Here is a 72,089-nt window from a genome sequence, read left to right as displayed (position 1 = left end):
TTTAAATTCCTACTGTTAACGCGTCTTATCGCCTGTTTTTGGATCACATCGCAGATTTGGCAGGTCGTTAAAATTATGGGGAAGTGGTATTTTTGTGTTTTTTGCACGGGAACACCTACTATGCATATCATTAGCATTAGTTGTCCCTCTCATCCGTGGCGATGTTTTTTGTGGAAGCTTTCGCTGGAAAAATGGTGATATCAGCAGTTTACACCAGGTTGAGAATGGAATGATAATTCTTTCGCCACTTTTGCTGCGCTAAACTCGTCGATAAGTCCTTCAGAATACGCACCATCATTTTTTTAAATTCTTAGCCTGTTTTCGCGTACCCAGCCACTTAAAAAAAACAATAAATGATTTTATTGGCCCTGGGGGTCCTTGTGGGATCCCTGAACAGGCCTAGGGGGTCAGGGTGTTTGTACCCTGCCCACTCTTCTTGTTTTTTTACCTTTTTAAAAAATCTTTTCTTGTGATTCGCATGTAGCTTTAACAAACTCCCAATAAACACAAGGACTCATTTTAGATCCACCCTATAACCAAACAAGGGGGACTTATCGCCGATTTATTGGCACTTTAGCGCAGCAGAAGTGGCGAAAGAATTATCGCCCCATTCTCAAGTTGGTGCACACTACCACATTGCCCACAGGCTGACGGTACCAACACAGCAGACAACCATCATCCCTCCGTAGACAAAGCAGCTGGCTGTGCTGCACCTGTTGACCCCTGGTGCCTTTGAACCAACAACTGTCAGAGTCAGAGAAGTCTCACAGCAGCCCTATTAAACTTCCTCATACATGTTTTGGATACATGTCCACAAAAGGAATGGAGGGCCCCAGTATCCGCACCACACGCTCGTCCCAATTCGTAGTCTTTCTGCACAATCAACCACACACCAGCCGTTGCCTTGTGCCTCTGTTCCCCAGATCCAAGAATGTGGTTACTAAAAATGGGTGTGCGCCAGGTCATGAAGTCCAGTAGTCAACATTAGTGGAAAAACAGTACTTTATTACAAAAAAATAAATTAACAACACGAAAACATCACACTACAAGTGACATTCCCAACGGGGAACATCAGCAGGGCAACTTGTGGATCCAAATAACTGCAGATCAACCTGGAATCCCAATACAATTCAATATTCCGAAAGTCAGGATTCAGAAACCTGTTGGATAAATGGTGATAATGGTCAAGTGTTAGTATGGTCACAAATGTAATTTGGTACAATGTATTGCACTTGGACAAACCGGAATGCTTACAGGTATAATCAATCCTTTGATCATAGCCTTCGTAGGAAAGAAAAGGAAGGTTATGGCCTCAAGAACTTCTGTTACAGTCTCATTATGCAGGATTTATCATACCTGTAAGCATCACGGTTCGTTGCAGCTTGATTCACCTGCAGCTTCACTTCCACCACACTGCACAGGGACAGCAAGACCAAGCAAGGTAACCACACCATAGCATGCTTCCCGCACGTGTTGGAGCAATTGATTGTACACATGTACTACTTGTGCCCCCTACCGACACTGCACACAATCACCACAACAGAAACCACATGCATTCTAACAATGTGAAGGCAAAACTGGACCACTGGGACCTGTACACTAATGTTGTCGCAAACTTCACAGGCAGTGTGCATGATTCCAACATCTTCCACAAGCACCCCAGCCCTAGTCCCCAGACCGGTCCGCCGCCCAGTGATGACTGCCTGACCCTGCGCACCCAGACCTCAATGCTCACCTATCGCCACCGGCATGTCTCCAAGAGGGCCCACCACGTGCCGGAGCAACTTCCTCAGCCGTCGCTGAATTTTGATGCATAGGCCCCCAGAGCATCCTGCTGGACCGCGCCGAGGACTCTTGTTTTGTACAGCCTGCTGGCTTTGGTGTACACGTGGTCCACTCCAGCTGAGCTCACATTTCAAATCAGGTCTTGATTGCCAAGATGGCGTATCGAGGCCTAAGGAATATCGCAGGCTGCACACCCCCTCAGCTCTGGTGGCACTAACTCAGTCTAGCTCAAGTCATTGCCACGCGGTGGGTGGTTTGTGTCAGCCAAAATGCCTCGGCTGCCACTAACTCTGTGCATCTCAAGTCATCGTCACGTGGCGGGAGGCCCTTGTCGGCCAAAGTGCCTTGGTTGCCACCAACTCTGTGTACCTCAAGTCATCACCACGTGGCGGAATGCCCGTGTCAGCCAAAATGCCTTGGCTTTCACCAACTCTGTGTACCTGAAGTCATCGCAATGTTGGGGGAGGCCTGTGTCAGCCAAAGTGGCTCAGCTGCCACCAACTCTGTACACCTCAAGTCATGGGCCTTTTATGATTGAATATCGTAGTGCGGACTCCATCATGTCACCTCCAGAAGTGGGGAATGTGATGTGGTAGGTCCCTAGGCCCTCATGCATCAATAATAACCACACCGACACACCCAGATAGAGAGTGGAAATGGCGTTGAGCACGTGCGCCGGCCCTTTTTATTGACAGGGTCACATGTCCTGTGATGCCTGTGCTGGATGGGTGTGGTGTGGGTGTAAACCAGCCCAGCCCCAGGAACAGTGTTCCAGAGCTCTGGGTGTTGTTCCATCCTGGGCTGGACAAGGAAGTAACTAATGGGTGTGTCTCTGTTGTAGTGTCAGTGCCACCCGGAGCACAATCTATAATGTTGCACCCTGTGACTCAAATCCCACAACATGAGCAACATGGACGTAAGAGGGAATCACTGACCCTATATTCATCCATACTTCTACACTTGAATGATCATAGACATCTGTGTGAATTTGAATGCTTAATGCACATTCAGTGGAGTGTTGTCTTAAGGTATTTTCTTCTCTTGTTTTTGGTATAGCCAGTCCTATATACTCATCCAATCACTCTGGCAATTCCCAAGCACTTATAAATTCACCATGCCCTCTCCTTGTGGTACTCTAATCATTCAGTCAGAACCCATGTACTCATGCAATGACCCAGGCACTAACTCATGCACTGCTACAATCCCCTGTGCACTACCCTTGCAGTCCTCTAACCACCTACACACTACTCATTCGCTCCTGAAATTACTCAGGTAGTACCCATTCACTCCAGCAATCACACTGTCACTACCCATGTACTACTCCAATCACCCCGGCAGTACCATGTACTTAGAAACAGAGAGAATCACCACAGCAGATCAGACGGTAAGCACCTCAAATTTCTAAAGTCCCATAAAGTGTCCAATCTTATTGTGCTGTCCAACCTCCAAGACATGCTGTGGTTCGGTCCCACTGGAATCCCAGATAGAAAATTTAAAGAAGCGTGGAAGCAGCACCAATCGCAAAGTAAATCTCAAAAAGCCAGAGTTGTGCAAAAATAGATTTTCTCTTTATTTCCGTTTTTTCAAAGTGCACAGGACAGCCAACACGTTTCGCTCCCCAACCATGGGAGCTTCGTCAGGGCTGAAAACAGCGTGAAATATACATATATATTAATAACACATACTAACATATATAAAAAGTACATTAAAAAACATACATAGTTAAAAACAAGTTGAGCGGATTCTAAGAACACAAAAGATGGCACTTCAGATAGTAAAATCACATGTACATATATACTAACATAAAGAATACATGCAACCTTAAGTGAGGAAAACCTATAACTCCAAAATAGCAGATAAGTTACAACTTGATTGGTTATAGATCTAAGATTGTTCACCTCACAGGTCAAAGACATTGGGTGCATGAAGGAAACAAAACAATAAAATAATTTAGAAGGGAAGGGTGAGATAATAAAAGAAATTATTCAAGAAAGAAAGAAAAGAGAAAGGGAGACAACCAATCTCATAAACAATCAGGGAACCAAACCATAGTAGGTAGTTATAGTTAGGATTGATTTCCATAGGGAAATCGTAACATTCTATTGGGAATAACTTTGGCGCCGGTGGAGGAATCTGCCTGAAATTTTCCTCAACTTTGCCTCGCGGCGCTCCACTCCTTCCCTGAAAGTTTGGGGGGCATTTGTCAAGCCGAGATAAAAGGGGGGTCCCAAAACGTGTTTTCCCCATGTTAATTTCCATAGGGCGGTCAAACTCACTTTCAGCTTGAATGGCTGAATGGATTTTCACAAAACTTGGCAAAATTGTACGGACTGGTAGCCCGATGTGCCTTTGCTATGTCTCAAGATATGTGCTCCAGAGGATTTTGAGTAATTTAGGTTAAAAAAAATATATATATCTATAGCCGCGCCCCGGTACGCGCAACGGGGAGCGCCCCGGGCGCGCTACGCGACTTCCGCACGGAAAGCTGATTGGCTCTCGGGTGTCTGTAAACATTCGAAACAGTCCGCAGTGGCCGCCATCTTGTGTCTCGGTAGGATTGAGACACAAGAGGTGGCAAAAACAAAGGGGGAAATGACCATAAGGGGGCAGGGTAGACCCCCCTGACCCCGTAGGTTTGATGTCAGGCCATAAAAGGGTCCCACGGGACAAAAAACTATTTTTTTTTTCGATTTTCGCGGGGGGAGCGCCCGGTATGCGCACCGGGGAGCGTACTTTGGTGAAAAATAGTGAAAATAATAGTGTAAAATAATCATTTTGAGTGATTACAGGTAGGGTAGCTCTGAAAAGAGCTTTTGTGTTCTGTGGCTGTTTTAGGTACCTACAAGTACGTCCCACACACACCCACACGCACACAACCCCACACCCCCACACCCACACACTCCCCACACACACCTCACTCACGCACACCTCCACCCACACCCAAACACCCCACACCCCCACACCGACACCTTACACATCCACACCCACACCCGCATCCCACACACCCACACTCACACACACACCTCACCCCCCTAACACACACACACACACGCACACACAGATACCTCACAGACACACCCCACACATCCCACACACACACCTCCCCCCCCACACACACACACCTCACAGACACATCCACACATCCCACACATACACACACATCCTACACACATACCCCCCACACCCACACACACCCCACACACACCTCACACATCCACACCCCCACCTACACCCAAACACCCCACACACCCACACGCACATACACACCTTACACACCCACATCCCCACCCACACCCACATACCCCACACACCTTCACACACCTATACACCTCATCCCCCCAGACACACACACACACACATACACACCTCACAGACACACCCCACACGTCCCCCACACCCCCCCCCCCATACATGGGGAAAACTCAGTGAAACCCTAAAATAATAATTTAAAGTGCTTAGAGGTAGGGTAGCTCTGAATAGAGTTGTTGTGTTGTGTGGGTGGTTTAAGTACCAACATGTAGGTACCATTGCTGAGTCTTAAATTTAATGTACACTGTTTCCTCTGTAGATATCTTGCATGTTGTTACAGAAGGTATTTTGGTATATGGAATCCATATCATAGTCTGTCAGGAAAGCAGAAAGAACATGGAGGCAGGAGATGAAAAAGAGATGTCAAATACTCATTGGAGATAATATAGTGGGAGAAAGGAAGTAACTATGAGCAAAATTACTATGTAACATAAAAAAGTTGCACAGTATACTATAAGTCTGAATTTACATTATGATCAATTTGGCACTAGTTTATGAATTACATATAAAAATGAATAATGTCTCGAACAATTTTTGATTATTAAATATAAATTTATTTTTCTGATTCTTTTTCCAAATTTAACAGAACTTCTAACAACACATTGTCGGAAATGTCCTCATTTTCAATCAGCGAATCTACTGCTTCTACACATTGAACTAATTCATAGTCCCGTGATTCATCCATGAAATCTAAGTCATCATTGTCTTCAATAAATTTTTCAGCGTTGTTCTCCAGAACAATTTTGAAGGAAATATTCTGCTCTCCTTCCATTTTCTTGCTATAATTTGCATACAAAATAAATATATCAGTAGAGATAGGGCACTGTTGGGTTTAAGTTCAGACAGGTAGTTTTGATTTTTTAACAGTAAAGTTATCTTTGGGCAGTGTATGGTATCAGGCTGGTAGTAGAAATATAAAAAAGTGTATATCATAAAGCCTAAGTAAATTGATAATTATACAAGACAAGCCTAACTCCATCCATAACTATAACAGAGAAGCCTATCTCAATCTATAACTATTACAGAGGGACGGTATATAACTATCAGAAAATGTTTTCCAAATTAACTTAAAGTGCACAACATACTTCAGTTTTTAAAATAACATCTTACCTTTGAAAAAGAAGTTTAAGTTCTCAGTGAAAATCCTTTTGAAATGTACTTCAGGAAGTAGTAGTCAAAATGGCTGTGTTTCCCTCTCTTTCTTTATATATACTCGTGTACATAACCAATCAAATGTCATGAAATAATAGTAGAAAATGAAAGTAACATTTTAATTGGTTGTAAATTCTAACACTTCAGATGTGTTTTTGTCAAGTAATTCACCTCAGGATATTTAAAGAGGGCTACAGGCCAAATGGCTCAATGGAATTCCACCAAATTTGGGAAAATGGTAGGGACTGGTATGTAGTATGGCCTATTCTATATTTGGTGAAAGTGTCTCCAGTGGTTTTTATGTAAATTAACTTTTAAAATTTTTGGGAGCGCTTCCCGGTGCGCGCCCCGGTACGCGTACTGGCAGCGCTACGAGAGTCCTCCATTTTGTGTTTTGGTAGATTTAAGACAGACAATGGAGGACAAACAACGTTGGGAATGGGTATAAGGGGGCATGGTAGGCACTCCCTGACCCTCTAGGTTTTCTGAGGGGGTCTTAGGAGGCCCATATAGGCAAAAAAAAAAATTAATTTATCGCGGGGGAGCGCCCGGTACGCGCACCGGGAAGCGTACAGGGGAGCGTACTTTGGTGAAAATTAGTGAAAAAAGTTAGAGTAAAATAATCATTGTGAGTGATCAGATGTAAGGTAGCCCTGAAAAGAGCTTTTGGGTTCTGGGGCTGAATTAGGTACCTACAAGTAGGTTCCAATGCACAATCTTAAATTCAGGAGAAATATTCTATTCCCCTCATCTGAGAAGTGCACACCATCTCCTCTGTAGATATCTTGCATGTTGTAACGCAAGTTGTTGTTGTATATTGAACCCATTCCATAGTCTCTCATGTAAGCAGAAACAGATTTATTCACATGTTTCCTTGCTTTCTCAATCTGTGGACAAAATTGGTTGAACCACTTCCATTTCTGCCTTTGGCATATATTGGAATATACCAAGGCAGTTTGTGGAAAAAGTGTCATCAATTGCCCAAAGGTGTCCTTTAAAACCATTTCCAGACCTACCCCAGTCAAAGTGCCTAGGTCATTTCCACCACAGTGCAAAATTATAAGGTCAGGGTGTGGCAGATGGTGAAAGGTTTTCACCAATGGTATCAATTGATGACATCTCAATCCTCTTTGGCCAATACATTTTATGTGCACATTTGGTAAATCAAGGTTGTGAAAATTTCTGGTAGCTGCATACCTTTGAGCCCAGTGAATGTAGCTATGTCCAATAATCCAGACAGAGTACATGGTGAGAGGAGGTTCTGGTGCAGTCAGATGAAGTGTAGGAATGAAATGGCAGTTGGAACAGTAGGAGTTTGTAAAAACAAAACTGTGGAGTTTCAGTGCTCTTGAATCACAAGCAATAATTGGTGGATTCAGATAGTTGAAAAATGAAAGTTAGGGTGCATGGTTCTGTTATGTGAAAGAAGTAATTTGAATGGTTAAGAAAAAGTCATTTAAAGAAAAATTGCAGTGGATAAGCTGGTGTATTGAGAGGTCAAACATGCTTGCTGATTTGATTTGCAGCATTGTAGAATAAACTTTTAACCCTGGGAGCTCAGTGAGGAGGGAGTTGCTATGGTAACAGGTAGAAAGGGCTGAGGGGGGGAAGGGTGTTGATTTGAAAATAGAGAGGGAAGAGTTTTGATTGGTTACCATGAGGAATATGTGTGTATATTTGGAGGTTTTCTGTGCCATTAATGGTTGCAGTGCCTGGAGAACATACCTTTTGATCTGCTAAAGAAATATTGGTGTGTGTATCTGACACTGTTCTGAATCTCCTAAAGCATTTGTAAAGGTGAGTTATGATTCATTTAATATAGATAGAGACTTGTATACTTTATGGAGAAGATTTGGAAGCAAAATGTGTTTTTTTAATGTGACTTTCTTCATGTTTTTTAAACATGCTTGATGAAAAGTTGTTGCTGGAAGGAGGAATTGTAGTTAGGATTGAGTTCCATAGGGAAATCGTAACATTCTATTGGGAATAACTTTGGCGACGGTGGAGGAATCTGCCAGAAATTTTCCGCAACTTGCCTCGCGGCGCCCCGCTCCTTCCCTGAAAGTTTGGGGGGCATTTGTCAAGCGGGGGCCGAGATAAAAGGGGGGGTCCCAAAACGTGTTTTCTCCATGTTAATTTCCATAGGGCGGTCGAACTCACTTTCAGCTCGAACGGCTGAATGGACTTTCACAAAACTTGGCAAAATTGTAGGGACTGGTAGCCCGATGTGCCTTTGCTATGTCTCAAGATATGTGCTCCAGAGGATTTTGAGTAATTTAGGTTAAAAAAATATATATATATCTATAGCCGCGCCCCGTTACGCGCACCGGGGAGCGCACCGGGCGCGCTACGCGACTTGCGCACGGAAAGCTGATTGGCTCTCGGGTGTCTGTAAACATTCGAAACAGTCCGCAGTGGCCGCTATCTTGTGTCTCGGTAGGATTGAGACACAAGAGGTGGCAAAAACAAAGGGGGAAATGACCATAAGGGGGCAGGGTGGACCCCCCCTGACCCCGTAAGTTTGATGTGGGGGCCATAAAAGGGTCCCGCGGGACAAAAAACATTTTTTTTCCGATTTTCGCTGGGGAGTGCCCGGTACGCGCACCGGGGAGCGTACTTTGGTGAAAAATAGTGAAAATAATAGTGTAAAATAATCATTTTGAGTGATTACAGGTAGGGTAGCTCTGAAAAGAGCTTTTGGGTTCTGTGGCTGTTTTAGGTACCTACAAGTACGTCCCACACACACCCACATGCACAGAACCCCACACCCCCACACCCACACACTCCCCACACACACCTCACACACGCACACCTCCACCCACACCCAAAAACCCCACACCCCCACACCAACACCTTACACATCAACACCCACACCCACATCCCACACACCCACACTCACACACACACCCCACCCCCCAACACACACACACGCACACACAGATACCTCACAGACACACCCCACACATCCCACACACACACCTCCCCCCCACACACACACACACATACACTCCTCACAGACACATCCACACATCCCACACATACACACACATCCTACACACATACCCCCCACACCCACACACACCCCACACACACCTCACACACCCACACCCCCACCTACACCCAAACACCCCACACACCCACACGCACATACACACCTTACACACCCACATCCCCACCCACACCCTCATACCCCACATACCTTAACACACCTATATACCTCACCCCCCCAGACATACACACACACACACACACATACACACCTCACAGACACACCCCACACATCCCCCACACACACACCTCCCCCCCACACATGGGGAAAACTCAGTGAAACCCTAAAATAATAATTTAAAGTGCTTAGAGGTAGGGTAGCTCTGAATAGAGTTGTTGTGTTGTGTGGGTGATTTAAGTACCAACATGTAGGTACCAATGCTGAGTCTTAAATTTAATGTACACCGTTTCCTCTGTAAATATCTTGCATGTTGTTACAGAAGTTATTTTGGTACATGGAATCCATATCATAGTCTGTCAGGAAAGCAGAAAGAACATGGAGGCAGGAGATGAAAAAGAGATGTCAAATACTCATTGGAGATAATATAGTGTGAGAAAGGAAGTAACTATGAGCAAAATTACTATGTAACATAAAAAAGTTGCACAGTATACTATAAGTCTGAATTTACATTATAATCAATTTGGTACTAGTTTATGAATTACATATAAAAATGAATAATGTCTCGAACAATTTTTGATTATTAAATATAAATTTATTTTTCTGATTCTTTTTCCAAATTTAACAGAACTTCTAACAACACATTGTCGGAAATGTCCTCATTTTCGATCAGCGAATCTACTGCTTCTACACATTGAACTAATTCATAGTCCTGTGATTCATCCATGAAATCTAAGTCATCATTGTCTTCAATAAATTTTTCAGCGTTGTTCTCCAGAACAGTTTTGAAGGAAATATTCTGCTCTCCTTCCATTTTTTTGCTGTAATTTGCATAAAAAATAAATATATCAGTAGAGATAGGGCACTGTTGGGTTTAAGTTCAGACAGGTAGTTTTGATTTTTTAACAGTGAAGTTATCTTTGGGCAGTGTATGGTATCAGGCTGCAAGTAGTAATATAAAAAAGTGTATATCATAAAGCCTAAGTAAATTGATAATTATACAAGACAAGCCTAACTCCATCCATAACTATAACAGAGAAGCCTTTCTCAATCTATAACTATTACCGGGGGGTAGTATATAACTATAAGAAAATGTTTTCCAAATTAACTTAAAGTGCACAACATACTTCAGTTTTCAAAATAACATCTTACCTTTGAAAAAGAAGTTTAAGTTCTCAGTGAAAATCCTTTTGAAATGTACTTCAGGAAGTAGTAGTCAAAATGGCTGTGTTTCCCTCTCTTTCTTTCTTTAGTTTGTAAAAATGTGAAGTTTCAGTAGTGACCTGGAATGCTTGTACATATGACCTGCGCTTTGTTTCTAAAATGTTATTCAAAAAAACGATTTTGGGGAAATCAATGGCTTTCAGTAGTGAACATGAATGCTTGTACATAGGACCTATGTTCTGTTCCTAAAATGGTAATTGAAAAACGATTTTAGTGAAAATCCATGGCTTTAACATTTTTAATAAGGATTAAATAGTGTGTGCATAATTATATAAAAATATTTGATTGTTTTACAAACATGTTACCTGTTTTACCTCAGATTGGGAAGCAGAGTGAGTTTCTTTGCTGTTGGTTTGTTCCATTTTTTGGGTAATGCTTGGTAGGAATGTTTGCAAGAGATGGGAAATGTATTTTGTAAAATAGTGACTTTTCAGTACTGAAATGGAATGATTGTACATAGGACCTGCACTGTGTTTCTAAAATGTTATTGAAAAATCGATTTTGGGGCAAATTAATAGCTTTTACATTTTTGAGAAAGAATAAAAAGTGTGTGCATGATTAAATAAAATAATTTGAAGCTTTCACAATCATGTCACCTGTGTTACCTCAGATTAGGAAGCACACTGAGAGCGTTATTTATGAAAACAACGATGCGTCACTTTTAACTGTGCACTCCTTGTGACACCAATGATGCATTATATTTAATGTATGATGCATCATGTTTCTAGGACTTACAGATAAGTCAGTATTTCTGATGTATCTGTAAGCGCAAAAGTGGCTTTCAGTAGTGAAAATGAATGCTTTTACATAGGACCTGTGTTCTGTTCCTAAAATGGTAATTGAAAAACGGTTTTAGTGCAAATCCATGGCTTTAACATTTTTAAGAAGGAATAAATAGTGTGTGCATAATTATATAAAAATATTTGATTCTTTTACACACATGTTACCTGTTTTACCTCAGATTGGGAAGCAGACTGAGTTTCTTTGCTGTTGGTTTGTTTAATTTTTTGGGTAATGCTTGGTAGGAATGTTTGCAAGAGATAGGAAATGTATTTTGTAAAATAGTGACTTTTCAGTACTGAAATGGAATGAGTGTACATAGGACCTGCACTGTTTCTAAAATGTTATTGAAAAATCGATTTTGGGGCAAATTAATAGCTTTTACATATTTGAGAAACAATAAAAAGTGTGTGCATGATTAAATAAAATAATTTGAAGTTTTCACAATCATGTTATCTGTGTTACCTCAGATTAGGAAGCACACTGAGAGCGTTATTTATTAAAACAGCGATGCGTCACTTTTAACTGTGCACTCCTTGTGACACCAATGATGCATTATATTTAATGTATGATGCATCATGTTTCTAGGACTTATAGATAAGTCAGTATTTCTGATGTATCTGTAAGCGCAAAAGCGATAAATTGCTGGAGTGTGTCACAAAAATGACGCAACTCCAGCAATGCATCCTTTCACATGGGGAAATCCCCATGTGAAAGCGTTTGCCTCAGTCTTACGCCTGCTGTGAGGCAGGTGCAAGATTTTGACGTAACAGTGTCCTAAAATTGACGCCGTGAAATCTCATAGATTTCACTGCGTCACTATTACGAGGCTTTTTGCGGGGGAATGCCCCCTCTGTGTACATTACACCTGACAGAGGTATAATGTGGTGCAGAAGTTTAAAAAGTGACGCATCTACCTACATGCGTCACTTTTTAAATATGGCGCAAAAAGGCACATGTTTTATGCCGCCGATGCGTCAAAAAAAGTGACGCATCAGCAGTGCAAAACTGACGCAGGGCCTCATAAATGAGGTTCATCTTTTTTGCACACTACTCCAGTTTAGTCCTGTCCACTGCACTCTTGGACAAAAGCCTCGCCTTTTGTGCTCCCCTGGACAGGCTTCATCACATCTGCACTCTTGCTTAGGCCTCATAATCTTTTTTTTTAATAAAATTTGAAAAACAGAGAAAAGGTCATATGTATAAGCTTTTCATTGCACTACTGAAACATTTTTGGGGCAAATTAATGTCTTTTACATTTTTGAGAAAGAATAAATAGTGTGTGCATGATTACATAAAAAAATGGAACTTTTCACAATCATGTCACCTGTGTTACTTCAGATTAGGAAGAACACTGAGCTTCTTTGCTGTTGGTTTGTGTCATTTGTTTGGTAATGCTTGGTAGGATTGTTTGCAAGAGAGAGGAAATGTATTTTGTAAAATAGTGAGTTTTCAGTACTGAAATGGAATGCTTGTACTCCAGCAATGCATCCTTTCACATGGGGAAAGCTCCATGTGAAAGCGTTTGCCTCAGTCTTATGTCTGTTGTGAGGCAGGCGCAAGATTTTGATGTAACAGTGTCTTAAAAGTGACGCAGTGAAATCTGATAGATTTCACTGCGTCACTATTACGAGGCTTTTTGCAGGGGAATGCCCCCTCTGTGTACATTACACCTGACAGAGGTATAATGTGGTGCAGAGGTTTAAAAAGTGAAGCATCTACCTACATGCGTCACTTTTTAAATATGGCGCAAAAAGGCACATGTTTTATGCCGCCGATGCGTCAAAAAAAGTGACGCATCAGCAGTGCAAAACTGACGCAGGGCCTCATAAATGAGGTTCATCTTTTTTTGCACACTACTGCAGTTTAGTCCTGTCCACTGCACTCTTGGACACAAGCCTCACCTTTTGTGCTCCCCTGGACAGGCTTCATCACATCTGCACTCTTGCTTAGGCCTCATAATCTTTTTTTAGAATAAAATTTGAAAAACAGAGAAAAGGTCATATGCATAAGCTTTTCATTGCACTACTGAAACATTTTTGGGGCAAATTAATGTCTTTTACATTTTTGAGAAAGAATAAATAGTGTGCGCATGATTACATAAAAAAATTTGACCTTTTCACAATCATGTTACCTGTGTTACCTCACATTAGGAAGTAGATTGTGCAGATGAAGTGAGGCATGTCCAGAGGGACAGAGGAGGTGAGGCCTGTGTTCAAGACTGTAGTGGGAGAGAGGCTTTTCTTGGAGAGCGTAGGTGGTGAGACCTGTGTCTAAGAGTGCAGTGGACTAGGCTTCATGAAGCCTATCTCCCACTGCACTCTTAGACACAGGTCTCAAGTTCTTTGCACCCATGGACAGACCTCTCTTCTACTACACTCTTCAATAGAGGCCATACCTCTTGTGCACCCCTAGACAATCCTTACCTCATCTGCAACCCTGAATAGACTTCAACTAATTGGCATGCTTAGACAGGCTTCAGCTTATTTACACCCTTGGACATGCGTCACCTCATCTGCACCTACTTACTATCAATTATACTCAATACATTGAGGCCTGTTCAGAGGACAGAGATGAGGTAAGGCTTGTCCAAGGGTAAGAGGAGGTTAGTCCTCTCCATCGTAGTCATGGGCACTGAATGCTTGTACATAGGACCTGCACTGTGTGTCTAAAATGTTATTTAAAACGCGATTTTGGTGAAAAGAAATTACTTTTAGTTTTTTGAGAAGGAATAAATAGTGTCTGCATGATTAAATACATATATTTCATCTTTTCACAATACTGTCACCTGTGTTACCTTAGATTAGGAAGTAGATTGTGTAGATGAGATGAGGCATGTCCAGAGGGACAGACGAGGTGAGGCCTGAGTTCAAGACTGTAGTGGGAGAGAGGCCTTTCCTGGAGAACATAGGTGGTGAAGCCTGTGTGTAAGAGTGCAGTGGACTAGACTTCATGGAGCGTATCTCCTACTGCACTCTAAGACACAGGTCTCACTTTCTTTGTACCTGTGGACATACCTCTCTTCCACTACACTCTTCAATACAGGTCTCACCTCTTCTTCACCCTTGGAGAATCCTCACTTGATCTGTAACCCTGAATAGACCGTTTGCTTTTTGTCATTGCTTTGTTGTTTGATAATAGTGGTCTATAATGTGCTATTTTTTTTAACACAGATTGGAATCAAGATTTCAAGAGTAAGGAAAGATGCCCTCAAGGCAAAGAAGAAGGAAAAATGAAATACGGTTACAAACAAAAACAGCAACGAAATTACAGCACTCTTCAACAACAAATACTTCAAAAAACAGGAACAAAGCTCCTGGTAAGACAACTAAGTCTTTTTTACGGAACATATGTAGATCAAAAAAAAATGTTGGACAGCATGTAGAAAAAGAGAATGAGAGAGTAAATTTGAAAAGGAAGGAGAGAACCTCAAAGAATCCTACAACTGGAGCAGGAGAGAATATTATGTATAGGAATAGAAGGCAGAATCAGTTTAGAGACATTCGTAAACGAATGTTTCGCAATAGGGTGGTTTTAAATTTGTTAAAAAACATTAGGAAAGGTAAACAGAGAGCTGCTTTTTATAAGAAAAAGAAAAGTGTAGAGAAGATTGTTGATCAGGCTTTTGAAGTTAAGAAAAAATTATTTATTATTTTAATAATCAATAGAATTAGGACACTTAACAAGACAATTGATGTTTTCAAATCAAACAGTAGATGGAAAAGAGTAATTAATCAGACTCATTTTTGTAAAGTTTTTTCAGGAGAATGGATGCACAGTTCAAGTTGTGAGCTATTTTTTAATGAGGAGAGTTACTTCCAGGAGAACGATTTAGTGCATGCAGTTGACACCAGTGGTCGAGCGTATGAAGGGAAAGACTGTTGTCCGATTGAAGAAGAGAAACTTGTGCCTAGAGAACCAGAAGAGGTGTTAACCGATGAAGTTTTAGGGAGACGTACTAAGGGTCCAGTGTACACTTGGAAGTGTAGTCGTATTTGTAGTGTGCGACAGGAATCAATTGATTTGTTTTGTAATTTCTTACGTACATATAGTAAGAAAAGTCTAAAGCAGAAAGTGAAATTGTTGCAAGACTTAGATCCTTGCAGAGTGAGAGAAAACACAGGTTTGCAAGGGCATTCACTGGCTTGTCTTTCTAGAAAAGTCTGTCAGAGTGTTTTTCATCATTTTAGGATGTTAGCAGTGCATCATACCAAAATGAGGAAATTAGTGAGAATGTTGTATTATGCAAAAAGTCCAGCACTTAAGCTTAAACAATTAAACAGTGCTCTTTTGCATGGAACTGAATTAGATGTGAAGAAGATTTGTGAAGAAATTGAGATTTGTTATTTTGGTGAAAAAGAGGACACTGTAGAAATTGACACAGCAATTCAAGTTAATGTGGAAGAGAATGTACAGATTTCAAGTACAGAAAAGTTTGAGCAGGAAATTACCAGGTTTAAGGTGAAATCAAGTGAAAGGCCGAATTTTCCTTGTGTGTGTTGTCGACGAAGTCATTATAAACATCAAACTAGATTAGTTGATTTATACGTAAAAAGTGAAAAGATGAATAATTATGAGTGGAAGGATTTTGCAACTTATTTGTGGGTGGAAAATTGTTTTGATTTGAGTTGTGATCAGCGTATTTGTAAATATTGTTATGATAAATTAAATCAAAACAGAATGCCTGCTAGAGCTGTTCATAATAATCTGGAGTTGGTAGACATTCCCCGTGAATTGATGGATTTAAATACATATGAGTCTATTTTGATTCAATGTGTCCATCCTTTTCAGGCAATTGTTCGCATGGAGCCTAAGATAGGGAAATTGCCTCCTACAGATTTGCAGAGAGGATTAAAGGAAAGAGTTGTTTATTTGCCTCTAGATTTCAAAAAAAATATTGATACAATTTGTATAGAAAAAGTAGAAGAGGAACCTTTAGTTATTCTAGTTCATGGGGTTCCGACAAAGAGTAAGAAAATCTGGCAAGATTTAGTGGATGTTAGGAAAGTCAAAAAGGCAACGTTGTATTTAGTCAAAAACAATGAGTATTACAAAGATGTATGTGTTGCAGCAGAGGAAACAGATGCAGATGAAGACAGTGATTGTTCAGGCGGCCAAATTGAAAAAGTTGATGTGTCTAGAAGTGAAGAAATATATGAACATTATACTGTTCATCCTTTGCATTCCAAAGAAATAATGGGGAATGCAATTGAATTGTTTCAAATGAAAACAGCAAAAGGAAGTCCCATTAGTGTATGGGAAGAAAGTTTGGAAGCTTGTTGTTTTCCACAGCTATTTCCAACAGGTCGAGGTGGACGATATGACGATCGACCACTTAAAATTCCTGCATCTGAATATCGAACTGTAAGATTGTATGCTGAAGATCCAAGGTTTCGTCAATGCATTCCCTATTTGTTTCATTTACTGTATGAAAGTGACTTGTCTGGGCTTTCTTATGCAGTAAACCATATACTGAAAAGTGGAGCACATCTGCAAAATGTTTTGGCGAGGGACTTTATGGAGAAAGTGAATCTGCAAGATAATATTTTGGAATCTCATTTATTCAATCTCATGGCATGTCAGCGTGGTACAAACGAGTATTGGTACTGTCGTCATGGGGAATTGAAATGTATGCTAAGAAACTTAGGAACTCCTACATGGTTCCTAACTCTTAGCTGTGCCGAGTATGCATGGGACGACTTACTTCAATTTCTACGTGAGGCAAATGCAAATATACAAAATATAGAATTCAAAACACCTGGAGAACTGTGTTCTTTGGATCCAGTGAATGTATGCAGATATTTCAATCATAGATTTGAAGCGATGATGTCTTTTATTACCAACAAAAAAAATCCTCCCCTTGGAGAGGTTTTGGATTTCTCTTGGAGAAAGGAGTATCAAGCGAGAGGTGCTCCTCACATACATATGTTGTTGTTGATTAAAGATGCACCCAAATTTGGACCAGATTCGGATGAGACAGTGATGAGCTTCATTGAAGAGTATTCAACATGTGCTGTTCCGAAAACTACCGAAGAAAACAGTTTAAGGCAACAAGTTTTACGCTTTCAATCCCATTGTTGTGGAAAGTACTGTCGTCGAAAATTCAGAAACAAGGACAAGTTCTACACAAAATGTCGTTTCAGCTTTCCACGACCAGTGATTTCTAAAGGAAGAGTAAATAATTTGATGTCTTCTCTGCGACATACTGTGACGAGGAAGTCACCAAAAAATACATACAATTTAAAAAGAAACGAAGAGTCCAAGTACATCAACGACTACAACCCAGTGATTTTGTCCATGTGGAATGCTAACATGGATATTCAATTCGTTGCTGACAACTCTATTGCTGTGGCTCGATATGTGACGTCTTACATAACAAAAAAAGAAAAAACAGAACTGAAGGAAATGTGGGAGGACATTTCACATGAAAAGAGTCTAAGCAAAAAATTATACAGTTACAGTCTGAAGATGTTGTCGCATCGAGAAATTGGAGCATATGAATGTTCTGATCGATTGTCATCGGCTAGTCTCTATGCCAAATCTAGAACCATCATTTGGGTGAGCCTAGGTCTTGCTGCAACACGAAATCGAGTTTTGAAATCTGTACAAGAGATAGAGTATTTGGCGGAGAAAGAACCAGAAAGTACAGATATTTTGAAGACAAACATGTTGGATACATACTATCCAAATAGAAGTCCTCACCTTGAGAACGCTTGTCTCTATGAAGTTCTTCAAAGCTATATTTATAAGAGGAACATCAGAGAAGATATCAATAATGGAATATATGCTGTCATTGGATGTGAAGGATGTCTAGTGAAACAGAAAAAAGGCCATTTGATTAATCATCGAAAATTGAGTTGTGAAAATCCAGACAAAAGGGAATTTTACTATTTAGCTCTTTTGCAACTCTTTAAGCCATGACGTACAGAGGAGGAACTACTTGGAGATTTTCTCTGTTACGACGATGCTTTAAATGCAACCAAGGATACCATAGAATGTCCTGTTTTTCCAAATTATCTGCAAATGTTGAACGAAGAAATAGAGCAAGAAGCCACAATTGCTGCAGAGATTTCTAGAGACAGTTCTCAAGACAGTCAGAGTTTTGCTTCATTAACGCAGGATCCACTTGGAGGACCAATTATTCAAAATGAAGCTGCCACTGCCATGGATGAGGTGGAAAGAGCTATGGAACAAGCTCAAGATGATGTAGTTAACTTAGAAGATTTGGTGAAGCAACTAAACCATGAGCAGAAACAGATATATGACGAAGTCACAGATCAGATTGAACATGGATTCACTCATGAGAAAAAAAAGTGCTCATGTACATCATTTAAACCAGTCCAACTGTACGTAAGTGGAGAAACAGGAACTGGAAAAAGTTTTCTGATTAAATCAATTGCAACTTATCTGCAGGAAAGGACTGAATCACTGCTATCTTGTGTTGTTACTGCTCCAACTGGGCTGACAGCACATAACATTAAAGGGATTACTTTACATCGTTTACTGATGCTGCCAGTGGAGCATGATAACAAATTGCAATATCACAAGCTATCTGGAGATGCGTGTGCCGAAGTTTCGAGAGTCTTGAAGAAAATGAAACTTCTTATCATTGATGAAGTAAGCATGGTGTCAAATATAATGCTTGCTTTTGTGCATTTGAGAATGCAAGAAATTCTTAGAACAGACTATGATGTCTTATTTGGAGGAAAACATATTATTGTTTTTGGAGATCTACTGCAGTTGACTCCAGTGAAAGGACAACCTGTGTTCAAAATGCTCACGCATGAAGATACCAGGAAGTGCCTAGGAAGCATTGGAAACGTTAATATATGGTTAAACTTCAAATATGCAGAACTGCTTCAAAATATGCGGCAGGCAAAGGATGAAGATTATAAAAATATTCTACAAGATGTAAGAATCGGAAAAGTAAGTCAGCAAGGGAAAGAAGCTTTACATGGACGATTAATTTCAAATTTGTACCCAAATGAAAACATTCTTCCAGAGTATATTTTTAAGAAAATTAATGAGAAGATATCTGGCATATGTTTGATGCCAACTCTGAAAGAATGTTCCATGTTCAACAACAAAATGTTAAAGTTAGAAAATGAAGAGATAGTGAAACTGGAAGCTATAGATAAAATTGAACATATGGGAGCAACAATTATTTTGTCTGAAAATTTGAAATCAAAATTGAATTCATTAGAGAAGACTATATCTAAAACTGCTGGTTTTGAAAAGACTCTGAATGTGTGTTTAAATTGTCGTATCATTTTGAGAAGGAATTTAAATGTTGAAAGAGGTCTGGTAAATGAAGCAATGGGTCATGTTGTTGGTTTTGTGAATTACAAAAATAGAGATGGAATTGAAATTTTAAAAATTTAATTTGATGGCATTGAGGAAATAGAACAAATTTGTCGTTGTTCAGCTAGATTTTTGCTTGTGAAAGACTTATATGTTCGCCGAAAACAGTTTCCTATTTGTTTGGCATATGCGGTGACAATTCATAAATCTCAAGGTTTAAGTGTAGATAGCGCTTTGGTGAACATTGGAAGTTCTGTGTTTAAAGAGGGTATGGCATATGTGGCATTATCACGAGTCAGAACTTTATCAGGATTGTACTTGATTGAGTGTGATGAAACAAAGATTTGTGCAGATCTACATTGTGTTAAAGAATACAATAGGTTAAGAAGAGAGTATGCTCCACATTTGCCTCAATATCCTCTGTTTGAAAAACGTGTGGTAGGCCGAAAAAGAAGAAATGAGAATAATTGCAGTGAGGTAGTAGCAAAAAGACAAAAAGTAGATGAAACTGTAATTGTAAGGAGAAAGAAAAAGGATTCTGTTGAAGATGTTGTTGGATTTCAGTTTGAAAACAGTCTGGTGTCAACTGCTATGCTAATGTAGTGGTTAATGTTGTTTTTTTTCTTCAAAATATACAAGAACAGATTGTTGAAAATCGGGATCAAATATTCTGTTGTTTGTTGAATTCCGTGTTTGAGAAATGTAGCAGTGATAGAGCAAAAATAGAAAGTGTTTCAGAAATTCGAAATCTTCTAGACATATGTTCTGGTCAAAATCAATTTTCACAGAATATTCAGCAGGATTGTCAGGAATTTTTAATGTATATGTTTGATGTATTGGAAGATGAAGGTGTAGATATAAAAAATCTTTTTAGCCTTTCTTATCAATGGCAGCATGACTGCGACAACTGTACTTTATCAAGTACTACTAGAATAGACACTGAAAGATTTATATATTTGACTTTACCAGACTGCAAATCAGTGCCTTTTAAAAATCTAGTTAAAGCAGCGGATCACAATATGGTGTGTACCTAATGTAAGTCTACTATGCTGTTCACATTATTTCTACAAAATTATGGTCAGTATGTCATTTTAATGTTCCAACGATGTAGACCTGATGGAACTAAATTGACAACTTCTATTAAAAATGTTGTTGGTTCTCAGTAAGCATGGGCGGATTTTGCGAATTGGCAATCCGCGAACTTGCGTATTTACGGATTCGCAATCCGCAAAATGCGCGAACTCTCGCGAATTTGCGTTTTTTGGTTTTTTTTGTGTTCGCAAGGGTTTCTGCCAGTTCGCCAGGGTTGTGTACCAGTTCGCAATTGCGAACTTACTTGTTGGCTCGCAACGGCCGCGACTATGTTGTTTCTACATCTGGTTCATCATCACAGGTTCACAGCACCCTCTGTTTCACCACTGCCACCCTCTGGTACACCCATGCCACCCTCTGGTACATCACTGCCACCCTCTGGTTGGTTTATCACTGTAGATTATGGGGGTGAAAAAAAGCAAGCACACCTGCCCTGCTTCAACTGACATGAATTAATTTGGGGTTGATTAATGTGTCACTGAATTTAAACTTCCAGTCTGGCTTGCACCTGCTTCCTTATCTGTAATTTGCTTTCTGTTGCAGTGCAATTTTTTTTCACAGGACCTTTGTGGCCTACTTGTAGCTATTCTCTGAGCCTGCTGTGAGGGTCAGAGCAGGGTCATAGAATAGTTGCAAGTAGGCAACTGAACTCCGAAGGGGCCCCTCAGGAAGCACTACAGGGAATGGTTACTAATGATAAGATTGAACTTTTGCACCTGCTGAGTGCTTTCAGTTTTGTCTGTAAATGCTTTCTGTTGCAGTGTAATTTTTTTAACAGGACCATTGTTGTATACTTGTAGCCATTCTCTGAGCCTGCTGTGAGGGTCAGAGCAGGGTCATAGAATAGTTGCAAGTAGGCAAATGAACTCTGAAGGGGCCCCTCAGGAAGCACTACAGGGAAAGGTTACTAATGATAACATTGAACTTTTGCACCTGCTGAGTGCTTTCAGTTTTGCAAAAATCCAAATATCCAGCAGCATCCACAAAAAGTAACCCTTCCAGGTCAAGATCCAAATCAAAGTGACCAGCACATGAAGAAAGCACTGGGAGGAGCATGCTGGACAGGAACAGGAAGTTGGAGACTGTGGGGCACTTCCTTCCTCCCACCCCCCCCCCAAAATGGACTCCTTGTAAAGAAAAAGTGCAGGCAAATGTCAACCTGAGGAGTTATTCTGATAAAAATCATAATTTTCAAGGTTTATGCTGCCTGCTGGTGGATTTCTTGTGCGAAATTGCAAATTTTGCAATGTCGCAATTGCGAGATTGTCGCTGCCCGCCGCATCTACGTGTTCGCAAGTGTTTACTCCAGCAAAATTGTATAGTATTCTAGTTGGCAAGTGCAACCAAGCAAAAAATCCGCTTCGCACGGATTTTACGAATTTTCAGCAAGTTCGCGAGAGTTCGCGGATTGCAAATTTGCCGAAAATCCGCAAAATCCGCGAGCGGAACGGATTTTACGCCCATGCTTAGTTCTCAGTTATCAATATCAGGAAGAACCTTTGCAAATGTAGCTATTATTTTTCATGACGGTCCTTCTACAACATCAGGGCATTACACATGCTATTAAAAAAGTTGTAAAGGTTGGACCCACTGTAACGAAATTCATTTGACTTTCAAATAAAGTTTGCCTTTTGGCTTAAAAAATTCATACCTAGTGTTTTTACAACCAAAATTCAAGTAACGGTAATTGGCCTTTGAAGACGGGAGCAGTTAATAAAGGTTATTTTGCTGTTTAAAAATATATTCTGAGTAAAAGTGATCCAGGTAATATAAAAAATTGACTTGTCATATAGGTACTGTAAGTGGATCTCATAGTATGTGATATTAGTATTATACAAAATGATGAACATGAGTGAGTCAGAGATGGTTTTACAAATACTTAAATATTGTGAAAATGTTGTATGAGCCTTTCTTTCAGAACGTCGGAAAAAAGGTAATTTCAGAGTTTCTTAGAGTTAATTTGAAAATATACTCATACATCTGACACTATTTGGCCAAAAGGAAAGGTACAGGAATGAGTAAAGAGTCATGACTGAAAAAAAGGAGTATATGAAAATAATGAAAATATTTCAGATGTTCTTGGAGCTTTTCTTCTAGAAAGTCGATGAAATGGATTTTTTAGTGAACAGCACAGTACTTTGCAATAAGAAAAGGACCTCCATGATATACTATTTGGCCTCAAGGAAAAGTAAGTCAATCAAAGATTAGTGTACATTTGTCATTTGTCAGTATCTAAGGTTTTTTTTAAAACACAATCTTTTAGATTGTGTTTTTTTTTCCCGCTGCCATATGATGAGTAATTTGAACTCACTGTTTTAAGTGAAATTCAATATATTCTGAGAACAGCAAACATAAACTATGTAACATGTTGTACAAGTTATACTATAATTTGGATTGTGTAAATTAAATTGTATTCCCATTCTCTGACACTCATTTTCCTTTTTCCTCTCTCTTTCAGCTCTCTTTACTCACTCACACTGCCTTTCTCTCACTCTGTTTCACACCCATTCGTTTACTGCACTTCTTTCACAACCCCTCATTCTCATTTCAACTGCCTGCATCCCCTCTCTCCCTTGCACCACTTTTCAGCTTTCAGTCTCTCTGCTTTACTTCCCTTTTCCGTCTTTTCCTCCTTTGCTCTTTTACTAATTCCTCTTTACTCACTGAGCAGTATTGTCGCACTCTATCACTATAACTCACCCACTCTCCCTAGCTTATCTTTGTTTGCTCCTTTCTTTTGACCTCTTTTCTCTATTTTTCATTCACTACCTCTATGTCCTCAGTGCCTCACTCTCCTTGTGTTATGTTCACTTGTGTTTATCTACCTTCTATCATTTCTTTTACAACAACTTCACTGCTCCTCTCTCATCGTTCTTCATCCCATTTCTTTTACTCTGGTTCCATTACTATCCCTCATTTCCTTTCTTTCAATGTCCTTCTCTTTACTTTCATCACCAAATTATTTTCTCTCAGTACCACTCTTTTAGTCGTCTCCTCTTCTCTTTCCTTTTTTTGCTCCCTCACTCATTTCCTTTTGTCACTCATTGTACTCCACCTCACTCAGTTTTTCTCTAAGTGTGTCTGTCTACTAACTTCCTGACTCCATTTCCCTCAATCGTTGTATATTATCCTCTCTCCCTTCATCCCTTCACTTTGACTGTTCTTCACTTACTCTCAGTTATCTTCTATTTCTCAATATTCTAAATGCATCCTTAATTAGACTCTTTTCCGTCTCTGTTATTATCTTTTTACTTACTACTGTTTCCTGACTTAGTTTTGCTAACTCACATTGTTTTAGTATCTTTCTTTCCTTCAGTTCATTTCTCTGTTCTTCTCGTCCTCTGTGTCAGTGAATCTATATGCCTTACTCTTAGTAATTTGCTCTCATTCTATTTCTTTTTTTCTCTTTTTATCCTTCTACCTTACTTTATTTCCCTTTCTGTGTCCTTCACTCTTACTTTATTTCTAAATACACTGTTATGATTTTTAACCTCTTCATTTGTATATTTTAATTTAAAATACACATTTTACTAATTATAACTTATTTTTTCTTCTCTCTTTCACAGATACAAAGTGTAGTAAAAAAAATAATTAAAGTTACATTTATTATATGGTAAGTATGACTATAAAAATGTATTTTGTCATCACCCTTTGCTTTAAGCTCACTAATATTTTCTCAACCAACCTCACTCCTGTGTCTTTATTCTGCTTCCCTCACTTATTCTTATTCTCCATGTTTACTCCAATTTCCCTATTTCCCCTCTCATATTCAACTTCTTTCAATCCCTATTCTTTACTTCACTTACCCTCTGTTCCCTTCCTTTGCTTCTTCACTCATTCTGTTTTTCTTAATTATTTACCTTACTCCTACACACACACCTCATCCCCCTCTCAATACATACACACACCTCTAACATACACCCCACACACACACCACACACACACCTCATACACACAAAGAATCCCCCCACACACACTCTTCACATACACACACACATTCCATACACACACATACATCGCACACATATACACCCCACACCCATACACTCCTCACACATACTTCACACACCCCCACCTCCACCCACACCAAAACACCCCACACAGCCACACCCACAGACACACCTTATACACCCACACCCACACCCCGACCTACACCCACTGACTCCCTATAAGTCACACACACTGCATTACTTATCTTTCTTTGCTGTTTCACTCAAACCCATTCAGGTACGGTTTTCTTTACTCTCTTTGTCCTTTCTCTTTGTCACTCCCCATGTCTTATCCTAATTCAATTTTTCACCCTCTTTCACCCCTCTTTACTTACACTAACTGGTCTTTTCTTACCCTCACTCACCGTTCTTCATTTATCCCGGTTACGCCACTACCCTTCATTCTCAATTATTTACTGTCCTTTCTTTTTCTTTCAACACCCACTCACATTCTCCCACTATCTCTACTTTAGTCTTCTTCCTCTCTCTTCCCTTCTTTCGCTCCTTTAGTCATTTTACTTTTCTCACTTTCACTCTATTACACCTTCTCTGTTTTTTACTATGTAATAAACAATCCCTCTGTGTTCATCCTGTAGCTGTCTTTCGCTTAACATTACTCTCTTTGTGTTCTTCCCTCATGCTAACTCCTTCATAAAAAAAAAAATTTCTATTTTTTGGGTGGCGCGCCCCGGTACGCGTACCCTCAGAAAAAAAAACTGACAGAGATTCATTAAAAATATAGGGTTATTTTTATAAATAAAAGGTTGTTCTAAAAAGAACAGTTTTTTTCTTCTTTTTGTTGTTTTATATTTTTTTAATGTTTTTTTGAACATTTTGTACTTTTTTTGGCTTTTCAAAACAGTTTTATATTTTTTTTGTATTTTTTATAGGGAAAAACAAAAAAAGGGGAATTGAAAATGGCTCAACTGGAGCAAAAAACAAAAAATGAAAAAAATTACTTTTCTTTGGGGCATTTATGATTGTCTCCAGCAAGGACGACAAGCTTTACGCTCTTTTCACCATAGGAGATGAGCTTGCCACAATCAATACATGTGATTCTAAATTTTGCAAATCGAGGTTGAATACAAGGCATCGTCTCCGTTGTTTCTGGTCCCGATGGACTGGGTTGCTTTCTTTTGGAGGAGGTCCTTGAATACTGGTGGAGGTTACTGGCCAGTTCCCTGATCTCTGGAGCAGAGTAGTTGTTGGGATGCTTGCGGGTCATATGTCTGATCATGGTATTATTACCAAAGGAATATTTTTTGTTTGGGTTGCACCTTGAGAGTTGTTCGCCACAGATTAGGCAAGTTACCTTGGCCGCATTCACTTTTTTCTTGCCCTCTGGATTGAAAAAAACTCCCATACAATGTCTGGCCTTGGCTGATATGGGGTATTGTCTTCAGCCAGCCATCTTCTCCCCTCCTCCTCTTCCTCTTCCTCCTCCTCCTCTTCTTGACCACCAATGTACTGTTGTGGTGGTCCTCTTGGTGGTGGTGGTGGTGGTGGTGCAGATGCTCCAGCTGTTGCAGCTACAGTAGCCATTTGAAAGTACAAAATAGTTCTCTCTATTGCTGAAACAGGTCTTCCTCAGTCAAAGGACAAAGTCAGAATAAGGAAAAAAGGTGGGGTCTTTCATCATTTGCAAAAAACAAAGTGTCCTGAACCAATGATAAGTGTTATTTTCAGGTCATATGACCCGGGCTTTACTCATTTGGAAACCAAAACTGTTCTGCACCAATAGAAAGTGTTATTTTCAGGTCACATGACCCGACGCGCTTACGCTACGTGCCCCGGGGCGCGCCCGTAGTCGCGCTCCGGGGCGCGCCAAGACGTCAAGACGTTGCGCGATCGTATGCGCTCGCGTGCTTCCGGGTGCGCTTACGCTGTGCGTCATATGACGCATCACGCGTCTACGCGATACGTCATGATGTTGTTTTCGTTTGCGAAAATAGCGCTAACGGGACGCTCCCCGGAACGCGCCCCGGGGTGCCCCGGGGGCGCCCCGGGGCATAAAAAATAAAATAAATAAAAATTACATAATTATACAATATAAAATTCATTATAAAAAATATTACTTTTCATACCTATAGAGATTTGCTATTAAAAAACCTATGAAATTCACTGAAAAAACCATAGGTTTCACACCAGTTATAGTTAGGAATTAGCATTTAAAAAACCTATTAAATTCACTGAAAAAACCATAGGTTTCACACCAGTTATAGTTAGCTGGAAATTTTACTGGCATAAAACCAATGAAATTCCCACGTTATAGTTAGTTGGACTCACTATAACTTGCGCGTGCAATGCACTGCTGATGACGTCACATATTACATCACTCATGACATGGTCAGTGACATCACTCATGACATGAGATAAAAGAGGGGTCCCAAAACGTCCCCAAACTTGGCAAAATTGTAGGGACTGGTAGCCCGATATGCCTTTGCTATGTCTCAAGATATGTGCTCCAGAGGATTTTGAGTAATTTAAGTTAAACAAAATTTATAAATCTATGGCAGCGCCCCGGTACGCGCACCGGGGAGCGCGCCGGGCGCACCACGCGACTTGCGCACGGGAAGCAGATTGGCTCACGGGTGTCTGTAAACATTCAAAACAGTCCGGAGTGGCCGCCATCTTGTGTCTCGGTAGGACTGAGACACAAGAGGTGGCTAAAAACAAAATGGGGCAGGGGACACCCCCCCCCCCTGACCCCCTAGGTTTGATGTGGGGGCCATAAAAGGGTCCCGCTGGCCAAAAAAAAATATTACTTTTTTTTCGATTTTCGTGGGGGGAGCGCCCGGTACGCGCACCGGGGAGCGTACCGGGGAGCGTACTTTGGTGAAAAATAGTGAAAATATTAGTGTAAAATAATCATTTTGAGTGATTACAGGTAGGGTTGCTCTGAAAAGAGCTTTTGGGTTCTGTGGCTGTTTTAGGTACCTACAAGTACGTCCCACACACACCCACATGCACACAACCCCACACCCCCACACCCACACACTCCCCACACACACCTCACACACGCACACCTCCACCCACACCCAAACACCCCACACCCCCACACCAACACCTTACACATCCACACCCACACCCACATCCCACACACCCACACTCACACACACACCTCACCCCCCAACACACACACACGCACACACAGATACCTCACAGACACACCCCACACATCCCACACACACACCTCCTCCCCCCACACACACACACACCTCACAGACACATCCACACATCCCACACATACATACACATCCTACACACATACCCCCCACACCCACACACACCCCACACACACCTCACACACCCACACTCCCACCTACACCCAAACACCCCACACACCCACACACACACCTTACACACCCACATCCCCACCCACACCCACATACCCCACACACCTATACACCTCATCCCCCCAGACACACACACACACACATACACACCTCACAGACACACCCCGCACATCCCCCACACACACCTCCCCCCACACATGGGGAAAACTCAGTGAAACACTAAAATAATAATTTAAAGTGCTTAGAGGTAGGGTATCTCTGAATAGAGTTGTTGTTTTGTGTGGGTGATTTAAGTACCAACATGTAGGTACCAATGCAGAGTCTTAAATTCAATGTACACCGTTTCCTCTGTAGATAATTTGCATGTTGTTATAGAAGTTATTGTGGTATATGGAATCCATACCATAGTCTGTCCGGAAAGCAGAAAGAACATGGAGGCAGGAGATGAAAAAGAGATGTCAAATACACATTGGAGATAATATAGTGGGAGAAAGGAAGTATCTATGAGCAAAATTACTATGTAACACAAAAAAGTTGCACAGTATACTATAAGTCTGACTTTACATTATAATCAGTTTGGTACTAGTTTAAGAACTACATATAAAAATGAATAATGTCTCAAAGAATGTTTAATTATTAAATAAAAATTTATTGGTTTGAATTTTCATAGTTCAATAAAACTTCCAGCATTACATCGTCTGGAATCTCCTCAAACATGCATGTTTCTATATCTTGTAAACATTCAACAAATTGTTGATCCAAAGACTGATCCATAAATTCTTCATCAAAAAAATCTTCATTTAGAATATCCTCAGATGTCATCTCGAAGGAAATATTGATATTTTCTTGCTCCCTTCCATTTTTTGCTGTAAATTGCATAAAAAATAACTATATCAGTAGAGTTAGGGCACTGTTGGGTTTAAGTTCAGACAGGTAGTTCAGACAGGTAGTTCAGATTTTTTAACAGTGAAGTTAACTTTGGGCAGTGTATGGTAACAGGCAGGAAGTTGAAATATAAAAAAGTGCCTGTGAAGAAGCGTAAGTAAATTCCTAATTATAGCAGAGAAGCCTAAGTCAATCCATAAATATAACAGAGGAGCCTATCTCTATCTATAACTATTGCAGAGGAACAGTAAATAATTATTAGAAAACGTTTTTAGAAATTAACTTAAAGTGCCCGTTACAAATTATCAACTTACTTTACAGAGAGGCGAAGAAGACAAAATGCGAAAATCCTTTCAAGATGTACCTCAGGTAGTTGTAGTCAAAATGGCCGTGTTTCCCTCTCATTTTTCATTTAGATTCATGTACATAACCAATCAAATGTCAGGAAAAAAAAGTAGAAAATGAAAGTAACATTTTAATTGGTTGTAAATTCTAACACTTCAGATGTGTTTTTGTGAAGTAATTTACCTCAGGGTATTTAGAGCTCCCAGGGTTAAAAGTTTATTCTACAATGGAATTCCATCGAATTTGGAATATTTGGTAGGGATTGGTATGTAGTATGAGCTATTCTATATTTGGTGAAAGTGTCTCCAGTGGTTTTTATGTAAATTAACTTTTAACATTTTTTTAGAGCGCTTCCCGGTGCGCGCCCCGGTACGCGTACCGGCAGCGCTACGGCAGTCCTCCATTTTGTTTTCGGTAGATTTAAGACAGAAAATGGAGGACAAACAACGTTGGGAATGGGTATAAGGGGGCATCGTAGGCACTCCTTGACCCTCTAGGTTTTCTGAGGGGGTCTTAGGAGGCCCAAATAGGCAAAAAAATATATATATATTTTTCGCGGGGGAGCGCCCAGTACGCGCACCGGGAAGCGTACCGGGGAGCGTATTATGGTGAAAAATAGTGAAAAAAGTTAGAAAAAGATAATCATTTGGAGTGATCCGAGATAGGGTAGCCCCGAAAAGGGCTTTTGGGTTCTATGGCTGATTTAGGTACCTACAAGTAGGTACCAATGCACAGTCTCAAATTCAGGAGGAATATTCTATTCCCCTCATCTGAAAAGTGCACACCATCTCCTCTGTAGATATCTTGCATGTTGTAACGCAAGTTATTATTGTATATTGACCCCATTCCATAGTCTCTCATGTAAGCAGAAACAGATTTATTCACATGTTTCCGTGCTTTCTCAAATTGTGGACAAAATTGATTGGACCACTTCCATTTCTGTCTTTGGCATATATTGGAATATACCAAGGCAGTTTGAGGAAAAAGTGCCATCAATTGATCAAAGGTGTCCTTTAAAAGCATTTCCAGACCTACCCCAGTCAAAGTGCCCAAGTCATTTCCTCCACAGTGCACAATTAAAAGGTCAGGGTGTGGCAAATGCAAAAAGGTTTTCACCAATGGTATCAATTGGTGACATCTCAATCCTCTCTGGCCACTCCATTTAATCTTCACATTTGGTAAGTCAAGGTTGTGAAAATTTCTGGTAGCTGCATACCTTTGAGCCCAGTGGATATAGCTATGTCCAATAATCCAGACAGAATACATGGTGAGAGGAGGTTCTGGTGCAGTCAGATGAAGTGTAGAAATGAAATGGCAGTTGGAACAGTAGGAGTTTGCAAAAAAAAACCTGTGGAGTTTCCGTGCTCTTGAATCACAAGCAATGATTGGTAGATTGAGATAGTTGAAAACTGAAAGATAGGGTGCATGGTTGTGTTCTGTGTAAGAAGTAATTTGAATGGTTAAAAAAAAGTTATTTAAAGAAACATTGCACCAGATAAGCTGGTGTATTGAGTGGTCAAACACCCTTGCTCATTTGATTTGCAACATTGTAGAATAAACTTTTAACCCTGGGAGCTCAGTGAGGAGGGAGTTGCTATGGTAACAGGTAGAAAGGGCTGAGGGGGGAAGGGTGTTGATTTGAAAATAGAGAGGGAAGAGTTTTGATTGGTTACCATGAGGAATATGTGTGTACAATTAGAGGTTTTCTGTGCCATTAATGGTTCCAGTGGCTGGAGAACATACCTTTTGCTCTGCTAAAGAAATATTGGTGTGTGTATCTGACACTGTTGTGAATCTCCTAGAGCATTTGTAAAGGTGAGTTATGATTCATTTAATATATATAGAGACTTGTATACTCTATGGAGAAGATTTGGAAGCAAATTGTGTTTTTTTAATGTTGCTTTGTGTCATGCTTTCTGATAATGCTTGGTAAAAAGTTTTTACTGCATAGAGGAATTGTATTTTGTAAAATTGTGAAGTTTTAGTAGTGACATGGAATGCTTGTACATAAGACCTGTGCTGTGTTTCTTAAATGTGATGTCAAAAACGATTTTGAGAAAATTGAATGGCTTTTACATTTTTTAAAAGGAATAAAGAATGCGTGCATTTTTAAAGAAATAAATTTGACTCTTTACAATGATGTTACCTGTTATAACTCAGTGTAGGAAGCATATTGAGTTTGTTTGCATAGAGGTATTGTATTTTGTAAAATAGTGAGGTTTCAGTAATGACATGGAATGCTTGTACATAGGACCTGTGCTGTGTTTCCTAAATGTGATGTCAAACACGATTTTGAGGAAAATGAATGGCTTTTACATTTTTGAGTATAATGTGGCGCAGAGGTTTAAAAAGTGACGCATCTACCTAGATGCGTCACTTTTTAAATATGGCGCAAAAAGGTACATGTTTGGGCTTTCCTGGGGAGCGTAGGTGGTGAGGCTTGTGTCTAGGAGTGCAGTGGACTAGGCTTCATGAAGCCTATCCCTGACTGCACTCTTAGACACAGGCGTCAATTTGACTCTTTACAATGATGTTACCTGTGTTAACTCAGTGTAGGAACCATATTCAGTTTGTTTGCATAGAGGAATTATATTTTGTAAAATAGTGAGGTTTCAGTAATGACATGGAATGCTTGTACATAGGACCTGTGCTGTGTTTCCTAAATGTGATGTCAAAAACTATTTTGGGGAAAATAATGGCTTTTACATTTTTGAGTATAATGTGGCGCAGAGGTTTAAAAAGTGACGCATCTATTTATTTTTTATTTTCCCCAAAATCGTTATATCACATTTAGGAAACACAGCACAGGTCCTATGTACAAGCATTCCATGTCATTACTGAAACCTCACTATTTTACAAAATACAATTCCTCTATGCAAACAAACTCAATATGCTTCCTACACTGAGTTAACACAGGTAACATCATTGTAAAGTACATTACACTTGACAGAGGTATAATGTGGTGCAGAAGTTTAAAAAATGACGCATGTGTCACTTTTTAAATATGTTTTATGCCGCCAATGCGTCACAAAAAATGACGCATCAGTAGCGCAAAACTGACACATGGTTTTATAAATGAGGCTCATCTTTTTCTTGCACACTACTCCAGTTTAGTCCTGTCCACTGCATTCTTGGACAGAAGCCTCACGTTTTTTGCACCCCTGGACAGGATTCATCACATGAGCAGTCCTGCTTAGGCCTCATAATCTTTTTTTAGAATGAAATTTGAAAAACAGAGATAAGGTGATATGTATAAGCTTTTCATTACACTACTGAAACATTTATAGGGCAAAGTAATGTGTTTTACATTTTTGAGACAGAATAAATTGTGTGTGCATGATTACATAAAACAATTGATCTTTTCACAATCATGTCACCTGTTTCACCTGAGATTAGGAAGTAGATTGTGGAGATGAGGTGAGGCATATCCAGAGGGACAGAGGAGGTGAGATCTATGTTCAAGATTGTAGTGGGAGAGAGGCCTTTCCTGGGAAGCATAGGTGGTGAAGACTTTGTATAAGAGTGCAGTGGACTAGACTTCATGAAGTCTATCCCCTACTGGACTCTTATACACAGGTCTCACCTACTTTGTACCTGTGGACAGAGCTGTGTTCCACTACACTCTTCAATTCAGGCCTCACCTCTTCTGCACCCCTGGAGAATCCTGACTTGATCTGTAACCCTGAATAGACTGTTTGGTTTTTGTCATTGCTTTGTTGTTTGGTAATAGTGATCTATAATGTGCTATTTTTTTCTTTAACACAGATTGAAATCAAGATTTCAAGAGTAAGACAAAATGCCTTTAAGGGAAAGGCGAAGAAAAGAAGATAACCGCAAAAAAACAAAAAGAGCAACGGAATTACAGCACTCTTCCACAACAAATACTTCAAAAAACAGGAACAAAGCTCCTGGTAAGAGAACTAAGTCTTTCATACGTAACATATGTACATCGCAAAAAAATGATGGACAGCATGTAGAAAAAGAGAATGAGAGAGTAAATTTGAAAAGGAAGGAGAGACCCTCAAAGAATTCTACAACTGGAGCAGAAGAGAATAATATGTATAGGAATAGAAGGCAGAATCAGTTTAGAGACATTCGTAAACGAATGTTTCGCAATAGGGTGGTTTTAAATTTGTTAAAAAACATTAGGAAAGGTAAACAGAGAGCTGCTTTTTATAAGAAAAAGAAAAGTGTAGAGAAGATTGTTGATCAGGCTTTTGAAGTTAAGAAAAAATTACATTTTGATCTTGTGATGCAAAATCGATTTCAGGCTCTAAACTGTATGGATGCCAACGATTGACATGAGCAAACGGGGAAATCTCGGTCCCAGGTGCGGATTAATTCTCCTATGGTGGTCTGTGAGGATAATAGAGTGGACCGGGAATCTTTAGTCTGTATGGCGCTAGAGCCTATTGCTAGTTTAGATATCGAACGGGAGCAGGATGACAGGGTTGTAACTGTATGTGGGGACTTAAATAAAGTGATTCGATCAGATTGTGGGGTAAGAAATGCTAGCATGGTGTACAACTCCGATAGCATTAGGACAAAAGGTATAAAAATTATTTGTTGGAATGTGGCGGGGTTGAAGTCTAAGGAGAAAGACCCAGGTTGGATAGATTTCATTAATGCCCATGATATTTTATGCTTCCAGGAGACGTGGAGTACTCTTGAAGTTAATTATGATGGATTCGTCTCCTACAACTTGCTAGCAATGGGAGGGGGACCTGGTAGACCCAAAGGGGGTCTCCTTACACTTGTAACTATTTCACGCCCTATCCTGGTTAAAAAATATATATCTGTAAATAATCTTGTACAGATTCTATGGCTAGCAGAGGGTAAAGAGCGTAATATTTTGTTGATCAATTATTACAACAATGTTTTTGATGGCACTAGGACTAAATTAGTGATAGATCTGGCCACAACTATCGATAATCTGTGCCAGGAAGCCAATGTTGTATTTGATTTTATCTGGGTGGGGGATTTTAATATCGGACCGTGCGAAATGTCAGCACAGAAGGTATGTGGGGTTACCAATAATGCGGGGTTTGATATTCTGGATTTTGGACACTGTGGTTATGGTGAAGAACTGCATAAACTTATGGGCTGCCATGGTTTGGAAATATTGGAGTGCTGTAAAGACGATAATGGGCTGGCAATTCCTACTTTCAAAAACTGGCATGCCACTTCTGTCATTGACCACGTGATTGTGTCATAGTAGAAAACAACGGGTGTGTGGGGGGTCGGAGGGGGAATATTTAGTGACCTTCCTGCTCGCTCCCCTATGCCTAGATACAAAACACAAAAAGAGCAGGTAAGGTCTACACATGATGTGTATCTACAATAGTGACTGGGCGGCACTGTTGGTGCGCGTATGAGACACAGGGTCTGTCAAAACAGGTTACTAAGGGTCACATAGAGGGCTAGCAAAATTCCCATCAGACCACCCATGTGGTGGAGTTTGCGTCATATGGGAACTGTTGATCAGCCTCTCCCAAATCCGACCAATAGTGTCAATAAGGGAAAAAGGTTGTCAAAGGAGTCGTCCTCTTGTGACACCAAAAAGTATTATGAATAGACAGAGTGCAGTGCTCAACAGAAAATGGTTTGTATAAAATTAACTACCAGGACACCAAGAAAAACTTAACATAAAGGGCCAAGTGTCAATATTAAAAACACGCCGAGTAGTAATACTACCCATAGGCGCTAATAAAGTGTGGTCGACATGTTTCAGCTCTCAGAGCCATTGGCTCAGCTTTCTTCAGGACCTTAAACAAAATAATAGCTACTGCAATTACATGTGGTGTGTATAACTGACAAACAAATTTTTGATTGTTGATACATAATTACAGAATTACATATACACCAGAAAATGGTATACTTGAATGTCCACTGGATGGAAAAAGATGTCATCTTCCTGTCAAGTGAAGAAAAAACACATAATAGTATGGCAGACAGCTCCCTTAGCCCACACGACCACCCTCCATGCACACGCAGAAACCATGCAGACACACTAGCAGAAATAATTTAATTTATATTCTGCAATCCAACAAGCATATTAGCTTCAATCACTCAGAGGCATTTCCTCTCGGTGATACTCACCCAGCTTTGTGTGGGTGACGACCTCACCTCACCCGGCAACCGCTCGGGGGAATGAGGCCCCGCTCTAAAGTATAGAAATACAAGACACAGTAAGCACACAGCTTTACGGTATCTAACCCAATGGTTCTATACAAATAACCTCACTAGTGTGTGCTAGTACGCAAAATGTGACACCCAACACCAAACACACAAAAGAGACCCCAAGGGTAAGGAGAGACACCAGCGGGCCGTTAGCACCAACCGGTGGACTGGTATCCGTGTTCATCTCAAAAGAATTGCTTTGCAAAAGTAATTAGCATGAACCTACAGACAAAATTCCAGTTTATCTTACTATGTCATATGCCACGACCTCAACTAGACTGTATGAGAGAGGAAAAGCAGAGGCAATAACCTCTCTACATATCCACAAACACGGTACCTTAGCCCCACCTAGGATATACATATGAGGGCCATGTTTAGGTAAGACTGCAGAGACTGATGTGCCAATCTCTTAGCAAAAAACATAAAGTAAAGCCTCTGCCTAGTCCTTCTGCACTAAGTAGTACACCGCAGAATCAACCACCCTCAGCTCATAGCGAGCACACTATGTCTCACCTGTCCGTCGGTGCTCTCGTGACAAACGCGAGCGGAAGTGGAGGTGAAGAGTGCTCACACCCTTCCGGCTTATATTTCCTCGTTGATAAGGTAATACGTTAACCGCGCAGTGAGGATTCCATGTAATCCTAATAGTTGGCGTTGTGGAAGTCACTGCTCCCTAACGCATGCGCAAACGGCAGCAAGACGTTACTCATGCGCGCATGCGCGGACACTCAAATGTACTGAGAAAAACCTCAGAAGTGAACGGCCTCAGTTAATTGAACCGATGCCCCGACACCAAATACTCGCTCTGCCTGGGGGACAGTGCAACCCAGCAGGAGGCAAACTATAGTAGTGGCATAATCTCGATGACTATCGTTGAAACTTCACCTTCTTGGCACAACAATAAATACAATCATTAAGCCACTAAAAGGGGGCTATACCATAATCACCATAGCATGTGGAGCTCGACATGGATTACGAGCCCATTAGCCCAAATTCAAAGGTGTCTGATGCGGGGACAAACCTACCCGGATCAAGAGTTGAAACAAACAGAGCCTTAAACAGTAATGAATACGTTTGGACATATCTGTGAGATGGTCCTCGGTTCGCTGAGTCTGAGGAGGGAAAAGGAAAAGTCTAGAGAGAGCCTGTATAAACAATTCAAGATACACATCTCAACCAGAGTTTGAGTGTGCTGACAGAGTTACCATATCCTATGATGATCCAGGATGGAAGAAGGGGTTACTATCTACGGGTGTCAGTGAGGGTGCACACACAGACAACAGACACACACAAGTGAGGTGAGCTCTAAGGTGCAAACATGGTTGGCACCTTGAAAAATGACCCGCAGCTGAAAAACTGCACTTAATACTAGAAAACAACGGGTGTGTGGGGGGTCGGAGGGGGAATATTTAGTGACCTTCCTGCTCGCTCCCCTATGCCTTTTGCTAAGAGATTGGCACATCAGTCTCTGCAGTCTTACCTAAACATGGCCCTCATATGTATATCTTAGGTGGGGCTAAGGTACCGTGTTTGTGGATATGTAGAGAGGTTATTGCCTCTGCTTTTCCTCTCTCATACAGTCTAGTTGAGGTCGTGGCATATGACATAGTAAGATAAACTGGAATTTTGTCTGTAGGTTCATGCTAATTACTTTTGCAAAGCAATTCTTTTGAGATGAACACGGATACCAGTCCACCGGTTGGTGCTAACGGCCCGCTGGTGTCTCTCCTTACCCTTGGGGTCTCTTTTGTGTGTTTGGTGTTGGGTGTCACATTTTGCGTACTAGCACACACTAGTGAGGTTATTTGTATAGAACCATTGGGTTAGATACCGTAAAGCTGTGTGCTTACTGTGTCTTGTATTTCTATACTTTAGAGCGGGGCCTCATTCCCCCGAGCGGTTGCCGGGTGAGGTGAGGTCGTCACCCACACAAAGCTGGGTGAGTATCACCGAGAGGAAATGCCTCTGAGTGATTGAAGCTAATATGCTTGTTGGATTGCAGAATATAAATTAAATTATTTCTGCTAGTGTGTCTGCATGGTTTCTGCGTGTGCATGGAGGGTGGTCGTGTGGGCTAAGGGAGCTGTCTGCCATACTATTATGTGTTTTTTCTTCACTTGACAGGAAGATGACATCTTTTTCCATCCAGTGGACATTCAAGTATACCATTTTCTGGTGTATATGTAATTCTGTAATTATGTATCAACAATCAAAAATTTGTTTGTCAGTTATACACACCACATGTAATTGCAGTAGCTATTATTTTGTTTAAGGTCCTGAAGAAAGCTGAGCCAATGGCTCTGAGAGCTGAAACATGTCGACCACACTTTATTAGCGCCTATGGGTAGTATTACTACTCGGCGTGTTTTTAATATTGACACTTGGCCCTTTATGTTAAGTTTTTCTTGGTGTCCTGGTAGTTAATTTTATACAAACCATTTTCTGTTGAGCACTGCACTCTGTCTATTCATAATACTTTTTGGTGTCACAAGAGGACGACTCCTTTGACAACCTTTTTCCCTTATTGACACTATTGGTCGGATTTGGGAGAGGCTGATCAACAGTTCCCATATGACGCAAACTCCACCACATGGGTGGTCTGATGGGAATTTTGCTAGCCCTCTATGTGACCCTTAGTAACCTGTTTTGACAGACCCTGTGTCTCATACGCGCACCAACAGTGCCGCCCAGTCACTATTGTAGATACACATCATGTGTAGACCTTACCTGCTCTTTTTGTGTTTTGTATCTAGGCATAGGGGAGCGAGCAGGAAGGTCACTAAATATTCCCCCTCCGACCCCCCACACACCCGTTGTTTTCTAGTATTAAGTGCAGTTTTTCAGCTGCGGGTCATTTTTCAAGGTGCCAACCATGTTTGCACCTTAGAGCTCACCTCACTTGTGTGTGTCTGTTGTCTGTGTGTGCACCCTCACTGACACCCGTAGATAGTAACCCCTTCTTCCATCCTGGATCATCATAGGATATGGTAACTCTGTCAGCACACTCAAACTCTGGTTGAGATGTGTATCTTGAATTGTTTATACAGGCTCTCTCTAGACTTTTCCTTTTCCCTCCTCAGACTCAGCGAACCGAGGACCATCTCACAGATATGTCCAAACGTATTCATTACTGTTTAAGGCTCTGTTTGTTTCAACTCTTGATCCGGGTAGGTTTGTCCCCGCATCAGACACCTTTGAATTTGGGCTAATGGGCTCGTAATCCATGTCGAGCTCCACATGCTATGGTGATTATGGTATAGCCCCCTTTTAGTGGCTTAATGATTGTATTTATTGTTGTGCCAAGAAGGTGAAGTTTCAACGATAGTCATCGAGATTATGCCACTACTATAGTTTGCCTCCTGCTGGGTTGCACTGTCCCCCAGGCAGAGCGAGTATTTGGTGTCGGGGCATCGGTTCAATTAACTGAGGCCGTTCACTTCTGAGGTTTTTCTCAGTACATTTGAGTGTCCGCGCATGCGCGCATGAGTAACGTCTTGCTGCCGTTTGCGCATGCGTTAGGGAGCAGTGACTTCCACAACGCCAACTATTAGGATTACATGGAATCCTCACTGCGCGGTTAACGTATTACCTTATCAACGAGGAAATATAAGCCGGAAGGGTGTGAGCACTCTTCACCTCCACTTCCGCTCGCGTTTGTCACGAGAGCACCGACGGACAGGTGAGACATAGTGTGCTCGCTATGAGCTGAGGGTGGTTGATTCTGCGGTGTACTACTTAGTGCAGAAGGACTAGGCAGAGGCTTTACTTTATGTTTTTTGCTAAGAGATTGGCACATCAGTCTCTGCAGTCTTACCTAAACATGGCCCTCATATGTATATCCTAGGTGGGGCTAAGGTACCGTGTTTGTGGATATGTAGAGAGGTTATTGCCTCTGCTTTTCCTCTCTCATACAGTCTAGTTGAGGTCGTGGCATATGACATAGTAAGATAAACTGGAATTTTGTCTGTAGGTTCATGCTAATTACTTTTGCAAAGCAATTCTTTTGAGATGAACACGGATACCAGTCCACCGGTTGGTGCTAACGGCCCGCTGGTGTCTCTCCTTACCCTTGGGGTCTCTTTTGTGTGTTTGGTGTTGGGTGTCACATTTTGCGTACTAGCACACACTAGTGAGGTTATTTGTATAGAACCATTGGGTTAGATACCGTAAAGCTGTGTGCTTACTGTGTCTTGTATTTCTATACTTTAGAGCGGGGCCTCATTCCCCCGAGCGGTTGCCGGGTGAGGTGAGGTCGTCACCCACACAAAGCTGGGTGAGTATCACCGAGAGGAAATGCCTCTGAGTGATTGAAGCTAATATGCTTGTTGGATTGCAGAATATAAATTAAATTATTTCTGCTAGTGTGTCTGCATGGTTTCTGCGTGTGCATGGAGGGTGGTCGTGTGGGCTAAGGGAGCTGTCTGCCATACTATTATGTGTTTTTTCTTCACTTGACAGGAAGATGACATCTTTTTCCATCCAGTGGACATTCAAGTATACCATTTTCTGGTGTATATGTAATTCTGTAATTATGTATCAACAATCAAAAATTTGTTTGTCAGTTATACACACCACATGTAATTGCAGTAGCTATTATTTTGTTTAAGGTCCTGAAGAAAGCTGAGCCAATGGCTCTGAGAGCTGAAACATGTCGACCACACTTTATTAGCGCCTATGGGTAGTATTACTACTCGGCGTGTTTTTAATATTGACACTTGGCCCTTTATGTTAAGTTTTTCTTGGTGTCCTGGTAGTTAATTTTATACAAACCATTTTCTGTTGAGCACTGCACTCTGTCTATTCATAATACTTTTTGGTGTCACAAGAGGACGACTCCTTTGACAACCTTTTTCCCTTATTGACACTATTGGTCGGATTTGGGAGAGGCTGATCAACAGTTCCCATATGACGCAAACTCCACCACATGGGTGGTCTGATGGGAATTTTGCTAGCCCTCTATGTGACCCTTAGTAACCTGTTTTGACAGACCCTGTGTCTCATACGCGCACCAACAGTGCCGCCCAGTCACTATTGTAGATACACATCATGTGTAGACCTTACCTGCTCTTTTTGTGTTTTGTTGCACGTGATTGTGTCATCAAATATAATCCCCTATTGTGCCCCCCCCGCATATAGAAGTTACTACATTAAGTGACCATAATCAAATCATCATGAATACCAGTTTCTGGGCAGGGAGTTTGGTTGCTGTAGGTAATACAATCACTGATGTAGAACCTCATAGGAATAATGGGGTTAGGTTAAGATGGGTAGGGGGAAAGGCCGATGAACTATCTAGTTCTATAATTAAGGAGAGCCTGCCGAGTATTATTTTTATTTTGGAAAATAGATTTGACCTTGAAAGAGTACTACAATTTTTTAATGTAATCAACAAAGCGATTGATGCTAAATTTACTGGACGTAATAATAGACGATGTAAGAGTGGACCGGGATGTTTCAACCATCAATGTACTGTCGCATTAACTAAACCAAGCAGGCATTAGGAGACAAGCCTAGGGACGAAAATGTAATAATTAATTTGAGAACGGAGTATAAGCATGAGCTCAAACTGAGGAAAAGGGAACTACAGCAACTGGCTTGGGAATCTTTGAACCAAGCGGCTGAACTTTCAAATTGTACCCTATTTTGGGCCACTGTTAACTCCCCCTTCTTAAAGGAAGACAAAACTCCTGAGTTAACATCTAACGTATCGAGTGAGGGGTGGATTACCCATTTCTCTTATATTTTTGATACCAATAGACCTTTAGTGAATGATCAGAATAAGTGGGCAGTCTTGCCGCTTGATATTTCAGTCCAGGAGGTTGAATGCGGAATACGTAACAGTAAAGGAGGGAAAGCACAGGGCCCTGATGGAGTCCCTATAGATGTCTATAAGGCAGCACCTGAAGTATGGGGACCTCTTCTCACTACTGTTTTTAATGCAGCTGTGTGTACTGAGCCGCCTGCAACCTGGGGTGAATCAATTATAGTACCAATTTATAAAAAGGGTACCAGGTCTGACGCAAAGAATTATCGCCCAATCTCTCTCCTTGACTCCTCTGTCAAGGTGATGAGTAGAGTCATGCTTGTTAGATTGGAGGATTGGGTGGAGCAGAATGGAGTACTAGCTGATAGTCAGTTTGGATTCAGAAAGGGTCGCGGTACGCTCGATCAGTGTGTCAATCTTGACTTATTGATCGGGAAGTATACCGAAGCCAAACCAGGCTCAATGTATCTCTGCTTCGCAGACCTGAGTAGTGCATTCGATATGGTGGACCATGCACTATTGTGGCCTGCGTTGTTTAAGCTAGGTGCACCTGAAGGTATAATCTATTTTCTGGCTAGGTTATACGAGAAGTTGAAAACCAGTGTACGCTTTGGTACTAAAGCAGAATGCACCCAAAAATTTAGTGTTAGAAGAGGAATTAGACAGGGATGTGTTCTGGCTCCCCTTTTATTTATTTTATTTATTAATGAAATTGATGGCATTTTAAAAAAAGTTAACGCTGATGCCCCTCAGAACAATGATGTACCTGTGCTGGTGCTTTTATACGCCGATGATGCTGTTTTATTATCAAGAACCCCAGTAGGATTACAGCGATTAATGGACTGTTTTTCTATCTTTATTAAAGATAGAAAGCTGGTAATCAATAAAGGGAAGAAGCACACAATGACCTGTGGAGCAAAAGCTAGAGTTTTAAAGACATTTTTATAGATAGAGAGAAGGTGCAACAGGTTGAAAAATTTTGTTACTTAGGTATTACTTTTTCTAACGATGGGAAATGGAAAAATGAATTTATTAATATTCGAAACAAAATGACAAAAAATGCCCACGGAATTTACAGATTTGCTGCTAAGATAGGGGATCGTCGCTCTAAGGATATGTTAAAAATCTATCAGGCCAGATGTGCTACAATAGCTCTGTATGGGGCTGGTGTTTGGGGTCACAGTAGCGCCTCTGATTTACAACTGGAGGAAAATTTATTTTTAAAAAGGCTTCTCTGTCTGCCCAAGTCAGCCTCGACCGAGTTAATCCATCGAGAGCTTGCAGTCAACCACCTAACTGATCTATTAGGCCTCAGGCCATTGATGATTTGGCGTTCCTTTTGGCTAGAGGATGACAAGCAATTTAATAGATCTATTGTTGAAGATTGCTTACGCCTGGATAATTATCAAAACATTCCTTGGCTAAAATATGTCGTTGGCTGTTTTTCGGCCATTTTTAACCTTAATCTTGTCGATGATCCCAGTGCCGCTTCTATGATTTCTAAATCTGAAATGAAAAATATCTACCTGACATTTATGGGGAGTAAGCGGGCAATCGCAGCCGGTTCCTTGTCCACTGTCATTTTTTATAATAAATATACCACTGTTATGGGTTTTCCTCTGTATTTAACCATGGTGACTAGGAATTCCCACAAATTTGTATTAACCAGGCTTCGATTTGGAATGGCTCATTGTTTGCTGGCCCATCCTAACATCAAGAACCATCCAACTGGGCCTTGTATGTGCGATAATGTATCCACTCAAAGCACTGTACATTTCCTGTTGTTTTGTAAACCGTATACTTACTTCCGTATTGTTTACTTGAAACCATTGTTTATTAAGTACGGAGTACGAACAGTTGCACATGCTATGAATTTAATTTTTAATTTGGAATCATCCGACATTTGTTTTTATACTGCAACGTTTTTAATTCGGTGCATCAATGCTAGGCAAAGCATGATTTTTTAGAAATATAACTGTTCTTTGGTTAAATGATTAGATATGCCTTCTTTTTAACATAAACAATTAAGCCTTATTGATGTGATGATTATGACTTATGTATCAATTGTATTTAATATTTATTTATTTTTTGTTGTATGTGCTTTTATGGTCATCTATTTGAACCGAATAAAGCTTCATGAAATTAAAAAAATTATTTATTTTAATAATCAATAGAATTAGGACACTTAACAAGACAACTGATGTTTTCAAATCAAACAGTAGATGAAAAAAGGTAATTAATCGGACTAATTTTTGTAAAGTTTTTTCGGGAGAATGGATGCACAGTTCAAGTTGTGAGCCATTTTTTAATGAGGAGAGTTACTTCCAGGATAATCTTTAGTGCATGCAGTTGACACCTGTGGTCGAGCGTATGAAGTGAAAGACGGTTGTCCGATTGAAAAAGAGAAACTTGTGCCTAAAGAACCAGAAGAGGTGTTAACTGTTGAAGTTTTAGGGAGACGTACTAAGGGTCCAGTGTACACTTGGAAGTGTAGTAGTATTTGTAGTGTGCGACAGGAATCAATTGATTTGTTTTGTAATTTCTTACGTACATATAGTAAGAAAAGTCTAAAGCAGAAAGTGAAGTTGTTGCAAGACTTAGATCCTTGCAGAGTGAGAGAAAACACAGGTTTGCAAGGGCATTCACTGGCTTGTCTTTCTAGAAAAGTCTGTCAGAGTGTTTTTCATCATTTTAGGATGTTAGCAGTGCATCATACCAAAATGAGGAAATTAGTGAGAATTTTGTATTATGCAAAAAGTCCAGCACTTAAGCTTAAACAATTAAACAGTGCTCTTTTGCATGGAACTGAATTAGATGTGAAGAAGATTTGTGAAGAAATTGAGATTTGTTATTTTCGTGAAAAAGAGGACAGTGTAGAAATTGACACAGCAATTCAAGGTAATGTGGAAGACAATGTACAGATTTCAAATACAGAAAAGTTTGAGCAGGAAATTACCAGGTTTAAGGTGAAATCAAGTGAAAGGCCGAATTTTACTTGTGTGTGTTGTCAACGAAGTCATTATAAGCATCAGACTAGATTAGTTGATTTATATGTAAAAAGAGAAAAGATGAATAATTATGAGTGGAAAGATTTTGCAACTTATTTGTGGGTGGAGAATTGTTTTGATTTGAGTTCTGATCAGCGTATTTGTAAATATTGTTATGATAAATTAAATCAAAACAGAATGCCTGCTAGAGCTGTTCATAATAATCTGGAGTTGGTAGACATTCCCCGTGAATTGATGGATTTAAATACATATGAGTCTATTTTGATTCAATGTGTCCATCCTTTTCAGGCATTTGTTCGCATGGAGCCTAAGATAGGGAAATTGCCTCCTACAGATTTGCAGAGAGGATTAAAGGGAAGAGTTGTTTATTTGCCCCTAGATTTCGAAAAAATATTGATACAATTGGTATAGAAAAAGTAGAAGAGGAACATTTAGTTATTCTAGTTAATGGGGTTCCGACAAAGAGTAAAATAATCTGGCAAGATTTAGTGGATGTTAGGAAAGTCAAAAAGGCAACGTTGTATTTAGTAAAAAAAAATGAGTATTACAAAGATGTATGTGTTGCAGCAGAGGAAACAGCTGCAGATGAAGACAGTGATTGTTCAGGCGGCCAAATTGAAAAAGTTGATGTGTCTAGAAGTGAAGAAATATATGAACATTATACTGTTCATCCTTTGCATTCCAAAGAAGTAATGGGGAATGCAATTGAATTGTTTCAAATGAAAGCAGCAAAAGGAAGTCCCATTAGTGTATGGGAAAAAAGTTTGGAAGCTCGTTGTTTTCCACAGCTATTTCCAACAGGTCGAGGTGGACGATATGACGATCGACCACTTCAAATTCCTGCATCTGAATATCGAACTGTAAGATTATATGCTGAAGATCCAAGGTTTCGTCAATGCATTCCCTATTTGTTTCATCTACTGTATGAAAGTGACTTGTCTGGGCTTTCTTATGCAGTAAACCATATACTGAAAAGTGGAGCACATCTGCAAAATGTTTCGGCGAGGGACTTTATGGAGAAAGTGAATCTGCAAGATAATATTTTAGAATCTCATCTAATCAATCTCATGGCATATCAGCGTGGTACAAACGAGTATTGGTACCGTCGTCATGGGGAATTAAAATGTATGCTAAGAAACTTAGGAACTCCTACATGGTTCCTCACTCTTAGCTGTGCCGAGTATGCATGGGACGACTTACTTCAATTTCTACGAGAGGCAAATGCAAATATACAAAATATAGAATTCAAAACACCTGGAGGACTGTGTTATTTGGATCCAGTGTATGTATGCAGATATTTCAATCATATATTTGAAGCTATGATGTCTTTTATTACCAACAAAAAAAATCCTCCCCTTGGAGAGGTTTTGGATTTCTTTTGGAGAAAGGAGTATCAAGCGAGAGGTGCTCCTCACATACATATGTTGTTATGGATTAAAGATGCACCCAAATTTGGAACAGATTCGGATGAGACAGTGATGAGCTTCATTGAAGAATATTCAACATATGCTGTTCCGAAAACTACAGAGGAAAACAGTTTAAGGCAACAAGTTTTACGCTTTCAATCCCATCGTTGTGGAAAGTACTGTCGTCAAAAATTCAGAAACAAGGACAAGTTCTACACAAAATGTCGTTTCGGCTTTCCACGACAAGTGATTTCTAAAGGAAGAGTAAATAATTTGATGTCTTCTCTGCGACATACTGTGACGAGGAAATCACCAAAAAATACATACAATTTAAAAAGAAACGAAGAGTCCAAGTACATTAACGACTACAACCCAGTGATTTTGTCCATGTGGAATGCTAACATGGATATTCAGTTCGTTCCTGACAACTCTATTGCTGTGGCTCGATATGTGACGTCTTATATCACAAAAAAAGAAAAGACAGAACTGACGGAAATGTGGGAGGACATTTCACATGAAAAGAGTCTAAGCAAGAAATTATACAGTTACAGTCTGAAGATGTTGTCGCATTGAGAAATTGGAGCATATGAATGTTCTGATCGATTGTTGTCAGCAAGTCTCTATGCCAAATCTAGAACCATCATTTGGGTGAGTCTAGGTCTTGCTGCAACACGAAATCGAGTTTTGAAATCTGTACAAGAGATAGAGTATTTGGCGGAGAAAGAACCAGAAAGTACAGATATTTTGAAGACAAACATGATGGATACATACTATCCAAATAGAAGTCCTCATCTTGAGAACGTTTGTCTCTATGAAGTTCTTCAAAGCTATATTTATAAGAGGAACATCAGAGAAGATATCAATAATGGAATATATGCTGTCATTGGATGTGAAGGATGTCTGGTGAAACAGAGAAAAGGTCATTTGATTAATCATCGAAAATTGAGTTGTGAAAATACAGACAAAAGAGAATTTTACTATTTGGCTCTTTTGCAACTCTTTAAACAATGGTGAGAAGAAGAGGAACTACTTGGAGATTTTCTCTGTTATGAAGACTCTTTTAATGCTACGAAGGATACCATAGAATGTCCTGTTTTTCCAAATTATCTGCAAATGTTGAATGAAGAAATAGAGCAAGAAGCAAAAATTGCTGCAGAGATTGCGAGAGACAGTTCTCAAGGCAGTCAGAGTTCTGCTTCATTTAGTCAGGATCCACTAGGAGGACCAATTATCCAAAATGAAGCTGCCACTGCCATGGATGAGGTGGAAAGAGCTATGGAGAAAGCTCAAGAGGATGTAATTAATGTAAAAGATTTGGTGAAACAATTAAACGTTGAGCAGAAACTGATATATGACGAAGTCACAGAACAGGTTGAACATGGATTGAGTCATGAGAAGAAAGAGTGCTCATGTACATCATTTAAGCCTGTCCGACTGTACGTGAGTGGAGAAGCGGGAACTGGAAAAAGTTTTCTGATTAAAACAATTGCATCTTAGCTGCAGAAAAGGACTAAATCATCACCGCTGTCTTGTGTTGTTACCGCTCCAACTGGGCTGGCAGCACATAATAATAAAGGGATTACTTTACATCGTTTACTGATGCTGCCAGTGGAGCATGCTAACAAATTGCAATATCACAAGCTATCTGGAGATGCGTGTTCCGAAGTTTCGAGAGTCCTGAAGAAAATGAAACTTCTTATCATTGATGAAGTAAGCATGGTGTCAAATATAATGCTTGCTTTTGTGCATTGGGAATGCAAGAAATTCTTAGTACAGACTATGATGTTTTATTTGGAGGAAAACATATTATTGTTTTTGGAGATCTTCTGCAGTTGACTCCAGTGAAAGGACAACCTGTGTTCAAAATGCTCATGCATGAAGATACCAGGAAGTGCCTAGGAAGCATTGGAAACGTTAATATATGGTTAAACTTCAAATATGCAGAACTGCTTCAAAATATGCGGCAGGCAAAGGATGAAGATTATAAAAATATTTTACAAGACGTAAGAGTAGGAAAAATAAGTCAGCAAGGGAAAGAAGCTTTACATGGACGGTTAATTTCAAATTTGTACCCAAATGAAAACATTCTTCCAGAGAATATTTTTAAGAAAATTAACAAGAGGAAATCTGCCATATGTTTGATGCCAACTCTGAAAGAATGTTCCATGTTCAACAACAAAATGTTAAATTTAGAAAATGAAGAGATAGTGAAACTGGAAGCTACAGATAAAATAGAGCATATGGGAGCAACAATTGTTTTGTCTGAAAATTTGAAATCAAAATTGGATTCATTAGAGAAGAGTATATCTAAAACTGCTGGTTTTGAAAAGACTCTGAATGTGTGTTTGAATTGTCGTGTCATTTTGCGAAGGAATTTAAATGTTGAAAGAGGTCTGGTAAATGGAGCAATGGGTCATGTTGTTGGTTTTGTGAATTACAAAAATAGAGATGGAATTGAAATTATAAAAATTTAATTTGATGGCATTGATGAAATAGAACAAATTTGTCGTTGTTCAGCTAGATTTTTGCTCGTGAAAGACTTATATGTTCGCCGAAAACAGTTTCCTATTTGTTTGGCATATGCAGTGACAATTCATAAATCTCAAGGTTTAAGTGTAGATAGTGCTTTGGTGAACATTGGAAGTTCTGTGTTTAAAGAGGGTATGGCATATGTGGCTTTATCACGAGTCAGAACTTTATCAGGATTGTACTTGATTGAGTGTGATGAAACAAAGATTTGTGCTAATCTAGATTGTGTTAAAGAATACAATAGGTTAAAAAGAGAGTATGCTCCACATTTGCCTCAATATCCTCTGATTGAAAAACGTGTGGTAGGCCGAAAAAGAAGAAATGAGAGTAATTGCAGTGAGGTAGTAGCAAAAAGACAAAAAGTAGATGAAACTGTAATTGTAAGCAGAAGGAAAAAGGATTCTGTTGAGGATGTTGTTGGATTTCAGTTTGGAAACAGTTCTGGTGTCAACTGCTATGCTAATGTAGTAGTTAATGTTGTTTTTTTAAATAAAAAATTTACAAAAACAGATTGTCGAAAATCGGGAACAAACATTGTGCTGTTTATTGAATTCTGTGTTAGAGAAATGTAGTAGTGATAGAGGAAAAATAGAAAGTGTTTCAGAAATTAGGAATCTTGTAGACATATGTTCAGGTCAAAATCAATTTTCACAGATAATTCAGCAGGATTGTCAGGAATTTTTAATGTATATGTTTGATGTATTGGAAGATGAAGGAGTAGATATAAAACATCTTTTTAACCTTTCTTATCAATGGCAACATGACTGTGATAACTGTGCTTCATCAAGTAGTACTAGAATAGACTCTGAAAGATTTATATATTTGACTTTACCAGACTGCAAATCAGTGTCTTTTAATAATCTAGTTAAAGCAGCGGATCACAATATGGTGTGTACCCAATGTAAGTCTACAATGCTGTCCACATTATTTCTACAAAATTATGGTCACTATGTCATTTTAATGTTCCAACAATGTAGACCTGATGGAACTAAATTGACAACTTCTATTAAAAATGTTGTGGCTTCTCAGTTATCGATATCAGGAAGAACCTTTGCAACTGCAGCTATTATTTTTCATGATGGTCCTTCTACAACATCAGTGCATTACACATGCTATTTAAAAACTTCTAAATGTTGGACCCAGTGTAACGACACTCATTTGACTTTCAAACAACGTTTGCCTTTTGGCTTTACAAATTCATACCTAGTGTTTTTACAGCCAAAATTTAGGTAAAAGTAATTGGCTAATGAAGACGGGAGCAGGTAATAAAGGTTATTTTGCTGTTTAAAAATATATTCTGAGTAAAAGTGATCCAGGCAATATAAAAAATTGACTTGTCATATAGTTACTGTAAGTGGATGTCATAGTAAGTGATGTTAGTATTATACAAAATGATGAACATTAGTGAGTCAGAGATGGTTTTATAAATACTTAAATATTGTGAAAATGTTGTAGAGCCTTTCTTTCAGAACGTCGGGAAAAAGGTCATTTCAGAGTGCCTTAGAATTAATTTGAACATATACTCATACATCTGACACTATTTGGCCAAATGGAAAGGTGCAGGAATGAGTAAAGAATCATGACTGAAAAAAGGAGTATATGAAAATATTGAAAATATTTCAGATGTTCTTGGAGCTTTTCTTATAGAAAGTCGATGAAATTGATTTTTAAGTGAACAGCAAAGTACTTTCCAACGAGAAAAGGACCACCATGATACAGTATTTGGCCTCAAGGAAAAGTAAGTCAGTCTAACTTTAGCGTACATTTGTATTTAAGTTTTTTTTTAAAACACAATCTTTTAGATTGTGTTTTTTTTTTCCTGCTGTCATATGATGAGTAATTTGAACTCACTGTTTTAAGTGAAATTCAATATATTCTGAGAACAGCAAAAATAAACTATGTAACATTAAATTGTATTCCCATTCTGTGACACTTACTTTCCTTTTTCCATCCTCTTTCAGCTCTTTTTACTCATTTATAATGTCTTTCTCTCACTCTCTGTAACCCCCGTTCCCTTACTCCACTTCTTTGACAACCCCTCATTCTCATTTCAACTGTGTGTATCCCGTCTCTCCCTTGCATAACTTTTCAGCTTTCAGTCTCTCTGCTTTACTTCTCTTTTCCGTATTTTCCTCCTTTGCTCTTTTAGTAATTCCTGTTTACTCACTCAGCAGTATTATTGCACTCTATCACTATAAATCACCCACTCTCCCTAGCTTATCTTTGTTTGCTCCTTACTTTTGACCTCTTCTCTCTATTTTTCGTTCACTACTTCTATGTCCTCAGTGCCTCACTCTACTTGTGTTATTTTCACTTGTGTTTATCTACCTTCTATCACTTCTTTTACAACAACTTCACTGCTCCTCTCTCATCGTTCTTCATCCCATTTCTTTTACTCTGGTTCTATTACTATCCCTCATTTCCTTTCTTTCAATGTCCTTCTCTTTACTTTCATCACCAAATTATTTTCTCTCAGTACCACTGTTTTAGTCGTCTTCTCCTCTCTTTCCTTCTTTTTGCTCACTTACTCATTTTCTTTTCTCACTCATTGTACTCCACCTCACTCAGATTTTGTCTTAGTGTGTCTACCTTATAACTTCCTCAGTCCATTTCCCTCAATCGTTGTATATCATCCTGTCTCCCTTCATCCTTTTACTCTATGACTGTTCTTCACTTACTCTCAGTTATCTTCTATTCCTCATTCTTCTAAATACATCCTTAATTAGACTGTTTTCTGTCTCAGTCATTATCTTTTTACTTACTTCTGTTTCCTGATTTAGTTTTGCTAACTCACATTGTTTTAGTATCTTTCTTACCTTCAGTTCATTTCTCTGTTCTTCTCTCTCTTTTTGTCAGTGAATCTATATGCCTTACTCTTTATAATTTCCTCTTCTTCTATTTCTTTTTCTCTCTTTTTGTCCTTCTACCTTAGTTTATTTCCCTTTCTGTGTTCTTCACTCTAACTTTATTTCTAAATAGAGCGTTATGATTTTTAACCTCTTCATTTGTATCTTTTAATTTAAAATACATATTTTACTAATTATAACTTATTTTTTCTTCTCTCTTTCACAGATACAAAGTGCAGTTAAAAAAATTAATTAAAGTTATATTTATTATATGGTAAGTATGACTAAAAAAATGTAGTTTGTCATCACCCTTTGCTTTAAGCTCACAAACATTTTCTCAATCTACCACACTCCTGTGTCTTTACTCTGCTTCCCTCACTTATTCTTATTCTACATGTTTACTCCCTTTTCCCTATTTCCCCTCTCATATTCAACTTCTTTCAATCCCTATTCTTTACTTCACTTACCCTCTGTTCCCTTCTTTTGCTTCTTCACTCATTCTCTTTTTCTTAATTATTTACCTTACTCCTACACATACACCTCATCTCCCTCCCAACACATACACACACCTGTAACATACACCCCACACACACACCACACACACACCCCATACACATAAAAAATCCTCCCACACACACACCTCAAACACACACACACATTCCATACACACTCATACATCGAACACATATACACCCTACACTCATACACTTCTCACACATATTTCACACACCCTCACCTCCACCCACACCGAAACACTCCACACAACCACACCCACAGACACACCTTACACACCCACACCCCGACCTACACCCACTGACTCCCTATAAGTCACACACACTGCATTACTTATCTTTTTTTGCTGTTTTACTCAAGCCCATTCAGGTACTGTTTCCTTTACTCTCTTTGTCCTCTCTCTTTGTCAGTCCCCATGTGTTATCCTAATTCAATTTTTCTCCCTCTTTCACCCCTCTTTACTTATACTACCTGGTCTTTTCTCACTTTCCCTCATCGTTCTTCATTTATCGTGGTTCCGCCACTACCCTTCATTCTCCATTTTTTACTGTCCTTTCTTTTTCTTTTAACAGCCAATCACAGTCTCACACTATCTCTACTTTAGTGTTCTTCCTCTCTCTTCCTTTCTTTCGCTCCTTTAGTCATTTTACTTTTCTCACTTTCATCCAATTACACCTTCTGTATTTTTTACTATGTAATAAACAATCCCTCTGTGGTCATCTTGTAGCTCTTTTTCTCTTAACATAACTCTCTTTGTGTCCTTCCCTCATGCTAACTGCTTCATTAAAAAAAAAAAATCTTTTTTAGGGGGGTGCGCCCCGGTACGCATACCCTAAGGACAAAAAATTGACAGAGATCCTTTAAAAATATAGCTTTAAATTTATGAATGAAAGGTAGTTCTAAAAAGAACTGTTTTTTTTATTCATTTTGTTGTTTTATATTTTTTTTAATGTTTTTTGAACATTTTGTACTTTTTTTGGCTTTTCAAAACAGTTTTATATTTTTTTGTATTTTTTATGGGAAGAAACAAAGAGAAAGGGAATTGAAAATGGCTCAACTGGAGCAAAAAACAAAAAACGGAAAAAATTACTTCTTTTGTTTGGGGCAAATGTGATTGTCACCAGCAAGGACGATCAGCTTTACGCTCTTTTCACCATAGGCGATGAGCTTGCCACATTCAGTACAAGTGACTCTAAAAGTACCAAATCTTTCTTGGATACAAGGCATCACCTCTGATGTTTCTGGTCCCGATTGAGTGGATTGCTTTCTTTTGGAGCTGGTCCTTGAACACTGGTGGAGGTGACTGGCCAGTTCCCTGATCTCTGCACGAGAATAGTTAGCAGGATGCTTCCGGATCATGTGCCGAATCATGGTATTATTACCAAATGAATATTTTTTATCTGGATTGCCCCTTGAGAGTTCTGCACCACAGATTCGACATGTTACCTTAGCCGCATTAACTTTTTTCTTGCCCTCTGGAAGTGAAAAAAACTCCCATACAATGTGTTCTTTTGGCTTGTATGGGGTAATTTCTTCCGGCAGCCATCTGCTCCCCTCCTCCTCTTCCTCTTGCTCCTCCTCCTCTTCTCCACCAGCAATGTATTGTTGTGGTGGTCCTCTTGGTGGTTGTGGTGGTGGTGGTGGTGCAGATGCTCCAGCTGCTGCTACAGTAGCCATTTCAAAGTACAAAAGAATTGTCTCTGTAGATGAAACAGGTCTTCCTCAGTCAAAAGACAAAGTCAGAGTGAGGAAGAAAGGTGGGGTTTTTTATCATTTGAAAATAAAAACTGTGCTGAACTAATCAGAAGTGTTATTTTCAGGTCACAAGACCAAGGCTTTACTCATATGGAAACCAAAACTGTTCTGCACCAATAGAAAGTGTTATTTTCAGGTCACAAGACCCAGGCTAGTCACAAGACCCAGGCATTACTCATTTAGAAACCAAACCTGTTCTGCACCAATAGAAAGTGTTATTTTCAAGTCACATGACCCGACGCGCTTACGCTACGCGCTCCGGGGCACGCCCGCGGGCGCGTAGGGTAAGCGCGTCAGGACATTTCGCGATCGTATGCGATCGCGTGCTTTCGGTTGCGATTACGCTGTGCGTCATATGACGCATCACGCGTGTACGCGATACGGCACGATGTTGTTTTCGTTCGCAACAATAGCGCTCCCGGGACGCTCCCCTTCAATGGACTGACTCTTGGGTCCCTTGGACTTCCTTTCCCTCTTACTGAGGGGTACCTTAAAGATGGTGCAACATTGGGGTACCACTTTTATGTGGCACTCAGTCAGTGCGCCTCCTCACAGCTTCTTTCACTCTGCGCCCACATCTGTGATATGGCTCCTTTGCAGAGGCAATATGATTCTTCACTGGCTTGAGGCCATGGCCCATGCAAATTAGGTAAAACGCCCTAGTTATCACACAGGTACAAAATCTGGTATACATAGAACAGAAGTGGCCACACACCCGCCTGGTAATACCAAAGAGCCCCAGGGGAACAAGAAGCAGGATCTAACGTCTGTTGCACACCAGTGGCTCTTAATGTAACATTGCCCATGTTAAGCATTTACAGCCTATGGTCCAAAACCTTTTAAATGATTCTCTGCCGGGATCAACAGTCGATTGTTTCTTTGATTTATGAGGTGGATAAAAAACCCTAGGCTATGTTTTTCACACAAGCCTTTCCGATGCTTTAATTCGAGTATTTAAAATATTAAATCTGATTTTAGCAACTATTTTCTGGAGAATCATTGTATCAACAATTTGACCCTCCAACTTTTTGTGGATTGAATGTGCATAATACATTTGAACTGCACGTTTTGAGTAACTTCCTAAATGTTGTTAGCTTTAATTCGTAGGACATAATGATATTTACAGTTCAAGCAGATTCCTTCTCTTCAGGGGATTTTTTATTGCCTGTTTTCTTCTATATAAATAGACTACAATGTTGTGTCTCTAAACTATTGATGAGCAGGCTGTTTTCTGCAATACATTCTTAAGCAATGGAAAACAGAGCTTGTGGATGTAATTACAAAAACATGAGGAAGGACAAGACTCTGCTGCCATCTCCAGAAACAATTATTTCTGCTTTAGAATCTGGTGCATGCGCAAAAGGTTTTGCCAACCAAATTTAAGAGCGTAAAAACTCATGCTAAGCATGTAACATGACAAAGAGGCTGCAAAAAAGGATGCTAACTTATTTTGGTTGGGTGATCAAGTATGACAGTATGAGAACTCTACTCAGTATTTTCACTGAGTTTGCTCAGATATTAGCACTTAAGAAACAAACGAAATCATGAATCCATTAACTGATCTGCAGCTATGCACGTCGCCCACTCTGCTCTCAAATGTGCGTCTGAAACAAGAAGCAAATGGAAAATGAACTTAGAAAATGAAAAATATTGAAAAGGACACGCTGCTATTCGTATAAATATGAGTGTTGGAATTCGTTTGTGGATTTGAGTTTATGCCTAGCAAGCATTATCACCTGAGATCACAATTCCATGAAAATGAGTGCTTTAAAAAAGCACCCAAATCTTAACAGTGTAACATGTCTTTATATATATATATTACCTACTGGCGGTCGCCAGTAGGTATATATAGTTAGGATTTTTTCTCTATGGGATTTTTGAAAATTCTATGTCTAATAACTTTGGCGTTTGTGGACGGAATTGGCTGAAATTTTCAGGAAAATGGCACATTTTGTTTCTGAGCAGCCCCTGAAAATTTTGGGGGGTTCGTCAAGGGGGGGCCGAGAAAAAAGGGGGGTCCCAAAACGCGTTTTTCCAATGTTAATTTCCATAGGGCGGTTGGCCTCACTTTTAGCCCGAACGGCTGAATGGATTTGCGCGAAACTTGGCAAAATTGTAGGGACTGGTAGCCCGATGTGCCTTTGCTAGGTCTCAATATATGTGCTCCAGTGGATTTTGAGAAATTAACGTTCAAAAAAAGATATATATCTGTAACAGCGGACCGGGCAGCGCTCCAGTTCGCGTACTTTTCGCGTAACGGAGCTTTGTGAAGCGAAGCTGATTGGTTCTCCGGCGTCTGTAAACATTCCAAACAGTCCGTAGCGGCCGCCATCTTGTCTCTCGGTAGGATCGAGAGACAAGAGGAGGCCAAAGCGAAGGGGCAAATGACCATAAGGGGGCATAGTAGATCCTCCCTGACCCCCTAGGTTTGATGTGGAGGTTTTAAAAGGGCCCCGCGGGGCAAAAAAAAATAAAATAATAATAATCGAACGGCTGAATGGATTTGCACGAAACTTGGCAAAATTGTAGGGACTGGTAGCCCGATGTGCCTTTGCTAGGTCTCAATATATGTGCTCCAGTAGATTTTGAGAAATTAACGTTCAAAAAAAGATATATATCTGTAACAGCGCTCCAGGCAGCACTCCACTTCGCGTACTTTTCGCGTTACGGAGCTTTGTGAAGCGAAGCTGATTGGTTCTCCGGCGTCTGTAAACATTCCAAACAGCGATATTAATGCATTGCGGCCGTTTTTTATCGCATTTGCGATAAACCTTGATAATAGCAAGGTTTATCTGCGATAATTTCTGACAATTCGTTGCTAAGCATCGTTAGGGATAAATATCGCTTAACTTTGGTAATATGCCCCAACGTCTGCTAACGTTCGATTCGAAGGAAATCAGGAAGTGTTGAAAAACATTGTCTGCGCCATCTTGCCTTTTTTCAAATGCCACACTTTTGTCGTGCACGGCAGCCATTTTAGATGCCTTGACCAGACCCACTCTCTGCACGCTGTCGATCCTTAGCATGGCTCCCCACCCTCGCAAGCATCTCCCCCAGGCACTGGTCACCCCCGCTCTCTGTCTTATGCATGGGCAATAAACCTCCCCCCATCTGCGCTGCTCTTCCCTGAGAATCACACCCTGTGCCCGCCCGACACCTCCCTTTCGCCCTATTCACTACCGCACCCTCTGACACTCCTCTTCCTCTGTGTCCGATTGTCCAGGCCGGTCCCAGGCTATCAGCTAGCCTTGCAGATGTAGTTTATGGCCCCAGCTGTAAAGAATCACCCCTCTTCAAAGGAGTTATAGTAGATCAAGGCCCACACCCGATGAGATCCGTCACACCACACGCGTTCCTACTATCTGAAAACCATCCTGTATTGTGATTGGGGAGGGGACCGAGCCTGAAGCGGAAGATTCCAGGTATGACTCTTTGTACATCAAAGTTTTTACAATTATGTGTCACATTAAAAATATATAGCACTCCAACAAAGTAGTAGGATTATAAAACTTTAATAACTTATAAATATATACAACAAAACAAAAACAGTAAAAACATTTAAACATTTTTAGGGAAAAAGAAGGAACAATGGTCAGTAGCGGTCGGTTGTGCGAATAGTCCCAAGGCAGCACAACGTCCAGATTTCTGGACGGCACCCAGGTGATGTTGCCTGGGTGCCGCACTGATTTGGGTATCCGGCGTGGGGCGTCCCGGGGGGTGGGTCGTCAGTAGCGGTCTGTTGTGCAAATAGTTCCAAGGCAGCAGAACGCGCTGAAATGTGGATGGCACCAAGGTGATGTCCAGTAAGTTGCCGCCCTCCGAATAACGGCGTGGGGCGCCCCGGGGGGGGGGGGAGGCGGCGTGAACGGGCCTCCCCAGGTGGAGCCTCGTCTGCTGTAGTGGGGCGCCCCTTTACCGTTTCAGTTGCCATTCCGTCCGCTTTTGGTCCACTGTGTCAAAATCCGCAATTCAGCTGAGTTGCGCCCACTCTTGCGGTGCAGCGATAGGCGGCTGTCACAGGACTCTCAAAATGGCGGCAGCCTCTTTCCTTTTTGGGCCTGGTCCACTGAAATGGCCCTGGGACACCTTGGAAATCGGACGCTTGTCTGCTAGGTCTTGGACCCCATTCTCGAAAGCGTCCCCTCCGCCTTGAGGATTCTACAAAAGTCTTGGGGGCCCCCGACTCCTGCAGGCTTCCGGTGGGGAGCGGCTGCCATGATTGCTCGCGGAATGACCACGACGGAGCCACGAGATGGTGGTGCTTTCATGCTGACGCCAGCTTCAGTCTGAAACATCCAGAAACAAGGTGGGGCTTTCATCGTTTGGGAAAAAAAAAAAGTTTTCATCCAATGAAAAGTGTTATTTTTAGGTCATATGATCAAGCCTTCCATCATTAGGAAACCAAAAGTAAAATGAACCAATGAAAAGTTTTATAAACAAGTCACATGACCTGTTATGCGGCATAGGGTATAAAAAGCGTAGAAAATCCGTTGGCACGTGAGGCGGCGTCAGTAGCGGACCGATGTGCGAATAGGCCGAAGGCAGCACAACGCGCCAAGATCCGGATGGCACCGAGGTGGTGTCCAGCAAGTTGTCGCACTGGTGTGGCCATCCTACAATGCTGAAAGTCGGCGTGGGGCGCCCCGTTGGCCTGTGAGATGGCGGCAGTAGCGGACCGATGTGCGAATGGGGCCAAAGGCAGCGCAACAATATTTTCTGAATAGAAGACACCACAAGGCGCTGAGATGCCAAGATCCGGATGGCACCGAGGTGGTGTCCAGCAAGTTGTCGCACTGGTGTGGCCATCCTACAATGCTGAAAGTCGGCGTGGGGCGCCCCGTTGGCTTGTGAGATGGCGTCAGTAGCGGACCGATGTGCGAATGGGGCCAAAGGCAGCGCAACAATATTTTCTGAATAGAAGACACCACAAGGCGCTGAGATGCCAAGATCCGGATGGCACCGAGGTGGTGTCCAGCAAGTTGTCGCACTGGTGTGGCCATCCTACAATGCTGAAAGTCGGCGTGGGGCGCCCCGTTGGCATGTGAGGTGGCGTCAGTAGCGGACCGATGTGCGAATGGGGCCAAAGGCAGCGCAACAATATTTTCTGAATAGAAGTCACCACAAGGCGCTGAGATTCGGTTAGCACCGAGGTGGTGTCTAGCAAGCTATGCAGCTGAGTTGCGTGCGGACTTGCGGCGAATAGGTCGAAGGCAGCACAATAATGTTTTCTGAATAGAAGACACCACAAGGCGCTGAGATTCGGTAGGCACCGAGGTGGTGTCTAGCAAGTTGCCGTACTAGTGTGGCCATCCAACAATCCTGCTCCGAATAACGGCGTGGGGTGCCCGAAGGGGGGGGAGGCGGCGTGAACGGGCCTTACTAGGTGGAGGCTCGTCTGCTGTAGTGGGGCGCCCCTTTACCGTTTCAGTTGCCATTCAGCTGAGTTTCGGCCGCTCTTGATGCTACAGCGACAGGCGGCTGCAACAGGACTCTCAAAATGGCGGCCTGTTCTTTGGATTTGGGCCTGGTCCACTAAAATGGCCCTGGGACACCTTAGAACTCGGACGCTCGAATTTTTTTTCCTTTCCTCTACATGCAAAAAAAGGTAAATGCCCGGTACGTTACACGCTTCATCTGCCACGATGTACTCTCCAGAGGAACCGAAAAAATATATAGTTATGGTAACTATACCATGCATCGTCATATGGAGAGGTGGCACCGATTAATTATAGTGCTGCATAAAAGAGAGATTTGGAGGAGAACCCCCGACCTGCCAGTACATTCATCAAAGAAGTGGCACTGACAGCATCAGAGGCAAGGGAAACGGTCCCAAATATTTAGAAGAACTTTGGAAAGATTAAAATGACATGTTTAGATTGTGGCAAATTAATTTCATGTGGACAGATGAGTGTTACTCTAATAAATACAGCATATGAACATCATCATAGTCGATGGTTGGTAGAGACATTTTGACTATATCCTGGACCTGCCCGTCCTCGCCCAAAATGGCGCCGGAATAAATGGGACTCGTAACTCCTTGTTGTGTACTGGTTGCACAACCTTGATATCACGAGATACGTATGCAGTTTTGAAGCACATGGCGGGCGGGGACGAGAATAGATTGAATATTTCGATATCCCTATTGATATTAAGTTCTGATGTGTTATTGATTACTGTACTATTGAAAGTTCGAATTAACGTCACCCATGGTACTTGCCCGCAAATGTATATCTAGATAATTTTATTGTAACTGGCCCTGTCGTATTTTAATTATAAAATGTACGTCCACCGATTCCGCAACTGTTAGACACCTTAGTTCTTGCAACCTAATGGCCCGCCCGTTACGTTCCTCTACAGTGTAAATGTCTACTCATCATATACGATTACAGTTTGCTCCGTGGCCGGCCCACGTGGTTATAGGCCCGTATTTGTATACTGACATTTTCACAATAAAGGTTTTTAAAAGAAAACATGGTAGTAGTATATACATTGGTAAAGTTTTTAATAATAGTCACTGTTTTAGAATCAGTAAAAGGCAAGTGAAATAAAGCAGACCAATTACATGAAGGGTAAAAGGTATAATACGCAGGAACGCAGTAAAGATAAATGGTCAAGGGCTGTTGTATTTTCTACTCCTGCAACATAAAGTGATCGATAAGAATCTCATATTCAGGCGTATCGGCGACTAAGACAGCAGGCCGACCCTCTTTTGCTCAACGGCTCCATCATGGGACGAAGAAACGCCCTTTTTCTCGAAAAAGGAATATATTTTACTTGCAGGACAGTTGTAAATTTTCCGGGAAAGTACATTAGCCTGGAACATTATAACATATATTTAAGAAAAAATAATGTTCGAAAGTAATAAAAAGCGTAATCTTTAGGTCATATGACCAAGCCTTTCATCATTAGAATAAGAAAAGTAAAATGAACCAATGAAAAGTTTTATTAACAAGTCACATGACCTGTTATGCTTACGTTACGCGCTGCGCGTCGCGCCCCGGATCACTTCCGGATGCGCTAACGCGGCGCGTCATATGACGCATTACGCGACAACGCAGGTCCAGAATATAGTCAAAATTTCTCCACCAACCAGCGGTCGGAACACAACCCCTTTCAGCAGTCTAAATAGTTCTGTTAAATGACAACAGAAGGGACAGGCAACAAGAACCATCAGTCAAAGAGGGGAGGGCTAGTTCTTCTCTACCGGGTCACGTTGGGGCGCTACCGGAACTGATCGAATTGGTAGTCTACAGTGTTTCTGGATGTTTCAAACTAAAGCTGGCGTTAGCATGAGAGCACCACCATTTCGTAGCTCCGTCGTGGCCATTCCACGAGCAATAATGCTAGCCGCTCCCCACCAGAAGCCTGCGGGAGTCGGGGGCCCCCAAGACTTTTGTAGAATCTTCAAGGCTGAGGGGACGCTTTCGAGAATGGAGCCCAATCTCTAGCAGACAAGCGTCCGAGTTCCAAGGTGTCGCAGGGCAATTTTAGTGGACCACGCCCAAATCTGAAGAGCCGGCCGCCATTTTGAGAGTACTGTGGCAGCCGCCTATCGCTGCACCGCAAGAGCGGGAGCAACTCAACTACATGGTGAGCGAGACGCTGTAGTCGAAAGAGCGGGCGGTAAACAGCTGAATAGCGGAAGAGGCACAGTGTAGCAAAAGCGGGCGGAATGGCAACTGAAATGGTAAAGGGGCGCCCCACTACAGCGTGTCTTTAGGTGAAACGGATTGTGGGACAAGGTCAAGAATGGAAGAGTTACCAAAAGGCAAAAAGTTCCGCTCGATCCCGGGAGCCGGCTACCTATGTCGGGGGCGATCTCAGGCTACACCAGGAGAACACGACTTGGGGAGGGAGCCGGAGCCAAGCGCCCCCTCCGAGTCCGCGCCATCACACCGTCCCTCGGGGGCCTCCGTCAAGCAGTTCAGGGTGGCACCGCATCACATTGTTCACAAATGCAGTCACGTCCTCAAACAGCCCCCACTTTACTTTGAGAATAGTGAAGCTGAAGCAAGTGCAAATAGGCTTCAGACAGTGTTACAAGCACTCCTCAAAACTTTGAACCATCAGAGTGCATGAGTTTCATGCTCGATCGATTGAGCTTGCCGGATCGGGCAACAAATAGTATAAAATAGTTATGTAAATAGTTGTTTAATAAAATGTTTTACCCTGTTACTTTGCTGGTGTGTTGTATATATTTGTAATATTTGCATAGAGTTTATCGTTATTTTGGGCGGGGTGGGTGGCGGAGCCGAGCTGTATTGCAGCCATCATGGTGTGGAGTTCAGTTCATCTCACTAGTTTCGTGTTTGTCATGAGGGGTTGTTCCTAATGTTTCTATTTTAGCGAGGTCAAAAAGAGATCCCATTAGTGGCCTACTGATTTTTCTCGATTCCTTTTGTTTTTTTACACGATTTTTCGCTATCTGCAAAGACTAAACAGAGTATTGCGACTCTGTGCTTGTTTGTAAATAGAGAATGAACCAAAGAGAACCAATTCTAAAACAGTAAATGCTTGGATAACAATCAATCAAATGGAGAGAGAAGCAGGCACGACGGATTACAACGGGGGCAAAGGCCTGCGTTAACTACCTTTCACTATCTGCAAAGAGAGAGTACTCCTAATAGAAATGAGGGGGGGGGGGCAGCATTCAAAGCAGATCAGTGTGCATAAACACGAACATGTTTTTACTTACCACGTACTTGACATTCGACAGCTTATGATATTTGCTATTAAAAAACCATTGAAATTCACTGAAAAAACCATAGGTTATAGACCATATATAGTTAGGAATTAGCATTTACAAAACCTTGAAAATTCACTGAAAAAACCATAGGTTATAGACTATATATAGTTAGGAATTAGCATTTACAAAACCTTGAAAATTCACTGAAAAAACCATAGGTTATAGACCATATATAGTTAGGAATTAGCATTTAAAAAACCTTATTTTACTCACACAAAACCATTGAAATTCCATATATAGTTAGTTGCACTAACTATATATCGCGCACCCGCAATCCACTGCTGATGATGTCACATATTACATCATTCATGACATGGTCAGTGACATCACTGATGACATCACTGATGACATCTCAAATGACATCACTGATGACATCACTGATGACATCTCATTTGACATCAATGACCACATCACTGATGATATCATTCATGTGACAATACAATGCATCTCCTCACATTTTAATATAACCTCTGTTACACCCAGTGTTAAATATAGAGTATAATTTTTGAAACCATTGACACACCAATACTAGTTACTACATACGCACTCACTGATTCCTACGTCTACACACACATTCACTCATTCACCCATACAATCATTCATACATACAATCACTCATCTTTACAACACTATCATATGCACTCATACACCTATACAGACACTCACACTCTGCCACTCATCCATGGAGTTACTCACACACCTAGTCAGTCCTGTAAAGAATCAATCACACTTCCATTTTCTAATCTATACAGTTAAACATAGAGCACCTTACGTTTTCAACCATATACTAACACATACTTACTCTCTTATACAATCATTGATACAAGTACACATTGATCTGCACAGAGTCACACACCTCCCAGCCAGCCACACACACACTCAGTCTCCCATGCAAATACTTGGGCAATCAATCAATAACCCATATAGTTACTCATATAGCTACTGATCAACACATGCAGCAGTTTACAGAACAACAGACATAATGATGCACAAATTAAGACAGTTTAGTCACTAACCCATGCACTCAGTGAGACACATTTAATCACTCACTCATACATTCAGTCATGCACCTACTAAACCCTTCGTCCAGACACTTATACATCTACTCATTCTTCAATATGTAAAACATATTTAAACTTTAAAGAAACACACAGTCACTGGATGATGTCATCAGTGATGTCATTTGAGATGTCATCAGTGATGTCATCAGTGATGTCACTGACCATGTCATGAATGATGTAATATGTGACATCATCAGCAGTGGATTGCGGGTGCGCGATATATAGTTAGTGCAACTAACTATATATGGAATTTCAATGGTTTTGTGTGAGTAAAATAAGGTTTTTTAAATGCTAATTCCTAACTATATATGGTCTATAACCTATGGTTTTTTCAGTGAATTTTCAAGGTTTTGTAAATGCTAATTCCTAACTATATATAGTCTATAACCTATGGTTTTTTCAGTGAATATATAGATATATATATATAAATGTTTGCCAATACTGCTAAAATTCGCTTTTATATCAAATTGAATTATAATATCATTTTACCTGGATAGTAGTATTTTTTCTGTGTCTAGTTATCATGTGATCGGCACTGAGGTGATGTGTGAGGTGGTACCTCTTTAAATTCTCCAATATGGCGTTTGGTCTATGTTCTCTGCTTGTGAACAAGGGCTCTCGAGCCCGAAACACGTCATTGCTACCATTTGAAATAAAAAAATCTTCACTTATCTGATCCTGTGGTCTGTCTTCCTGCTTCGCCGTTCTACGGGATCGGAGGTTGTTGTGGAGCTATCTCATATATATATATATATATATATATATATATATATATATATATATATATATATATATATATATATATATATATTACCTACTGGCGATAGCCAGTAGGTATATATAGTTAGGAATTTTTTCCTATGGGATTTTTGAAAATTCTATGTCGAATAACTTTGGCGTTTGAGGACAGATTTGGCTGTAATTTTCAGGAAAATGGAACATTTTGTTTCTGAGCGGCCCCTGAAAATTTGGGGGGGTTTCGTCAAGGGGGGGCCGAGAAAAAAGGGGGGTCCCAAAACGTGTTTTTCCCATGCAATTTTCCATAGGGCGGTTGGCCTCACTTTTAGCCCGAACGGCTGAATGGATTTACACCAAACTTGGCAAAATTGTAGGGACTGGTAGCCCGATGTGCCTTTGCTATGTCTCAAGATATAGGCTCCAGTGGTTTTTACGAAAATTAACTTTGAAAAATATATATTGGGCTACATTGGGCTATATATATGTTGGAGCCCAAATGTAGCCCAATGTAGCCCAATGTAGCCCAATGTAGCCCAAAGATGGCCACCAGAGACAAAAAAAAACAAATGTAGCCCAAATATCAGCTAGATGTAGCCCAACTATAGCCCAATGACAGAATGTCCCAGAGTGTTCTAAAGAACAACTAGAGTGCTAACAGTCCTACTTATTACAAAGGTATGGCACACCTGAAGCCATCTTGATTGGAATAAAGTGGTAACTCTTAAAACATTTAATTTAAAAAGGAACAACATGAGGGGGTTCATTTTGCCATAGAAAGTATGATTAGCGAATATATGACGAAATCCCGCATACCATCAGTCCGCAAAAAAAATCTCGCATGTACTATTAGGCCGCAAATTAAAATAACGAAAACTTTTAGAACGAATATGCCTTTAGCATACACTAAACAACTAAACTACCCTAAACCCTAAAACACTACCCCCAGCATGACCCTACACTACACAAACAGTACAACACTACCCTAAACCCTAAAACACTACCCCCAGCATGACCCTATACTACACAAACACTACAACACTACCCTAAACCCTAAAACACTACCCCCAGCATGACCCTACACTACGCAAACACTACAACACTACCCAAAACCCTAAAACACTACACCCCAGCATGACCCTACACTACGCAAACACTACAACACTACCCTAAACCCTAAAACACTACCCCCAGCATGACCCTACACTACACAAACACGACAACACAACCCTAAACCCTAAAACACTACCCCCAGCATGACCCTACACTACGCAAACGCTACAACACTACCCTAAACCCTAAAACACTACCCCCAGCATGACCCTACACTACGCAAACACTACAACACTACCCTAAACCCTAAAACACTACCCCCAGCATGACCCTACACTACGCAAACACTACAACACAACCCTAAACCCTAAAACACAACACCCCAGCATGACCCTACACTACGCAAACACTACAACACTACCCTAAACCCTAAAACACTACCCCCAGCATGACCCTACACTACGCAAACAATACAACACTACCCAAAACCCTAAAACACTACACCCCAGCATGACCCTACACTACGCAAACACTACAACACTACCCAAAACCCTAAAACACTACACCCCAGCATGACCCTACACTACGCAAACACTACAACACTACCCTAAACCCTAAAACACTACCCCCAGCATGACCCTACACTACGCAAACACTACAACACTACCCTAAACCCTAAAACACTACCCCCAGCATGACCCTACACTACGCAAACACTACAACACTACCCAAAACCCTAAAACACTACACCCCAGCATGACCCTACACTACGCAAACACTACAACACTACCCTAAACCCTAAAACACTACCCCCAGCATGACCCTACACTACGCAAACATTACAACACTACCCTAAACCCTAAAACACTACCCCCAGCATGACCCTACACTACGCAAACACTACAACACTACCCAAAACCCTAAAACACTACACCCCAGCATGACCCGACACTACGCAAACACTACAACACTACCCTAAACCCTAAAACACTACCCCCAGCATGACCCTACACTACGCAAACACTACAACACTACCCTAAACCCTAAAACACTACCCCCAGCATGACCCTACACTACGCAAACACTACAACACTACCCTAAACCCTAAAACACTACCCCCAGCATGACCCTACACTACGCAAACACTACAACACTACCCAAAACCCTAAAACACTACACCCCAGCATGACCCTACACTACGCAAACACTACAACACTACCCTAAACCCTAAAACACTACCCCCAGCATGACCCTACACTACGCAAACACTACAACACTACCCTAAACCCTAAAACACTACCCCCAGCATGACCCTACACTACGCAAACACTACAACACTACCCTAAACCCTAAAACACTACCCCCAGCATGACCCTACACTACGCAAACACTACAACACTACCCTAAACCCTAAAACACTACCCCCAGCATGACCCTACACTACGCAAACACTACAACACTACCCTAAACCCTAAAACACTACACCGCAGCATGACCCTACACTACGCAAACACTACAACACTACCCAAAACCCTAAAACACTACCCCCAGCATGACCCTACACTACGCAATTACTACAACACTACCCAAAACCCTAAAACACTACCCCCAGCATGACCCTACACTACGCAAACACTACAACACTACCCTAAACCCTAAAACACTACACCCAGCATGACCCTACACTACGCAAACACTACAACACTACCCAAAACCCTAAAACACTACACCCCAGCATGACCCTACACTACGCAAACACTACAACACTACCCAAAACCCTAAAACACTACCCCCCAGCATGACCCTACACTACGCAAACACTACAACACTACCCAAAACCCTAAAACACTACCCCTAGCATGACCCTACACTACGCAAACACTACAACACTACCCAAAACCCTAAAACACTACCCCCAGCATGACCCTACACTACGCAAACACTACAACACTACCCAAAACCCTAAAACACTACCCCCAGCATGACCCTACACTACGCAAACACTACAACACAACCCTAAACCCTAAAACACTACCCCCAGCATGACCCTACACTAAACAACCACCACAACTCTACACTACACTAACACAACACTACACTACACAACACTACACTACACTACACAATCACTAACCCACGAAAAAATTAACACAAACCCACTTACCTCTCTCGTCATCGTGGTTTTCACAACGCAAATGCATTTACCATACATGCCTTTAAAACGTAATTCTTTGTAAAGGCATGCCCGATAAATGCACATGCGTTTTGAAAAAATGCGGGATAATGGTATGCGAGGTCAATGACCTTGCGGGATAATGGTATGCGGACTGAAAGTCTGCGGGATAAAAAATGCGGGAAAATGGCTGCAAACCATGATTAGCAGCAGACTTCCCTGGTGAGCACTAGCTTTACTACAGTGATCTAATGAGCAACTAGAGTGCTAACATTCAGAATTTATGGCAAATGTGTGACACATCTGAATGCCTTCTTGATAGAACCAAAGTAAACAAGCATTGGAAATGCAATAGATCTCGCCCTCGTTTAAGTTAAAGCCATTCTGTTTGTAATGAGGTGGCTTTTTAGCTTTCCTTTTATTAGTGTTTTTAAAACTTTCATGTAAATAACATGCATATGTATGCATATATGTATATGTATGCATGCATTTATATTTATATAGATATGCAGATTATATATGTTTATATATGTATATTACCTACTGGCGATAGCCAGTGGGTATATATAGTTAGGATTTTTTCTCTATGGGATTTCTGAAAATTCTATGTCTAATAACTTTGGCGTTTGTGGACGGAATTGGCTGAAATTTTCAGGAAAATGGCACAATTTGTTTCTGAGCAGCCCCTGAAAATTTGGGGGGTTTCGTCAAGGGGGGGCCGAGAAAAAAGGGGGGTCCCAAAACGCGTTTTTCCCATTCATTTTTCCATAGGGCGGTTGGACTCACTTTTAGCTCGAACGGCTGAATAGATTTACATGAAACTTGGCAAAATTGTAGATATGGTTTGCCCGACGTGCCTTTGCTATGTCTTAATATATGTGCTCCAGTGGATTTTGAGAAATTAACGTTTAAAAAAATATATATATCTGTGACAGCGCTCCGGTTAGCGCCCCGGTTCGCGTACCTGACGCGTAACGGAACTTCGCGAAGCGAAGCTGATTGGCTCTCCGGTGTCTGTCAACATTCTAAACAGTCCGGAGCGGCCGCCATCTTGTCTCTCGGTAGGATCGAGAGACAAGATGTGGTGAAAAACAAAGGGGGAAATGAAGGAAAGGGGGCAAAGTAGACCCCTCCTGACCCCCTAGGATTGATGAGGGGGATATTAAAGTGCCCCGCGGGGCAAAAAATAAAAAATAAATTTTTTTTTGCGATTTTACGCCGTAGAGGCGCGTCCCGGTACGCGAACCGGGCAGCTCACCGGGCAGCTAACCGGGCAGCTAACCGGCAGAGTAGCTGTCAACATTGTAAACAGTCCGGAGCGGCCGCCATCTTGTCTCTCGGTAGGTTCGAGAGACAAGATGTGGTGAAAAAAGAAGGGGGAAATGAAGGAAAGGGGGCAAGGTAAACCCCTCCTGACCCCCTAGGATTGATGAGGCGGATATTAAAGTCCCCCGCGATTTTTCGCGGTAGAGGCGCTTCCCGGTACGCGAACCGGGCAGCTCACCGGGCAGCTAACCGGGCAGCTAACTGGCAGCGTAGCTGTCAACATTGTAAACAGTCCGGAGCGGCCGCCATCTTGTCTCTCGGTAGGTTCGAGAGACAAGATGTGGTGAAAAAAGAAGGGGGAAATGAAGGAAAGGGGGCAAGGTAAACCCCTCCTGACCCCCTAGGATTGATGAGGGGGATATTAAAGTCCCCCGAGATTTTTCGCGGTAGAGGCGCTTCCCGGTACGCGAACCGGGCAGCTAACCGGCAGCGTAACGGGAGTCCGCCATCTTGTGTTTTTGGAGCGTCCGGTTCGCGTACCGGGTAGCGTCCCGGTAAGCGTAACAAGGGGAAAACCAAGGCCTCAAGATATGTGCACGTGTGGATTTTGTCTAATTAAGGTTAAAAAAAATATATATATCTGTAAGCGTGCTCCGGCACGCTTACGTTACGGGTTTTGTTTGCGCTGCAGAGCCGATACGTCACGGTTATGCGACGCGTCATGAGGCGTCTCACGTGGCTATGTGATACGTCACGTAATAAAGAATATATTTTACAGCTATAGATATCATTTGAGATGTCATCAGTGATGTCATCAGTGATGTCACTGACCATGTCATGAATGATGTAATATGTGACATCATCAGCAGTGGATTGCGGGTGCGCGATATATAGTTAGTGCAACTAACTATATATGGAATTTCATTGGTTTTATGTCAATAAAATGTCCAGCTAACTATATATGGTCTCTAACCTATGGTTTTTTCAGTGAATTTTCAAGGTTTTGTAAATGCAAATTCCTAACTATATATGGTCTATAACCTATGGTTTTTTCAGTGAATATATATATATATATATATATAAAACAGCTCAACATCCAGTACGATATTGAATGAGGCAAGCACACGGATCTCCGGTTGTACAAAGTGTTTATTGCGGACCCCCAGCCCCTCCAACAGACGCGTTTCGCCTCACGGCTTCGTCAGTGTTGGCGTGTGTGCAAAATAGTGACCTTTTTATCCATGCATTATCGTAAATGACCAGTAAACATAAACAGTGGACTAGTTCATTAATGCCATAGTGGCAGCCATCTTTGAACATGTTCCGCCACTCGGTCAGTACATGAGCAAGATTTTTTTTTATATATATATATATATATATATTTATTTTTTTTTCCACAGAAAAAAACAAAGGTTATAGGGACGTTACAGGCTTCACTTGTACAAACCCATAACAATTCAACAGTTATAGTTATCTGAGCTAACTATAACTTACGCCTCCACAATGCACTGCTTATGACCTCACATATTACATCACTCATGACATGGTCGGGGACATCACTTATGACATCGCTAATGACATCTCAAATGACATCACTGATGACATCATCCAGTGACTATGAGCATTTTCTAAATGTTTATGAGTGTTAGACATATATATCAAGGTACTACAAAAGTTACATCATTATTCTTTGTATATTACTAATGAGTAATACTATTTCTAACTGATATTATATGAGTGGCTGTGTGACTGTGTGTATCTGTTTGTGAATGGGTGTCTGAGTGGTTGTATGGGTGTGTGAGCGAGTGTGTGAGTGGTTGTATAGGTTGAGAAATGGGTGTGTGAGTAGGTGTGAGTAAATGAATGGTTGTGTCAGTGGTTGTGTTGATGACTGATTGGCTGTGTGAGTGGCTGTATGGATGGATGAGTTACTGTGTGAGTGGCTGTATGGGCTGGGAGTGTATGTGTAAGTGGCTATATCAGTGACTGAGTGACTTTGTGAGTGGCTGTCTGGGTGGGTAGGTATGTGTGTGAGTGGCTGTATGGGTGACTGAGTGGCTGTGCAGGTGGCTCCATGGGTTAGTGAGTGGGTGTGCATGTGAATGTATAGATAAGTGAGTGGCTGTTTTAGATGGTATATGGGTATGTGAGTGGCTATTTTACACAGTAGGTATCTGAGTGAGTGGCTCTTTAGATGAGTGAGTGAGAATGTGCGTACTTATATTGATGTATGAATGGGTATGTAAGTAGTTTTGTGGATGGATGAGTGAGTAGCTCTCTTAGTAGTTGTATGAGTGAGTGGGTCTGTGGGTCTGTGAGTTAGTGTATGAGGCTACATGAGTGGCTGTGTGGGTGAGTGAGTGGTTGTGTGAGTGGCTGTATAACTGAGTGAGTGTGTGTGTCAGTAGTTGTTTGGGTCTTTAAATAGGTTTGTTAATGGGTGTGTGGGTGTGTGAGTGGGTGTTTGAGAAATTGTATGGGAGTGTTAGTGGGTATGTGAGTGGTTCTTTGGATGATGTCATCAGTGATGTAATTTGAGATGTCATCAGTGATGTCACTGACCATGTCATGAGTTATATATTATGTGAGGTCATAAGTAGGGCATTGCATGCATGTAAGTTATAGTTAGCTCAAGTAACTATATCTGTGAATTTCTATGGTTTTGTATCTGTGAAATTTGAGCCGATCTAAAATGTCCCTGTTAACTTTGCTTTTTCAGTGAATTTCTAATGTTTCTATAATTCTATTTCCTAACAATAAAGTCCTTGTAAGCTTTGTTTTTGTCAGAGAATCTCACTGGTATTTAAAATGTTATTTCCCTACTGTAACCTGTAACCTTTGAGAGTGAGTGTGTGAGTGGCTGTATGAGACACTGAGTGGGCGTGTGAGTGAGTTTGTGGATGTGTGAATGACTGTATGGGTCTGTGAGTGGGAATATGAGTGATTGAATGGGTATGTACTTGTCTATGTAAGTGGGTGTAGGAGTACCTGTGTGGAGCTGTAAGAGGGTGCATGAGTATCTGAGTGGGTCTGTGAGTGGGTGCATGTGTGTTTGTGTGGGTCTGTGAGTGGGTGAGTAAGCCTCTGGGTGGGTTTGTGAATGGGACATGTGTCTGAGGGTGCATGAGTATCTGAGTGGGTCTGTGAGTGGGTGCATGAGTGTTTGAGTGGGCCTATGACTTCATGCATGAGTATATGAGTGAGTCAGTCACTCTACTCTACTCCACTCTACTGCACACCACTCCACTCTACACTATTCCACTCTGCCACTCCACTCTTCTACTTTCCACCCTACAGTATTCCACTGTATGCTGCTCCACTTTACGGTAATCCACTCTATACCACTACAGTGTACACCACTCCAATCTACATCGCTCCAATGTATGACACTCTCCACCACACTTCTACTCTTTATAACTCCACTCTATAAAAGTCTATCACACTTGATAGTATTCTATGATATTCTACTCCACTCTCTCCCCTTACACTCCACTGCTTAATTTTGTACTCCACTCTCTATCAGTACACTTTGATGTACAACATTCTATCCCACTATACAACACTTTTTTATATGACACAGCACTCCCCTCCACTGTATGACACTCACTCCAATTTATAACAGTATACCGCCTATGCTATGTAGGTACAATCTACTCCATACCACTCTACGACACACAAATACACTATATTGTACTTTACTCTACACTACTTTACATCACTCCACTCAATT

This window comes from Lissotriton helveticus, chromosome 8, assembly GCF_964261635.1.
Source record: "Lissotriton helveticus chromosome 8, aLisHel1.1, whole genome shotgun sequence".
Taxonomy (NCBI): domain Eukaryota; kingdom Metazoa; phylum Chordata; class Amphibia; order Caudata; family Salamandridae; genus Lissotriton; species Lissotriton helveticus.
The sequence above is the reverse complement of the archived record's forward strand: the minus strand, read 5'-3'. Positions refer to the sequence as shown.